Raw genomic sequence first — 72089 nt, 5'->3', positions numbered from 1 at the left:
CTGATGCCTCCACCCCTGCGATCGCATCCTGGTGCCTGGCTGTCGCGGTGACAGAGTAGTGGAGATCAGGGGGGGCCCGGGGACACGGGGGGGCCGTACTGGGCCCCATGATTTCTGAAGGTGGCCCTGATTGTACACAAAGAAAGTAAGGACCACAATCAGAATGTTGTTTTTAAATGTGATTTAAAGGGTCAGAATCAGTTCGGCTTGAGGTGACACGGAGCCAAATTGCATCAGAGTTCGTACTAATATCTCCGCTCATTTTCCCTCGGGTCGCCTAAAGAATGTATAGGGAAAATGATCAGAGATTGTTGTACCGTATTAGCCGGCAAAGTGCACAGCCGGATATCGAGGCGATGTTTGGAGGCACCTAGCGGGTAAATGACTCTGCCTCCAAGGGGCATATTTACTTGTTGAATATGCCCGTGGCGTTAAAACTATTACAGTTATTACGGTAATAGTAAGCCGGATTTCAGCTCGCAGCTCCCTGAGCCGCGAGCTCAAATCCAGCGAGAAATGTACCGTAATGACGGTATTTACGCGCACTATTACCGTAATGACGGTAATAGTGCGTGGGGCGCATTCATTTTGGCTGTAACGCCAACAAATGAATATGCCCCCAAGAGTGGAGACATACAGGGGCATATTCAATTGTTGGCGTTTCCGCCGCGGAAAAAGTATTACCGTTATTACGGTAATACTAAGCCGGATTTCAGCTCGCAGCTCCCTGAGCCACAAGCTGAAATCCAGCGAGAAATGAACTGTAATAACGGTATTTACGTGCACTATTACTGTAATGACGGTAATAGTGTGCGGGGTGCATTACTTTAGGCTGTAACGCCAACAACTGAATATGTCCCTTAGGCAGTATTCCCAGTTTAATGGGGAACTTTTTATATACAGTAGACCCCAATTTTTCATTAATAATATATAGCTCACAGTAATAGACTTACATTTTGAGAAGGGGAAGATAAAAGGACATTATTCATGAAAACCCAACTATGGACAGTTCAGCCAAATATTTTGAGTCTCATATGTAAAAAGGCTTCATTGTCTATGATGCATTATTTTGTATATTAAAGTTGTCCCATCTATCCTATATTTACACACAATTGCACTTATTTATAAATGAATCATTGTATATAAACAGCTTATATATCTGTTTAGTCCTTGGTGACAGATTTTCTACTTGAAATAATAAAGTGGAATAATAATGGTTATTAATGGAGAAGCAGTAAATGTAAGTTACTTTGTATAACAATGCAATTGATCTCATTAACAAATGTGTATCTATCTATCTATATACATATATATATACAAGTTAACCCGTGCATGATACTCATGCATTCTAGTCAAATCAAGCTACTTAAGGTGTTAAAAAGGTTCTTGTCATGCATTTGGGGCTAGGCCAGGCCTCCTCAGGGGAAGAGCGTTACTTCCCGACGCAAGCGCCCTTTTTTAACGTGGTTTTGTCCACATGTCACCACCTCATCATTCTTCTCCATCACCTCATCCTTCATCTTCATCGCCACATCCTTCATCAAGCTACTTAAGGTGTTAAAAACTCCCCACTGTCACCCCCGGCAACCACCAACCACTCCCAACTGTCACTTCTCCTTCAAGAAATATATAGGTCAGTGTATAACTCTATCCAGCAGGTGTCGCTGCAGCTTTTTTTTTTTTCCACACACGCCACTAGGCATTTATATAGTAGATATATATCATACTTGCCAACTTTCTAAAGTTGGCTTCCGGGAGCTTGCCGGGGGAGGTGGGCGTGATGGGAGGCGGGGCTCTAAAATATGCGTCATTTTGGACCCGCCCCCGTGATGTAATGATGCAAACTCGTCATTTTACAGCAGGGGGTGGGGCCAAACACTGCGATTCACCGGGTTTTGGACCCGGGAGATTGCCACACTCTCCTGGGAGTCCGTGAGACTCACGCAAAATGCTGGAGTCTCCTGGACATTCCGGGAGAGTTGGCAAGTATGATATATATACGTGACTTTAGTTTCCCCTGGAGTGTCAGATACTGTTTAAAATATCTAAAAGTTCTCTGGTAGTTTGGGAACTTTTAAAACTATTTGTCAGTGTTACTAAAGGCTGGTTCATACTGCATCACCTAATGACGTCTGTAACTGAGGCTCTGCCAAGTACAGAAATGTTGATGAACTCAGCCAGCTAGTGCCGTAATGAGAGAGCTGCTCCATTAATGGGATAAAAGCTTCACAAGTGATAAGATAAACAGATAGGAAAGGACCAGAGTGTACTGTGAATGCAGCGGAACTTTATTACGTCACTTATTGTAAGTGCGGTAACTGCGCTCCATCATATCCCTGCTGTCAATCACAGAGAGGGCAGCAGCTAGTTCACCTTCACATTAAGGATCTTCTGATGTCGAACATATAATGTGGCTTCTCCATTCACGTGGCACAGAACATGGGATGCCGGCTCTATAGTTATAGCAGACTGAGATCTCAGACTCATGAGGAAGGGGGTATTTGGGGAATAGGCAGATAAGACTGCATTTGGCAAATAGACGAGTGAGGATAGGGGCATACTGAATAGAAGCAGGGGACGAGGGGCATGTGGGGTTCAGGCCTGCAATAAAAAAAAATAGGACCCCTCCCCCCACCCCTATAAGAAAACAGTTCTGTACTGAAAGCACTATGGCTCTTCCCACACCCCTGGGGCGTTGGGTGTGGGGTAACAAATAGTTAAATTATATAAATGTATTTTTTTTTTCCTCGAGCACTACTGGTCCCAGCATACCTACGGCTGCCAAAGCATGCCGACACTTTACTACCCACTCTTTCCAACTTCCTCTGACCGCTGTTGTAGGAGTTGTGGGCATGACCTACCCAATAAAAGGTGGTCGTCCCCCAACATCACAAGCTTCTGGGGAGAGGTCCACAGATTGATCTACGCTATCACTGGCTATCGTGCTCCTCCCTGTTCGTCTTTGTAACTCCTCCCACAGGTTCAGAGCACACACAAGGTCTTATTAAGCATATCCTAAAATGTCGCAGTCTTGCAGCACACCAGAGCCTCCCTCTATGGTGGCAGAGTACATGGCAGACTCGATCACATAACGAGTATCATAAAGGAATGTTCTAATAAATTCTGTAGCATATGGACTTAATATTACCAGGCACATCGTCAGATTTAAATATCCCATATCCCCACAACTATGCTTGCAAGTCTGACAGATCATCTATATTACCACCCCCCTCTTCCTCCCTACCCTTACTAACAGTCCCCTAATTTACCCTTCTCACTTGGGCAGCTTAGCTTACCTACTGCATACTTAGATTTTTACAACATAATATTGTTACAATTATTGTAATGCTCCGGATCCTTGTTTATGTATCATCATCACCATTTATTTATATAGCGCCACTGATTCCGCAGCGCTGTACAGAGAACTCATTCACATCAGTCCCTGCCCCATTGGAGCTTTCTGTCTAAATTCCCTAACATGCACACAGACAGACAGACAGACACACACACACGTCAAATTTGATAGCAGCCAATTAACCTACCAGTATGTTTTTGGAGTGTGGGAGAAAACCGGAGCACCCGGAGGAAACCCACACAAACACGGGGAGAACATACAAACTCCACACAGATAAGGCCATGGTCAGGAATTGAACTCATGACCCCAGTGCTGTGAGGCAGAAGTGCTAACCACTTAGCCATCGTGCTGCCCATATGTATCCGGACCTTGGGGTATATTTACTAAACTGTGGGTTTGAAAAAGTGGAGATGTTGCCTACAACAACCAGTCAGATTCTAGCTGTCATTTTGTAGAATGTACTAAATAGATGCTAACTAGAATCTGATTCGTTGCTATAGGCAACATCTCCGCTTTTTCAAACCCGCAGTTTAGTAAACATACCCCCTTGTATTGTTTTGAATGCTCTGATTGACACTCTGTAACCGTAGAAGTTGCACCGAACTCCCCCCTCTAGTTTTTCTACCTCCCGTTCTATTCTACTATTCTTGAGAAAATAATAAAATGTATCTAACAAAAATTAAAAATCCTTTTTTATAAATAAGATACACATTCTCTTTATATTGTTACAAGCTGAAAAGTCTCCATAACCTAGATTGTATGATCTAAAATGATTAAGCTGTGATCCATTGTGTAAGCTGACATCCCTGCTCCCAGTGGCTTCATCTTGAAATAGGCGAGAAGTGTTGGAGAATTACATCATTTAAAAGATTAAAGATTGCCACAAAGATACATAACTTCTTTGACAGCTTAGACTTAAATCTCTTTTGCAGATGCTCAATTAATCCACAAATCATCCACATTTTCCCTATTTGATGCACAAAGAGAGAGACGCAGTGATTTATACGTCTCTTTGTGTGAATTGGAGATGACGGGGTTAGTTATGTTGAAAACAGTTTGACCTGGGTGAATATGACTGGGCTATTAATGGATGCCTGCTTAGTTTGACTCGGTGGAAAAAAAATCATTTAATCATTTGATGCGATTGGGTCATTTTTAACCCAATCATAAGAATATTTTATATCTAGTTGTGATGAACGGTTCACTTCTGTGACACAGATACCAAAGCAAAGTTCATTATTACTTCCATTAAAAAAATAAAAATGGTGTAAGAGAATCCTTGCCTATAATTAGGGCTGCAAGAGACTACTTTAAATTTCAGTGGTCAAATCAACGTCTTTTCAGTTTAATACAATATTTTTGGGTGATCGTTTCTACAGTATATAAAAAGGACAACTACTGTTTAATATCACAAGTTAATAGTTTAGCTTTACCGCTCCTGACCAGTATCACCGAGGCAGCCCCATTGATATTTTATTGATAAATTGCAGTGGTAACCGATTTTCTATCGACTTTTTGAAGCAGATTGATAAATAGGCTTCTATGTGCTGTTCGAGGACCTTGCTCCTTCTGCTATCCAATTCTGCCTTCCTGATTTCTTTCATTCACTTCGCATCATGACACTGTTCCTGTCCTTACTAACAAAATCATAGACAGGTCCTTTACACCCACTAGATCAGTAAACTCATTTCCTAAAATTATCGGTGTTGCTGTGAACATAATCTGATTGCCGGTTGTTTATCCCCACCAAAAAAAATATTCCTCCCGCACGGACAGTATGTGAAGAAAAATAGCAAGAAGCTGGTCAAACAAAAAAAAAAACAATATTACCAAACATATGACCATCATATTACCAATTGGTTATTGCATTGGTCTCTTGCTCTCATTGAGGTCTTCAGAATGGGAAAATAAAGCAGAAACAGAAAATTAGAATTAAATATAAAAGAGTTTAAAACACATTTTGGAATTCCCTAATAAAGATTTTATACAATATCTGGCCCAAAAAAATTATATTGATATTTGAATATTATTATATAATATAATACGGTGCTCTCTTTTGTATTTTTTATTTGTTTGTACAGGTTCCAAGGTCCTGATAATGAGAGCAGCAGTTCAGATAGGCCCTGTTGCATTTAAACTGTTCTAGCGCCTGATTTTTTATTCAGTATTATCGTTGACCTGTCACACAATGTAAACAGCCATTTTGTTGGCTACCAATTCCCTAGGAACTGGAGACATCATAAAGCAAAGAAGCAGCTCAACCTGTCACATGGGCCACAAAGCAGCTAACAAAAACAAAAGATCAACATTAAACTTAGCAACTGGGACTTGTCATCCGTCCAGCATCACAATACAACAGAAAAGGTAAAACAATGCGCATCTTTCCCAGTTCTTACGCCAGTTATACCTATGTTTTCAAAAATGGCGCCGTGGTCTGCTGAAACTCCACCCACAATCTGCCCAAACCCCGCCCTGGTCCAACCAACCACAGCCATAGTTGCTTGAAGCCAAAGCCCAGTTTTTGATAAGCCACACCCTTTTTTCAATCCAATGGAAACCGGTGAGTCCTGTTAAATGTGAGATTACTGTGAGGCATGCAGTGTTATGGGGAGGAGCAGGGTTCTGTGTGGTGATGGTGGTGTCTGCAGAGGTGCAATATTTTTGCATTTTCTGATGGCAGGGGCTGGGTCGATCAGGGGTAGGGTACCATGACCCTGGAAATGATGCCAGCCTATACCTTCAATGGGATGCCTTGTGCTCCTTCCAGAAGTACAATATAAGGCATAGAGCATTTCTGGGATGCATTAGAACAAATGCAATAAAAACATTATAAACAAACGTGGCATATGTAATAAACCTGCCCCTATCAATGCGCTAAGCGGACAAATGTGACATTTATAGTTAATAAAAAAATGGATCAGGATTGAATAGAAAATGGTTTATTTTACAAGCCAGTGTAGGTGTCATGTTATAGCCGGTGGACGGAGCAGGCAGTGAATACTAAGTGTGACTGATTTCTTTTGATCGTTGGTGACAGATGCGAAGTTGCCATAGGGAGATGCAAATGTCCCTCACCTCACAGGCCACCCACCCTGTTCAAGTCAGCCATGCAATATCTTCATTAAAATATGTGTGAGAGGCAAACACTATATAGCCGAGATTGCTATATAGTACATTTACAGACCTGTGATTTTCTTTGAAGTAGGTAATGAAAACATTTTTTTTAACAACTTTATTTGTAATTATCGTCACAGAATATATCATTTTAATTATGAAATGCTTTAATTATTGTAATTATGAAATGTTGTCCCTTTAAATTGCACAAGAGTAGGGTTTAGTTCTCTGATAATCTTCATAAAAGGAACTTGTCACCTACACACAATGGAAGCAGACATCTGTGGGATGAACCAATATTCGTGCCCTCCTCACCCGCTCTACACAAGTTAAGAAGCAGGGGGTTTGGCTGACACCCGAGAAGAGGGGTTGTCCGAGGAGTGCGAAAGGTTAGGGCTGACCTTCCCTCAGATTCGTCCAATTGTCAGCATTCATACGACCATGATAACAGTCTGGTCGGCATAGAGCATGTAGAGTGCCGGCCCCCTCACATGCTCCGAAGCGCATAGTCATACTTGCCAACCTTTTAAAAGTTAATTCCGGGAGATCCCGGGCAGGGAGCATGGTTGGAGGGTGGGAGGGCAGGCGTGGTCAAGCGTGTCATTTTGGTCCCGCCACCCACTGCAATATTCAATTTTTGTCGCGGGGGCGGGGCCAAAATGACGCGATACACCGCGAATTGCGTAATTTTGACGAGCAAGTTGGCGTATGCCGGATACTTGCCTGCTCTCCTGGGAGTCCGGGAGACCTACCCGAATTTCGGGAGTCTCCCGGATATTCCGGGAGAGTTGGCAGGTATGGCATAGTAGCTACTTCCAGAAGGATTGGTGGCTGTCCGGGACGGGGGGCAAGGTGGACACTTTGTCTGGGTCACTGAGTTACCTGCATTTTCTTTTCATTTAAAATGTTCCTGCTGATTCAAGTCTGCCCCCTGGGATAAATTTGCCAGCCCTGTCCTGAGAAGGATGGATTGCAATTGCCAAACCCGCCTCCAAATTTTGCTGCAGGGCTTGGAGATCTCTGTGCTCTGTCCCTGGACTGTAGTCCCAAGTCTTTGCCCTGCAGACACGCCATGAAATTGCAACTGATTTCGAGCAATTGGCCTTACATCACGGCAGCATGGTGGCTTAGTGGTTAGCTCTTCTGCCTCACAGCACTGGGGTCATGAGTTCAATTCCTGACCGAGGCCTTATCTGTGGGGAGTTTATATGTTCTCCCCATGTTTGCGTGGGTTTGCTCCGGTTTCCTCCCCACTCCAAAAACATACTGATAGGTTAATTGGCTGCTACCACATTGACCCTAGTCTGTGTCTGTCTGTCTGTCTGTCTGTGTGTTAGGGAATTTAGACTGTAAGCTCCAATGGGGCAGGAACTGATGTGAGTCAGTTCTCTGTACAGCGCTGCGGAATTAGTGGCGCTATATAAATAAATGGTGATGATGATGATGATAGGTGACCCGAAAACTAACTCAATGACCCATAATAGTGTATCCACATTCATCAGGTTATTATTGGCCTTGTTGGTGAATCAGGATCACCTCTCTCAGCCCGTGTTTGCAGTCTTCTTCCCACAGCATTAACAGTGACGCTGGACATAATCCAGACCCTTGGCCCTAGGGTGTGTGGCCCAATTCGGCACGCATCATTTCGCTTGGCATGAAGACCGGCCCACGTTGCCAGCGTAAGGCAGCTACACCCTCAATTGCATTTTAAAACTTATCGCTACACACTTCATAGGGTTCAAATGAGTCTATGCTAATCTTGTGGATCAAAAACTGTGCCCTACACCTCTGTACTGTTTGTTAAGCTGAGTACACACTACAGAATTTTCCACCAACTTTTTATGCCGATCGATTTTACATGCGATCGATGGTCCGATCGCTCGGTCCATGGACTGCATACACACTAGCCTTGTTTAGGACGATAAATGGAAGAGCGGACGTCCCGTTAGCGACTTTTTACAGCAATGTTGTCGTGAGAAAATGACTGTAATTTCGTACACACTGTTGTGGATCGGTCGGAAGTTTATACACACTACACAACGGAAACGAGATTGGAACGGAAATATTTAACGGTACGACCAACCAAATGAGGCGACAATCGTCCATTTGGACAGACTTTCGACCATCGTGTCACTACACACACTGACCCGACTTTTGAACGAGCGGTCGTATGTCGGCTGATTGAGCCGATTATTGGACGAAAACCGTGTAGTGTGTACCTAGCTTTAGTGAGACATGCAAGGCTTCATTAACAGTGTCAACAAAGGATGATGCTACTTAGGAAACAATACAGTGAACACAAATGTCTCATTTTTTTTTTTCCGAGAGGCATTGAAGAATAGGGCAGCTTTTTTTTTTTGCACATTACAACTCTCAGTGGGACTGTTGGGGCTGTCAGCTCTTATTTGCTGTCTAGCAAATCAAACCTCGACACTGGACAATACATGAATGTTTAAATTGCTTGAAATGTCTAATTGAATTATACTCAGATTACAGATATAAAAAAAGAGGGTCAGAGGAACACAGTTTTATTTCCACTGCAATGTTTCTATCTGACTTCACCTAAGTTATGTTGGAGACCACTGATGATAGGAGGTTCTAGAGGTCATTTTGAAGATATAATTACCTTTGGGGCACGAATCGCAGTATTTATCCATTATTCATTTCAGAATGTGTCGCATTAAAAATTGAATGCTTCTGAGTGGCAGCCATGTCAGTTGGCCGGATACATCATGAGCTCCACTGTAGCCAAACTGACTTCGTTAAATATTGTGAACCAATTGTTTGCATAATAAAGGACGGGAATAGGTTAACAGACTAAAAATGTATTTCAAATAAAATACGTCTCAGACTTTGTAGGTTATTTTCCTCCTCCCTGATGCATATGAGATGTGGTCTCTCCACACAGGAACCGTAGATGTGAGAACCAGATCACTAAGTTCTTTACATTTCTCCCGGCTGGAGATCTGGAGAATGCAGATTAGTGCTTCAGATCTACAGCCCCAAGGACTGGGAAAAAACTTGGGGCTCTAGTGCTCACATCAACATGTCACCATTTTGGGGGATCCACTTTACCACCTAAAAACCAGAAGATGCCCAAATGTGGCCATCTCCCTTAAATGGGAATGCCATCCAGTTGTAGAATTCTCTAACCTCCACAAATATAAGCATAGAATCATTGAACGCCTATCTTTGATACGTTTAAAATGCAGCTGGTTCACTTAAGCTGGGCCGATCCTCAGCCAAGCAAAATGACTAGTATCCAGTTTGGCCAAACACTCTAGGCCAGGGGTCAGGGAACTTTTTTACCTTTTACACCAAAATATATTTAGATACGCCGCCGTTACCCCCTTGATTTGAAAAGAAAGGAAATCATATATTATTAATTATTGGAATTCAAAATTTTATTGAATCTATTCAAAATTTCTTTGAAAGCTTCAACTTCAAAACTTCAGGTTTTGGAGAAATGATGTTGCTTCATTTTTGATACGAGAGCATCAATATTGGGGCATTTTGATGTCAGAGCAATTTGGATACAGTCTTCAGCGTACAATCGATTTCTCTGCTTTGTTTTTATGTTCGTTAGAGTGGAAAATCCTTGTTCGCAAAGGTAGGTTGTTGCAAAAGGCAACAACTTTTTGATTGCCTCCTCATGTGCAATTTTGATGCCTTTGCAGCTGTTGACATCCAAAAACATGACAGATCTGCTTTGTTTTCAAATGCAATACGTGCTTCATTATTGCATCGGAGCTCAAGAAGTGCCTCTGCCAACCCTTGAGACTCTTCTGGTACAACAGCAATTTCACATTTAAAGGGGTCTACAAAACAACTGACAGCATGTGAATCGGCAGCATTACCCCCAGGAATTTCATTTTTACCCCATTTGGGGTAATTTACCCCTGTTCCCTGACCACTGCTCTAGGGCCAAGTGTTTGGATCACGACCAGCATCACTGGTGTGGGAAAAAGGCTGCACACAATCCTCTAAAAACAGGTGCATCTTATTCTATGACAACAATCTCCATGTTACAGTTGTCTAGCACCACCCTTTTTCTTTACTGTTTTGTGTCACTTGACTTTTGGCAGTGACAGTCAATCCCAAAAAGAAGATGGAAAAGAGGAAGGGGGAGTTCTGTCACTTGCACCATATTGACTGTTGCCAAGGCACAAGTTGCACCTGTTTTAACGAAAGATTTACCTGGAAATAGAAGGGATTCTGTAGCTGATGCATTTCCTTTTTAAGGATATAATCACCATGGGGCATCTGACTTTTTAGGTGTTCAAATCTTCTGCTGGGTTGGGCTCCCCTTTAAAGATTGTTGAGTACCGTAGAAGTTTTATTTATTGTGAAAATATTATTGCAATCTAATAGCTGTCATTAGGGATGTGATTTATTCTTATACATGAAGGGGAACCTGCAGCAAACCAGTTATTGCTGAACTACTGTCCCCATTGTCGTCTGCCCACCAGCTGAGTCGAGGCTCGGCTAAATAATCAGGACAATACATAACTAACCAAATTGCTTAATGATGTAAAACTCAAAGTTAATTATGTGTTCATTAGGGAAATCCTAATCTCAGTTCCTTCAGGAGCAGTTCTGCCAGCCCCGCTGTACGTTCTGATTAAGTGAACCGAGATCCTGGCTGATGTAGCGTCTCAGCTCTCATTTGTCTTAGTTCCCTGGCGCCATACGGTGTTTGTGCCACTTGACATACTTTTATACTGAATCCAGTAGCAATACATTGTATCACTGCTGCCCTCAAGGATTTCTCAGAGGTTTGATATCCTGTTTAATCATTGCATCAATATTTTAATTCATGACGTATATTAATAAGGAAAAGCTGATAAATAGCATTTTTAATAAAGAAACAGACATGACTACAGTTCCGAATTGTTTTACTGCCCATGTGCTGCAAAAATTTTAAGTTGAAAGTAACTCGCACTTGCACCCTCTATGCCAGAAGAGGTGGGTTGGGTGCATGCAAGAGCAATTTACTCACTGTAGGACGGTGTGCCTGTAAGCGTAGATGCGGCTGGAGATGGGGCAGCATTCTTACACGTGTTTTAAGATTAATATTAAGGTACTTGCAACTCAAAACACACAACTTAGGCCACAGTTTTAGACTGTTTCAGGTTTCTCTAAATTCATTTTTTTATAGGTATTTCATGGCTGTGAATGGTAACCTGGTGTTTGTCACGACAAGCCTCACCTGAGAATACATGACGCGTGGGTGTGAAAGGGTTATTTAAAATGAAACCACCTGGTCTAACAGTGATTAAAATCCCCCCCAAATTATATTATGTACTCACTATTAAACACCCAGTACTGCCCCCTGTGTCTGGATACTGACCACTCTGCTGCCTGCCTTGACCCTGTGTCTGGATACTGTTCACTCTGCGGCCTGCCTTGACCCTGTTTCTGGATACTGTTCACTCTGCTGCCTGCCTTGACCCTGTTTCTGGATACTGTTCACTCTGCTGCCTGCCTTGACTCTATGCCTGGATACTGTTCACTCTGCTGTCTGCCTTCACCCAGCTCCTGGATACTGACCACTCTGCTGCCTGCCTTCACCCGCCTGGATATTTATCACTCTGCTGCCTGCTTTGTTGCTCTGTCTGGATACTGTTCACTCTGCTGCCTGCCTTGACTCTATGCCTGGATACTGTTCACTCTGCTGCCTGCTTTGACTCTATACCTGGATACTGATCACTCTGCTGCCTGCTTTGACTCTATACCTGGATACTGATCACTCTGTTGCCTGCCTTGACCCTATGCCTGGATACTGTTCACTCTGCTGCCTGCCTTGACTCTATGCCTGGATACTTTTCACTCTGCTTCCTTCCTTGACCATGTGCCTGGATACTGACCACTTTGCTTCCTGCCTTGATCCTATGCCTGGATACTGTCCACTCTGCTGCCTGCCTTGACCCTATGCCTGGATACTGATCACTCTGCTGCCTGCCTTGACTCTATGCCTGGATGCTGTTCACTCTGCTGTCTGCCTTCACCCAGCTCCTGGATACTAACCACTCTGCTGCCTGCCTTGACCCTATGCCTGGATATTCACCACTCTGCTGCCTGCCTTGACTCTATATGCCTGGATACTGTTCACTCTGCTGCCTGCCTTGACCCTGTGCCTGGATACTGATCACTCTGCTGCCTGCCTTCACCCAGAGCCTGGATACTAACCACTCTGCTGCCTGCCTTGACTCTATACCTAGATACTTTTCACTTTGCTGCCTGCCTTGACCCTTTACCTGGATACTGATCACTCTACTGCCTGCCTTGACCCTATGCCTGGATACTGACTATTCTGCTGCCTGCCTTGACCCTGTGCCTGGATACTGACCATTATTCTGCCTATCTTGACCCTATACCTGGATACTGACTACTCTGCTGCCTGCCTTGAACTTGTGCTTGGATACTGACCACTATTATTATTTATTTATTTATAATGCCCCACAGATTCCGTAGCACCGGATACGGAAACAAGTAACAAATAGATAGGTAATACATATAAGTAGCACGGATGAGTGTGAGTAATACTATAGGGACTCACACAGAGTGCAGCAAAAGACGTGACAGGATGAATGAGGGAGTCAGACAGTAGACAGACGTGGGAAAATAGGTAGAGTGTGTACATTTTAGAGTGAGGGGTGGTGAGAAACAGTAGGACCAACTGGGAAAAGATGGAAATGGCAGGCGAGGAAGAGGTGATGGATAGAATGGTTAGGAGGTGATGGATAGACAAGCTTGAAAAGGTGAGTTTTGAGTGAGCATTTGAAGGACTGAAGGTTAACTATGTTGCCTGCCTTGACCCTGTGCCTGGATACTGACCACTCTGCTGCCTGTCTTGACCCCGTGCCTGGACACTGATCACTTTCACCATCTGCCACCTGTATTGACCCTGTGTATGGACTTTGACCCCACTGCTGTTGCAGAGGACTGTGCAGAAGAGCAGAGCTCATCAGTGATATAGTGTTGTGGAAATCTTCAACTATCCAGCAGCCCCGGAGTGTGTCTGATGAAGTTGAAGACAACAGAAAAATTTAGGTCTGAGACGTTGTAGACTGCACCAAGGAAGAAATCAAAAAGTTGCAAAGAGGCCAGAATATCCTCAAACAAACTTTGTCTGCAGCCAAATCATTTAAAGTTAGATATGTGAATATCTATTGTGCGGAGCAGGTCCTGTGTTGAGCGGAGGAGGTCCTGTGTTGAGCGGAGGAGGTCCTGTGTTCAGCGGAGGAGGGCCTTTGTTGAGCGGAGGAGGGCCTATGTTGAGCGGAGAAGGTCCTGTGTTGAGCAGAAGAGGGCCTGTGTGGAGCGGAGGAGGGCCTATGTTGAGCGGAGGAGGTCCTGTGTTATTCTCTTTAGGGCCAGCTTCACCTGCATCTCAGCTCTTTTTCAATCAGAACTTGGGCTGTAAATAAAGCTTGGTGAAAAACAGAGAATAAGAGCTGAGGACGAAGGTGCAGAAAGTTGGAAGGAGCTGGGGGCCACAGGTGACGAATTGGCGGGCCACATGCGACCTTCTGCCCACCTGTTGTCTTTGCCCATCACTTCTCTAGGGCATAGCCTATGTCCATTATCTAATGGGGAGGGTGTAATGCTCCGTTATATGTATAACTGAATGTGTTTAAATACCAGCTTCTGTGCTCGGGAAAATGACTCCCGTGGAACGATAAAAAAAACCCTCCTTTCGGTGAAAGAGCCAACTCAAAAGTCCATTCTCTTGAATTGGGGTGATTTCTGTGCATAGTGCCCCTAGCTGATCTGGTTTATAGTGCTTCATATGCTGACCAGAAATCCTATCCTGCACTTAGGAGCTCGAACAAGGATGAAACAGGCTGCATCAAGGTGAAAGTTCTCAGCATTGTCTAAATGGGCTGAAATAACATTATCCAGCAGTCTATTTTGATGACAAGCACTGGCTTATCTGTACTGTATCCGATGTTAAAGTACTGTATATGGTGATGACAGACCCGCTTGATTTTAATTCTTCTTTGCAGTACGCATAATCATTTTTTTTTTCACTTTACTGCAGGTTTTGTGGGCGCCCTCATAATACAAACCAAACGCTGTTTTGACACGAGAAAAACAATCTTAGTAAGAATCAAAAACCAATATAATCTCAATATATTTTATTTATTATAACTGAGTATAGTGAAGTACCCTATCCACGCATATTAAAACAATCTTTTCATCGCTGTACGTGCTGCTATAAGCTGTGAAGATTGCATTATACATGTAAATGAAAAGTCATTGATGAGACAGAATTATAATTCACATTCATTAAGGGGGATATCACTTTCGTCTGCCATATAACCAGGGAGAAAGGGCCAAACAGAGAGGAATCTCAACAAACGAGCTTGTATACACGGTTATATTTTGTTCTGTGAGATTGGACCTTGTAAGTTGTAGTCAAACTGTGATTTACTTAATTTCACATGACTATTCTTCACGGTTGACATCCATGTGTACCATTGTGTAATAAGTTATGTTTTTATCAATAAAGTTTTCATGAACGTTTTTACTGGTAACCATGGTAATGCCATTTGGTACATTAGCAACCATGGCTACATATTATAGTATATATTGGTATATTACCTCAGTTTACAGGCTCTTGCACATTACAGACGTAATCTTACTATACATTTTCTATTATCATGGGAGCTGCAATGGTTTGCTGTGCCAGTGACAAAGATGGCTGCCGGTGCACCCAATATTCACAGGGGAAAGCATTTAGTAAGTGGGGAACAAGCGAATCATGTCCTGTTTATATAGAGCTGACTGAAATATCCATTGCTGGACTGCAGGGCAGGGTAGAGGGTGCCGAGCAGTTCTGCACTTGTCGAAGGCTTTAATGCACAGTTGCCTAGTACCAGGCTTATTGGGATACGGTATTGGGCAGCACGGTTACCTAGTGGTTAGCACTTCTGCCTCACAGCGCTGGGGTCATGAGTTTAATTCCCGACCATGGCCTTATTTGTGTGGAGTTTGTATGTTCTCGCCGTGTTTGCGTGGGTTTCCTCTAGGTGCTCCGGTTTCCCCCCACTCCAAAAACATACTAGTAGGTTAATTGGCTATCTAAATTGACCCTAGTCTCTCTCTGTCTGTCTGTCTGAGTGTGTGTATGTTAGGGAATTTAGACTGTAAGCTCCAATGGGGCAGGGACTGATGTGAGTGAGTTCTCTGTACAGCGCTGCAGAATCAGTGGCGCTATATAAATAAATGGTGATGATGATGATGATGATGATGATACCCCTGGAGGTCCAGGGAAGCAGACAATTCTTCCTGAAGCTCCACTCACTGGACCTGGGAATTGGAAAGGGGTGCGTCCCAATGCCACAAATCGTGCCAACTAGCCATGTCCACCTCAGTGAATATTGATCCAGAATTGGCCGCGATTGTGCTCCAAATTGCGTTCACAAAAAGCCGCCACTGTGGACATATGCATAACTGCAACTATTGCAAGATACATACAGGTCTGCACCAGTAGCATATGCACTCGGTTTACGCCAGACATTCGTCGGATACACTTACGTCCATGTTTATAACCGTTTGTTTTGTTTGCAAAATACGTATCCGCTATTATGCATCAATAAAACTTCAAAATACTCTCTAGTAGAGGAGAATCGACTCCCCGGCATGCGTATGTGCTAAATAAATAAGGTTATTCACGCACACGAAAGCATAGTATATGCCAGTGAGATGATGAAAGCACCAGCTTCAGCGGAGAATGCGCAAGCAACCAATTACAAGCCGTTCTCTATGGCTGGTGACCATCATAGATATCTGCAATTTACACCTACAGGCGACCACCGGCAGATAATGCGGCTTGGACAGGTGTATATGCGTCTGTGTCCCATCTGTTTCGCAATGCTCGAAAATGCCCTTACATTCCTCAGCCTACAACCCCTTCCCTCCCCCGTCCCGCCTTCTCCTGGAGCAGGCGGGCATTAGTGCCACAAACACACAAATCTACATAGGAGTATATGCAGGCAGACATTTTTCTAGTCATAATCAGATCGAATTTACGCAAGATATGCCACGCCAACTGGGGCGGTCCTCACTCTGCATCAGGTCCTGAATGAGCAGGGGTTGTGTGGACATAATTTGCCGCATCATGCGCCTTGCCCGGCCACTTGACGTCACAAATGGCTCCATCAAATTCCTCCCTGTATTTTTGTTCATACCTTATTCGGGGACAGAAGGTATGATAAGTAGGTATAGTATAATTTAACGAACTACCCTCTGGGGGGAAAGGTTGATGGAAAATGACTTTCTTGTCACAGCCAGATCCCACTTTTTGATGCAGATAATACCCACTGCATTACCGCATTACTGACCAGTGTCAAGAGTATTCTGTCACTTAAGTGGTCATTTCATCTGTTGTCTTATTAGAGACAACAGATGCATGATGAATGTCTATGGAGATTATTTAATATAATGATGTTATGCACACAATTGCAATGTAACATGTAACCCACAGACACCAGAGGTGTAATTTTTCCAGTGCGGTTTATAAAATGAAAGCAAACATCTGATTGGTCGCTATGGGCCAAAGCCCATTTGTGGGCATAGCATCATTTTAATCACTATATTATTGTCATAAGGACAATGTATAGGCGTGCTGTAGTTTTCAGTTATGAAAAAAAACATTCTGTATAAAAGTTTAACACAAGCTGAGTATTGTTTAAAGCACTGAACAACGCCAATTGGACCAATCAACTGTCAATGTAGCTCTGTAATGAATAGTTACAAACGGCCTTATAGGGAATATATAGGGAACTGATTCATTTCTGTATAGGCTGTGTTTCTATTGATCCCTTGTTGGAGTTTATTTTTTCTTAACCCTGCAAGTCAGACTACTGAGGCATCGAGGTTTATATCATTAGGACAGTGTGACAGGTTGATTTAGAACTCCCCAATATTCTAACCAGGACAAAGCAGGATTCCAAAGCGGTGATACACAGTCAGTGTATCATAAAAGTGAATGGGGAACGCTGTTCCGCTGTCTTACCAAAGCAATTCTGTTGTCAAAAGGCTGCACGTGGCGCTTTGACAGCAGAATCCTGTTTGTGCGACAGGGGAACAAGGTTCCCTATTTATTTTCATGATATACTGATATCGTTGGTTTATAACCCCGCTGTTTCACAGACGTCTCACTCAGCCCTTAATTGGAGAATATTTATGTCATTATTTTACAACTTTTGTGACCCAAAAGTAAGTATGGGGCATCTTTAATGGACCCAGCAATCTTTATGGCAAAAGGGTGTCTTGTTATGTCAAAACGATGGGAGCCCTGTCAACAGATGACAATTAATCCACACTATACGTTCTCGCTTTCCTTGACAATTTTTCAGCCTTGGATTATTGCATAGTAGTGATATCACTGCTGTGTGTTCTTGGATAAAGTATTAAGTGCATGCAATTCTGTCGTTATTTTTTTTTTTTTTTTTTACATTAAAAGGTGCTATCCAATATAAGATAAAATAAGGTTTGTATCCTGGGTATGAAAACTCTGCGCATGCAGGTGACACGGACTACGTCCTCCACTGGAATCCGGCCGCACACACCTCCTTCCACCCGCCAGTATCACAGTACTTTGTGGGCAGTCGGTCAATGGAAATGCATTGCCGTGAGCGTGGCGTTGTGAAGATTTCTGTCTCACTCAAGCTCTGATTGGCAATTTTACTCCGTGTTCAGCAATCAACGAGGGGATGCTACAGGCCTCACACACATGTGTTCGTTCTGGAATAACAGGAGCATGATGAAGATTCCAAAGGCCCACACCATCTCCATACCCAGCTGTCATCGGAACAGAGCTTCCCCCCCCCCCTTCAAAAACAAAAGTTCAACACCTCCAGTATCTTGGGAGGGTCTGCAGGGGTTGTGTGACCAAGATTATTGTATATCGCATCTAGGCTGTTTCCAGGGTCATTGCATATTCAGCCCGTGTGGTGCCATTCTCTTCTTTATGGAGTGGTTTCCTTCAGGAGATAAAAAGATAGAGCATATTAATTATAGGTCATGCCTGAGTTAATATTAGTCATTCAATTGTCTAACCGCAACTACCGAAATCCTTTGCACCCCAATAATTAAAATGACTGGAGAGCTGAACAATCTAACCCTTGTTTGATGTAGCTATCTGCCATTTCTACCGAATGAAAGTAAGTGCTTGACTCAAAATGACGTATTATTATTACACAATAACATTTTACAAAGCATTCTAAATGTTCTTTGACGTTTTACAAAAAAATCAAATAATACAAATAATCCAACCATCTGAATACAAGTATAATTACTAAATAAATACAGAAACTGATTAACATGCTCCATCCATAAGCCTTCTATAATAACCATAATCTACTAGACATATGGCTTTATAATAAGAGTGTTTCTGTGCTTTTTGGGGGAAAAAACTCCTAGGGGTAAATGTATCAAGCTGAGAGTTTTCTGGCGGGTTTGAAAAACCAATCAGATTCTAGCTATCATTTATTTAGTACATTCTACAGAATGATAGCTAGAATTTGATTGGTTGTTATAGGCAACATCTCCACTTTTCAAACCTGCTGGAAAACTCTCAGCTTGATACATTTACACCCTAGCAGAGTGTGAGAACTTAGAGTACAAATCTTAGAACCAAACGCTGATAATTACAGTGTTTTCTAACTGACAGGTTTTGGTTTTGCAAAAATCATATGAGACCCTGCCTGAGAATAGAGATTGTATAGATAAAGTATTTTGTTAAAAAAAAAAATATTTGGGACATTAGGCATACGTTATGAGGTAATAGATGGAATACAACATTACTTCACTAAGAAGAAATAACACACGTCAAATAAAGACTCAATAATGGATTTAATGTCTTTTCCACATTTAGATTATTGTCAACTTTTATTTGTAAAGTGACACAATACTCTGCAGAGTCAGAATAACAAATCAGAAGTAATACAAATCAAATAATAAACAGAACCATTGTATATGAGCAGAGGCAGAACTAGAGAGCTGTGGGCCCCGGTGCAGGGAAGCGAGGGGGGGGGGGGGGAGGGAATCGGGGCCCACAGGGAATAGGGGCCCATATCTTGCTAGTTCCCTGTGCAATGGGCCGCATTATCTCCATGGGCCCCGATGCACCACTGCTAGTTCCGTCACTGCATATGAGGTTAACGAAGAAGATGGTCAGAGAGGGTCCTGCTCTTGAGAGCTCACATTCAGGGGCAGGCTGGGCTGAGGGGCATAGTGGGCTACCTTGGGCTGGATCACTGGGCTACCTGAATTTCTTTCCTTTAAATAATAGGCTGCTGAGCGGAGTCTTGCCCCCCAGGCTAAAATGTTCCAGCCCTGTTTACATTTGAGCTGATGTTATGGCAAAATGTTACATCTTTGTAAAGTGGAAAAAGCATTTCTTGCACAATACGATGGGTTAAAATGGGCACTGATCTTCCTTGGCATTGCTATATGCTTTCAATTTTTTTCTTAGTGTGCAAGAATTTCTGTAATTTTTGGATTATTAAATCCTATAACAGGAATATTACAATTACATTTAAACAAATATTATGGGGGTGGGGGGGGGGATGGAATGAAAAAAATAGTGTTGATGTCCTTTTAACTTTAATCTGTTGTTCACTTTCTTGTTTTAAAGGCAACAGCTCTGTTCAGTTCATGGTTTCTAACAAAGGCTCATACACGTGTCTGGTACCCTTACAGGGGGGCTGGAGGCTAACACCTGGACTAAGCTCTGGAGTGCTGTAACTATCACAGACTTGTACTGGAGTGTTCCAAATCTTGCTCTGTGTTCTATAGAGACAAAGTCACAACATTCCGTTACTATAAACACACTTATTTGTCCGGTAGCTGTTGGAGACCAGGGAGACTCTGCCAGCTTCCAGTTACAGTGTAGACATCACTATACTCTGGAGGAGGCTGTACAAATCTCCAGCCTCAGCCTTGTACCTGACTCCAGGTCTGGTTCATCAAAGCAGGCATTAACGAGCGCGGTTTAAAGCACACGGAAATCGGACATACGCACTCACGAAGTCAAGGAATGGATTTGAAGATACGTGCCCTGATGAATTCGGGTGTAGGTCTGCTCTGCTTTACTACTCAAGACACTGCAGGATACGTTTAATGCCAATGTGGAATATAAATTTGCAAAAGAACGCACAGATAAACAAAAATTCAATTAATGTCACCAGTTAATAATATAGGCAATAAAGATAAAACAGTTTAAAAAAAAGTTTCTTTTTAATATATTTTTTAACATGAAATACCTTTATTAGGATGTTTTTATTGTCTACTGAACATAAAATACATTTTTACAGCTGATCCTGATTGCACACACCCGTTATACCATGCATACACAGCCGTCATCACCTGTAATCGGTACTCAGACTAGACCTGTAGCTGGAGCAAGAGATACGGCTGAAAAACAAGTAGCTGAGAGATGCCAGAGCTTGAATCAGGCGCTGCTGCGTGCACTCGAGATTGTCCATAGCCAATGCACAGTAAGGACGTGCCAAACGCCCACTCCCCGCTCTGTTCCCACCCTGTAATAAGGGCCCTTTGCGTTTGCAGATTAATTAAACGTGGTTGCGTTCTGTGGCATATGAGCTGGTTCTGGGAATGCACTGAGCGATTTTTGGATTGTACACACAAAATCGCCATTTATGAATCAGGCCCATAGATGCTGAGATGGGTGTAAAATGGGTGTACTCTAAAAAAAAATTAAAGCACAGAAAAATAGCGTATTTTTACCAATACGCAGAGTCGTACTCATCTCAAGAGGCCTCCGCCTCATTAGCATATGCTTCTGGCTTATGACAGACAAGTCATCGTCATCAGTGAGTATTTGAACCTGCCCTATAGCAGCAACAAAAGATAAGCCTTCTAACAGGGGTATATGCATCTATCTGATCTTCTGGTTGAGTTACATTTACTCAAGTGCGCCATTACTGTACTTGGCTATCATTAGAAAGCCCCTTCACTCCTCCGTCTGACCTCCAGACACAAGAGGGCCTAAGTGCAAGAATTGCACAATGTCTGCAAAGTCACATAAGCGTGTGCCCCATTTCTGGGAATGCGCAGAGCAAATTCACGCAACATACGCTATGCAAAAATGTGCATATCCCACTCTGCTTCACACCATAATACACACTGTGTACTTTACATTTTTCAGCCAAGCACTTTTGGGAACCAGTGGAAGTATTAACTCAGATATATAAATCTGATACATAAAAGGAATGTCTTGGAAGGAGGGAGATGCAGGGGGATTTAGGCCTAAAAAGAGTTAACTGGTGTTTATTTATAGAACTATTTACGACTGAAACAATTGTGAAAAGCACAAGTGGTTGGGCACTGAAAGAGCATACATATGAATACAAGTCTCTTACATGAAGTGACATTCATGACGGGAAGAGGGTTGATCTGCATTTATCATCATCACCATTTATTTATATAGCGCCACTAATTCCACAGCGCTGTACAGAGAACTCATTCACATCAGGCTACCTAAGGCTCAATATGTCCAAAACAGAGCTTATTATCTTCTCTCCTGTCAGAGTCACCACCTGCCCTCAAATTTCCCTAACTGTCAATAACACCCCCATTTCTTCAGTCTCCCAAGCACGCTGCTTTGGTGTCACTCTTGACTCCACCCTCTGCTTTATTCCTCACATTCAGACTCTCTCCCAGTCCTGACGACTCCACCTTAAAAACATTGCCAGAATACGCTCTTTTCTTACTCAACATGCTACCAAAAATCTTATCCATTCTCTCATCATCTCCCATCTTGACTATTGCAACCTCCTGCTATCTGCATTCCTGACACCCATATATCCACACTTCAATCCATCCTAAATGCTGCTGCAAGTCTGATCTTCCTCTCTCACCGCTCCACATCTGATGCACAACTATGCAAATCCCTACACTGGCTCCCTGTGTCCTCCAGAATCAAATTCAAATTACTCACCCTTACCTACAAAGCCCTTAACATCACTACCTCTTCATACATCTCAAATCTCATATCAAAATACTCTCCCTCCCACCCTCTTAGATCTACCTCTGACCTACACCTTGTCTCGTCTCTGGTAATCACCTCTCACTCCCGCCTACAAGACTTCTCCCGTGCTGCTCCCCACTTATGGAATTCCCTACCACCCTCAATCAGGCTTTCCCACAGCCTTCAAATCTTTAGATGTTCTATGAAAACACATCTCTTTTTTAGCGCTTACCTTATCCCTGATTATACTTCTCCCACTAATGCACCCTCACAACTTTCCCAATCTGCACTCTGAGCCACACTCGCTCCTCTTGTTTCAGCTGTGCCCTCTTCCACTTAGAATGTAAGCTCTCTATTGAGCAGGGTCCTCCTTACCAGGGGCGGGCTGGGTCGGGGGGCAGGGGGGCATCGCCCCCCCGGGCCGCTCATTATCACGGCTGTTAGGGCCGGCCGACCCCCCCCCCCGGAAGTAAGGCGGCCGCATCACATGTCATGTGATGCGGCCGCCTGTGCGGCGTGTGCCCCCCGGGCTGACGTCCGTCAGCCCGCGCCTGCTCCTTACCCTTTGTTTTCATGTCGGTATATATTTTGTCTACCTTCTATGTCCCTGTTTTATGTATGTCCTTGTTTTCCCTACTGTACGGCGCTGCGGAGCACTGTGGCACCTTACAAATCTACGATAATAATAATAATAATACTCAGGCTCTAAGATTGCATTTCCTAATCCAACAAGTGTAATCAGCATTCTCTGTCCTCCCTGCGTTACCTGGGCACTCCCACCCCCCACAGAAAGATTTATTATTCATATTTAAGCTAAGTTCTGGTCTTCTACCATCTGCCTTCTCATCAATCACAATAAAACCACTGTGCCATCACAGCAATGTTTTCCCTACTTCCTCACATGAATTCCCAGAGCTAAAATAAATGTCAGTATTTAGTGCACTCAAGTATGCAGTGCGGGAAGCCTCTGACACAATTCCATATGAATAGTCATAAACCCTCTTAGGGTCTGATGTATTATCACTGCTCCCTATTGGTGGCGTGGGGGGAGGGAGAGAGACAGACCTAATTCTTTCTGGCCACTTTAATAAACAGTAGCACAAAAATAGTGACCACTGGACATGATCATAATACAATTCTATTACACTCTATACAGACATAGGACACTACACCCCCAAAATGACGTGACCACTGGATATGATCATAATACAATTCTATTACACTCTATACAGACATAGGACACTACACCCCCAAAATGACGTGACCACTGGATATGATCATAATACAATTCTATTACACTCTGTACAGAAATAGGACACTACACCCCCAACATGACCTGACCACTGGACATGATCATAATACAATTCTATTACACTCTTTACAGACATAGGACACTACACCCCTACATGACCTGACCACTGGACATGATCATAATACAATTCTATTACACTCTGTACAGACATAGGACACTACACCCCAACATGACCTGACCACTGGACATGATCATAATACAATTCTATTACACTCTATGCAGACATAGGACACTACACCCCCAACATGACCTGACCACTGGACATGATCATAACATAAGTCTTTTACATAGGGACATTTTAGGAGACAAACCTTTCTAAGGACACATTTTCACAATCTGGGACTGTACCTGGGAATTATAAAGACACTGCCACCGATGTCTACAGTTTACATTTGCTATGTTATCTATGCCTGTATGGTACTGTCACAGACAGCAACTAAAAAATCAGCATTAAAACATTTATAGCACCTGTAGAACATGTTTGTTGAATTAGTGAACAGCAAGTTCTGATTTGCCTGACATATCCATATGAGCTCAGTCTGTTTACAATTTATCTATGAATGACATTTTCCTGGAACAGTCTAGGGAACTAAAATAAGAAACATTGTTTAATTTTCCCATCCGTAATTTTCATGGTTTAAAAATAACCAGGGTCAATTGTGAACTTTCCTTGTTGCATAGAGTAACTTGTATCTCCTAAATGTTGTCAAACTTATGTCTGGGTTACACAAATAAAACCGTAACAAGCATTGTCAAAGAAAATAGAACAAAGCCTAACACAGTAGAATGTTCACAGAATTAGTCCAACCTGTAGCCAATCACAGCATTAGAACATTCACAGGCTAGAACAACCAGCAGCCAATCACAGTATAAGATCATTAACAGTAGAGGCTATCAGGCCCGCACATGCTCAGAAAGCAATTAGTTATTGGATGAAAGGGAGGAACTTGAAGCCTGCCAATGAGGAATCCGAAAGTCCATCTCCGGTGATGCTCGTCTCAGAGGCTATACATGCTAATGTTATCTTCAGATGGCGTTAGGTATCTTGGTCAAGCTTCGAAAAACGAATAATTTTGGAGCTGGATAATTAGTCCAGACCGCAGTTACCATTGAGAATTATAGGAACTAGGGTATTCTGCTATAATTAGTCTAACGCACCGTTATCTCTAATATCTCCTGCATTAGACCTCAATACTAAAATATGCCCAAACCATGCAGGAACGGTCATTTAAGGCTTGATAAATAGGCCCTTATTAAAAACTCGGCAAAAGCTGCCTGCTAGATGTTAATGACCACCGAGGCTGCTATTCTCTCTAGCGAAGAGCAAGTGGCACAGTGGGGACTCAGACAATGAGTGCTTCATGGTGGTGGAGTCATATGTTATTCACTAGCCACCAGTGATTTGAGAACTGCTCTACACTAGCCCCAAGAGATGGGAGGTGTCCTGTACACTAGCCACCAGAGTTGGAAGGTTTCTTGTACACTAGCCACCAGAGATGGGAGGTCTGCTATACACTAGCCACCAGAGATGGGAGGTCTGTCTACACTAACCATCAAAGATTTGAGAACTGCTCTACACTAGCCACCAGACATTTGAGAACTGCCATTTACTAGCCACCAGATATTGGAGGTCTGTTCTACACTAGCCACCAAAGATTGGAGGGCTTTGTACTGTATCCTCCAGAGATTGGAGGGCTACGGTACAGTACCCTCTAGAGACTGGAGATCTGCTCTACACTAGCCACCACAGATTGGAGGGCTGCTGTACACTACCCACCACAGATTGGAGGGCTGCTGTACACTAGGCAATAGGCTGACTAGTTTGCAGCCTAGGGCACAAGGCTTTTGGGGCTACAATCTTTTCGGAGGTGCAAAATGGTGACAGGGAGAGCTGTATCCTGAAATTAATTTTAAAATATAAGAGAATAGCTGTTCTCCAAAGGAAAAAAGAAAACATTAAAGAAGAATGTGTTAAACGTTTTAATCTTGATGTGGGCGGGCGCTTGAAGATAAGAAAGTAGGAGTGGCAAGGATGGCGACTGGCACAGCCCCTTCACACTTCGGCCTCAGTAGCGCTCGTTCATGCCTCCATACTGCTATACAGTTCTGAATGTCATGAAATGAGATGTCAATGGCCCTTTTAAAAAGCCAAGTGAAGCTGGTTTTCAAAAACACAGGGACATAAACATTACAGGGGGTTAAGGAAGCTGGATTATAAATTAAGGATGAGTGTGTGTTAGCCTGGCATGGAATGCGAGTGGGGCGTTAAGAGCACATTCGCCTAGGGCGGCCTGAACCCTTAATCAGGCCCTGACACTAATTAACAGAGACTGTGGTGGGGGGGAAGGATTCCATCAAAGGGATACAAGAGGGCGGTGTGCCTCACTAGAAGTGGATGAAGACAGGAGTGTTTGGGTTAAACACAGGCGATCGTAAGTCTAAATCATTCAAAAGTAAGATGGGTCATGGGTCAACATGTTACGGTTCTAACATCACCAGATTGATAAGCCCTTTCCAAATTAATTTACAATAGTACCACCCTAAATGTGCCTTCCCGTTGTGCATTCATGTGCCTCTCTTACACACTACTAACAGCGCTCCCGATCCGCCTGGCCCCTCCCACTAAAGCACGCAAAATAATTCCCACATACGTCTCCACCTTAGCCTGCAAATCCACATGCTGCCCCCTAATGGTGGGTACATTTGAGCAAAATCAGGAGAGTGGCGTCATAAAACAGCATATGTGCTTTTGCATTTTCATAAATGACCACATATTAAACAGGGGGCAACAATAATATCCATTGGTACTCGTCACTTATGTACATATAATAAGCTGTCTTTTACACTAAGGCTCTTATGGAATCAGCTAACGCAAAATAATTTCCCTTTCTAAATGCACTGACAATACACAACTGTTTATTACAGCATATTGTGGCTGATAATGAAATGTAGGACACATGGGAGCATTCTGAAAACAGCCGTCTTGTGTTGCCCCTCGCTGCATCATTATGGAAAAGGAGATGGAACAGGGGGGTATTTAAATGACAGGTGAAGCAATTAATTCAAGCAGCAGTACAGCAATCACTAGAACCACATGAGGTTCGCTCACCACTGAGACTATGGAATCTTTTCAGTTTGTTAATTTGCTAATTTGTACATAAATGGAAGATGGAGATACAGTATTTGCTGTTTATTACAAGGGTACTTTACTTGCAACACAAGTTGTTTCATATAAATGAGCTTCTATTATAATTCATAAATGTTTAAGGAACTTATTAGAACTAAAAATATTTGAGGTCCAGTTGTACCATATGTCCACATGAACAGTCTATGGAACGCTGAGTCCTGGTACCAACATTGTCAATGCAACCTACATATCACACACTGTAGTGTAATGATTGAGTACTGAGGGCCTCATTCATTAAGGAACGGTAATGCCGATACGTGCTGCATTTTGCCTAAAATCGCTCGGCACAAGCCGAGAACCAGATCATGTGCCAGCGAACGCAGCAGCATCTGATTGCAAGCTTTGAGCATCTTAAAAGGTACGTGTTTTTCAATCGTATCACTGGCACCAGCTACAGGTCGGGTCTAAGTGCCGATTACCAGTGATGACGGCTATGTGTGCACCATGCTAGAACATGTGTTTGCAATCAGGAGCAATTGTAAAAATGCATTTTACGTACAGTAGACATTAATAACATCCTAATAAATGGGGAAAAAAAATCTTTTTGTTTTTAAATGTTTTGTCATTAGTGACTATATTACAGATAGACACTGTGATTAAGTGATCTCCACTCTTTTTCTGCTCACCTCTACGGGGTGCCAGGAAACATGAGCGGAGATTCCGGCCATAACATCGGCACAGTGAGTTTCCGCGGACGTTCCGGAGACACCTCGCGCTGAATTGAATCTCCCCCTAATTGTCGCTGTTGATAACTGCCAATGGTGGGTTTATTCAGAAAGAACTACAGTATATCAGCACTGGTATTGGAAGGCTCTAAGGAGGTGCTTGTAACCTTGAAGATTGATGCATAAATTGTATGTTTCCTAAACTCCTCAGTGACTTATAATATCCTTAGAATTTTTAAGTATATTATATTTAAACAAATTACTGAAAAGAATATAAAATATATTAGTTATTTACGCTTCAATCCTGTGTGAAGCCGCTACTTTATTCTTCATAAAAGTATATATCTTTGCAATGTAATCATGTAGCTTTTGTAGCTTCCTTACAAAACATTTAATTGAAACTTAAGTTACCATTCACATCAGTTCCTGCCCCAGGTGAGCTTACAATCTATATCATATTTGCCAACCTTATCAGGGGCGCACGCAGGATTGCGCAGCAGCTCCGTTTTGGTAGCGCTGTCCTATACAGCAGCTGCGGCGCTGCCAAAGAAGCGTCCGCGGCGGTGCTGTACAATACAGCACCGCCGGACGCTTCTTTGACAGCGCAGCGGCTGCTGTCTGGGACAGTGCCGCTATGGTGGGCACTGAGTTAGCGCAGGTGGGGGGTTTCTATAGACTCAGAAACCCCCCCTGCGTGCGCACTGCTTATGTTGGCCGGTTCCTGGAGGGCACGAGGGGTGTTTGGACGGAGGGGGCAGGGCTTCGCGAATCGGATCATTTTTGGCCACGCCCCCAGTGATGTAATGCTTGTTTGGGGCCTTTTTACAGTGGCAAAAAGACTCTAAACAAGCATTACATCACTGGGGGCGGGGACAAATGACGCGATTTGAGAATCCCTGCCCCCTCCGCCTGTTCATGCCGCCTCTAATTTTGTGAAATGGGCAGATACGGGAGAATCGCCAGCTCTCCCAGGATTCCGGGAGAGTTGGCATGTATGATCTATATTCGCTACCACACGGACACTAGGGTACATTTTATCAGAAGCCAGATAACCTACATACAAACTCCTACACAGATAGGACTCTGGTTGGAATTGAACCCATGACCCCAGTACTGTGAGGCAGCCACGCTAACCACTGAGCCAATGTGCTACCCACTGTGCCACCATGTCACTGTAAAATGGAACTTTACTACCATCATTTATAGTAGGCGGCATACAGCAAAACCCAATCAGTACTTTACGGTTGTATTTTTTCCATGCACCAAAGAGGAAGATTGCCTCCCTGCTGTTACGGGAGATAGAAGTGTTACCCATGTTTAGCGTTCCTGTAAGTTAGCCACATGCACACACACTGCAAGCTGGTTGTTCAGCCCGATCTCCCAATGACCATCTCTCTATCATATTGCCTCTCTCATGGGTGAGGCAAGTGTTGTGCTAAACCCATAAGTACCAGGGCCCTCTGTTCTATATTAAATGTATTATCATTTACAAGATGTCGTTCTAGGTCCTCTTGGCAGGGAGCAGACGTTTTTAGACCACTGGCTTACCTTTTTATTGCCTTGTAGCACATAATAACCACTATGAAGAGGACCACGGCTGCCATGATAATGAGCAGGAAATGCCACCATGTCTCCTCCACACAGCATTGTGGGATCTTAACTGCAAAGACAAAAAATGACCAGTGAGTGGGAGTGATATAAATACACCTTCATTTCCTAAACGTCAGTAACGAACAAAGATAATTCAATGGTAAGGCATAAACAGGATGTCAATAATCTTTGGAAGGTGGTGTTAAGACATGACTCTTGCTCAAATGCTGCAAAGCTGAACCAGTACACAGATCTACGCCATCTTGGACTGGCACCTTTAATGAACCATTCTTATACCATTGTGCTGGCACATAGGTGTGCCCTCGAACAAACGTTTGTAAACATTTTCAAAAAGTCACATGCTGTGTTCGAGAGGAAAAGGATAGCAACATTTTACAAATATTCATAAAATCAACGCGGAACCCACTTTCCAAAGATTGCCAGCTTAAAGTTTTTGCTGTCAAAATGCATCAACTTCAGTTAATCAGATAAATATTCTGTCTCCATTACATCAGTGCGTCTGTCTCAGAGATCCATTAGGGCTACACTCCACACAAGTGATTTTCAGTGGCCCGGTCGTGGGCAATTCATCGCTTACCAGTGGCTAAGATCACATAATGCCGCAATTGAACCGCATTGCATGAACTGCAAACTATTAATCACCTCCGCTGACTTTAATGGGATGAGCAATTAAAAGCTCATTCATGCAATTTTATAAGTGATTCAGAGCAGGATATGCTACTTTGATCGATGTAATGAGATTACAAAGAGATTAATCACTCAAAGTAGCATAAAGTATAGTTATTTAAGTGATCACTCTTTAGGACTAAAAAAATCACTGTGCAGTTTAGTTCAATACAGCTATGGCAAAAAAAATGGTTATTTAAATGCACACCGAAAAACGAAGGGAGTCTTAGAGGCTCAAATACCAAACTAGAATTTACAGGATACAGAAGCTGTGGAGGGACAAAGTTAGCAACAAAACGTAATGATCTTGGCTCCATTTAAATATATTACAACTCCTTCCTTTGAAATAATTGTCAAGAATTTTTTGTCTGTGTGTGGCCAACAACAGTATACACACCTCCCAATTGTGTTCAGTGGAACAGTCCCAAATTTAGGGTTCTCTCCCGTTGTCTCGCCTGGTGACATGTTTGTCCCACAGTTGGGAATGTTGGGGGATGGAAGATAGCTAATGGGCAGCTTATCACTTTACTACGCTGGGTAGCTCTCTGGGGGCGTGACCAAGCTCCCATCACGATGTGACCACGCCTCCATTAAGCTGTGGACCTGTCCCCTGTTCCGCAGTCAGGGACTTGCATGTTGGGTGATAGAGGCATGTATGTCTTGTGCTGCTTTTATTGTCATGTTTACACTTTTGAACCTTTGAAGTAGAATGTTGGTGTGGTAGTGATACAGGGCCCTACACGATCCCGGATTAGCAGAATTCATAGAACTTTACCATTGAATTTTCATCTACAATTCATCACAACTGGTTCTGCACAATTCAACTCCGTAGCACTTTTATTTCCTCCAAGGAATTCCTGAACATACACTTTAGCTCGGTGCACCCAGGAGCAGTTCTAGCTTGTGGAAGCCTCTCCTGAGAATGGAGAGAAGGTGTGCACATTGATGTGCAATGGGGGCGGACTATCCAGACACGGGGAATCAAAACCAAGATGTACTGCACTGATCACCTGGTGCCCATTGGAAATTAGGACCATAATGGGTAATTTTAATGTTCTTCTGTTTTAGTAAGTGGCTTTGTGTGGCTAGATTTTAGATAGAGTTATGAAAAATGGCAAGCAACATGGCAAATCATGTCCTGCACCAATTTTCTTGGCAAATTTAAAAAGTATATAGATTAGAGTGTCAATATGGCGCCAATATCATTATGCCAACTAATGGTGGTTATCGGGAGGGGGGGGGGCACACTAACTCTTTCCTGCAGAAGAACTTCACTCTTATTTGTTCTCAGAGGTAGTGTTGGCTCCGACTTATACCTTCAGTTAAATGCCCCTTGAACCTACCAGACACACTTAACATGGTAAAGAGATGTTTTCATGACCTTTTCTACCAATGTAATAAAAACATTAAAATGTTTTAAAGCGACACAGGTAATAAACACAATCCTCTCACACGCACGATTATTTTAAGCCACAGACGGCATAATTATTTTAAGACATGAAACAGAAGCAGAATGAGCAGTATTTTAAAAGAAAAACAAATGAAAAAATGTAAACTAATGAGGGTGATGGTCCCAAAGTGGCAGTAAGAAGGTATTTATTAGTGTCACCATGTACATTTCCAGCCAGACCGAGAATACCACAAAAGTAGGCTCAAAAAGCGGACGTGCCCATATGTCCATGACCAGGGTCGTAACTAGACATTTGTGGACCCCATAGCAAGAGTCCCATGTTGAGCCCAAAGGATCCCGGATTACCAGAATTCAATAAACTTTACTCTTGAAGTTTCATCTACAATTGATTCTTCACAATAGATGGCATAATTATTTTAAGACATAAAATAGAAAAGGAATGGGCAGTATTTTAAAATAAAAAAAATAAAAAAATGTAAATTAATGAGGGTGTTGGTTCCAAAGTGTCAGTAAGACGGCATTTATCAGTGTCACCGTGCACGTTTCCAACCAGACCCACAATACCACAAGAGTAGGCTCAAAAAGCGGACGTGCCCCTATGTCCATGGCCAGGGAAATGGGGCACATCCGCTTTTTGAGCCTACTCTTGTGGTATTGTGGTCTGGTTGGAAACGTGCACGGTGACACTGATAAATTGCGACATTTGTGGACCGCCTAGTAATGGTCACATGTTAAGCACAAGGGTGAAGTTCGTAAATTAAGCCCATGGCTATGCAATGACAATGCAATGACAACAGTAGGTTATAGCAAAATCTAAATACTACAAAAAAAGCACTTCATGACAAAACACATGGCAAAACAAAAAAAGCCAAGAAAAATATATTTCTCTTGTGAAATACATGGCTTAATTCATTTCGATTTTGTTTTACACAGCACAATGCTTTTCCTTTACAATAAATTAGATGGTGTCGCATCTGAAACCAATAGCAGGGGCAGCCAGATTCTATCACATAAATTTTATGGCCACTGTTCAGATAACGTTATTTATGGAAAGTGAGAGAAGGCCGGGTGACCTCTCAGTCAGATAAACAGATTAATGACATATTGGAGGCTTCCAGCATTACAGAAAACATCGATCTTGTGTTCTGGGCAAAGACAAATTTGATAATGAATTATCTTTCAGAAAACACCTTATATCATCACACTAAATATAATTATAATAAAGGACAAAGTTGAAAGTTATGGCAGCTGAGATGGATGTACCTGTTATCGGCTGTTTGCATTAGAAAAAATACACTGTTTAGATTCCAGGAGTTGAAGGGGATTCGGTTGACTTTAATCTATTATCTTGAATATGTCCTACTGGAACTTATACTAAATACATTGTATTTAGGGCTTTTTTGTCAAGTATTTATGTTGTCAGGCAGACTTGTTTTGTTTGTGTTGCCCAGGTATAAAACTTAAATTTGCTATCTGGAAGCAACAATAACCACAGCAGAAAGCACAGCAGTCATGTGCCGTATCCAAAGGCATAACAAACAAACATCTCTGCCTGATGATATCAACACACGTCTATTTAGCTCTACCTGGAAAACAGATCAAGATATGCATAGAAAATAAATTAGGATGTATTGTGAAATATATAACTTGTAGAAAATGTATTTCCCTCTATCAACAGTATATGATTTTGCAATACTAAAACCCTTTCCCCAAGTGTGAATGAAAGTGGACGGATATTCTGAATCAATGCAGTTCTTGTTGTGTGTCATTGACTGGCCACTGCCCTAAATATACCGTATTGCTTCACTTCTAAGACACAACTTTCCCCCATGTAAACATCTCTAAAACTGTGATGCGTCTTAGAATAACGGGTGCGTCCATAGGCAAACCGAGGGGGTTTTCTAATACCTGGAAACCCCCCTCGAAGCCTGGGGCACTGTATAATTGAGGTGGCTGGACCCTGTCCCCACTTCACACGGCTCTGCTTGAAAAGGGAGAGCTGCGTGCACCTAACAGTAGTGCACGCAGCATTATATTATGGGGATAGGAAGAGTTGGAGAGCAGCCAAGCACTGTCTAATATTATAGCTACGCCCCCATGCATGCTGGTCACGCCCACTGGTGGCGTGGTGTGGAAACCCCCTTCTACAAATCCTGCGTTTGCCCCTGGCGTCTTTATCATTTTATTTTAATCATAGGACTCATTCTTAGGGTCATATTCAATTAGGATTCGCGCCCGCGATTACGCATGTAAAGTGTCATTACGGTATCGCAATATCTCGGATTTCCATGCGCAGCCCATAGAGGAAATCCGCAATGTTGTGGAACCGGGACCTGTGCGGAATCGGGGGCGCGAATCCTACCTCAATATGCCCCTTAGGGTCTTACAATCGATGGTGTCTTAGAATCAAAGAAATACGGCATATATATATATATATATATATATATAAATAAATGTCAAGGGGTCCCAGCCATCTGCCCTCCTGATCCGTAAGGGCAGATGGTTAAATATTAATACTCAATTTGGGTGAATATCTCTTTAAGTTACTGACAGATGAGCTGTTCCTAAATGTATACAAATATGTATTTGAATTAGCTTGTATCTCACATATATTTGCTGTTGTTTCTGTTGGTCTGTTACTTTCTTTTGTTGCATTCTAAGGTTTAATGTCACATGTTGCGCTATCTCAGTGAAGTCTACAGGTAGGTCTTACCCTGTAAATGTTTTATGCTCTAATTAGTTACAGGAAAATCCAACCCTGTAAATCAGGCCTGTCCAACCTGCGGCCCTCCAGATGTTGTGAAACTACAAGTCCCAGCATGCCCTTCCAGCTATCAACAGGTTGTCTACTGGCAAAGCATGCTGGGGCTTGTAGTTTCACAACACCTGGAGGGCCGCAGGTTGGACAGGCCTGCTGTAAATCATCTATTTATCTGGCTACAGGTTAGTCTAGACATTTGAATGCTGAAGTGTCGTGATTGGCTACAAGTTTCTCTGGTGCAAGGAGGGCACAACGAACCAGATACCCTTATCCACTGGTGTGGTTGCTACCAACGTTTCCTCATATGCTACACTGCTTTTCCTACATGCCCCCTATGGTGCCACATCACTGGCAAAGTATGGGGAAGTCTATTTACCAAGAACCACCACCGTCCTGCTATTGCTCACAATGGTGATAACAGATATAATTATTATTTAAATAAATAATTTTTTTTCATAAGTTAAATATATTAAAATATGTTTTTCCTTCTATATTTTACGTAAATATATATTTTTTAAACACTATTATTTTTTTGTGTCGAACGTGGAACATGAAGCCCGTCCACTGAGCATGTGTGAGCAGCAATGCCAGGTCACAGAAGCACAGAGGGACCGTACATTGGCTGGTGATGCGGAAAGAGTCCTCCTACCGCTGCCAACCAGTATGACGGCTCAGCTCAGCCGGGGGGAAATTCGGGGCACAAGAAGATTTCCTATCACTGCAACTAACAGTGATAGGAAAACTTCAATATTGTCAGCTCTTGATAAATTAACCCTTTGGATCTCACATCTTGCAAAGGCGGAGGAGGGGAACGTTAGTGAAATCTTTTAGCAGGGTGGTACTGCAGCTTTACTACGAAGTTCTGTCTACTGTCGCATTATGACCATCTTTTGACTTACTTTAACGTTTAAATTTTCCTCCTAAAATACTGCTCAGTCATGTCCTTAAAGATGACATTGGTAAAAATTGGGACCATCTTCATTTCATGTATTATCTGTCCATTTTAACATTTTCATTACATTGGTAGAGTTACACTACATACAGGCCCGGCGCTCCCATTAGGCAACCTTAGGCAGTTGCCTAGGGTGCCGGGACCTGCAGGGCGCCGCTGACTAGATTTTCTAATCTAGTCAGCGGCTCGGGACAGAAGTGCCCGCCGCTGATTTTCAGTGTCCGTGGCGCATCTCACACATGATCACTAACATCAGTGATCATGTGACAGTCTGTCCGGCGGCGCCTCGGTGAAGTATCACTGTCTGTCAGTGACAGACAGTGTGAATAAAGTTCTTTCCCGATGCCCCCCTCCCCTTCCATCATGCATCGCTCCGCCTCCTGTGTGAAGAAGGGGAGGAGCAGCCATAGAAAAGAGAAAAGAAAAGAGAAGAGAAGAGGTTTGAAGAGCCCCCCTGCATCTACTGACCAGGCTCCAGGAGAAAAAAGAGTGAGGTGAATAAAATCTTATTTATTTAGTGTGTTCGTCAGGGAAGGGGCATTTGTTTAAATTTTGCCTAGGGCGCCGAGAACCCTAGCACCAGCCCTGACTACATAAATATACTCTCATACATATTTATATATATATATATATATATATATATATATATATATATATATATATATATATATATATATATATATATATATATGCCTGGTTGATGAAGAAGGCAGGGTTTGGGCCACAAAACAGGAGACACACTCCAAGTGCGCAATCTCCGCCCCTGAAAACTTGTTTAAGTAACTTGAAGTTTTATTTTTACATGTGGCACAATAGGAAGCCTATCTCAACACCTCAACGGATAATGGTGCCCTAAGCCAAACCATCTAAGTGGATGGAACTGCAAAAAAAATAAAATAAACATCAATTTCCCGGCTATCCTGCAATTTTTGCAAAATCCAGGCATCAGAAAATGTAGGTGTGACAGGATGGACCGCCTATGCCCTCCTGTCTGCTGTTTCTGGGAACCGGCTGGGCTTACTTTGTCACCGTTCCCTTTTGTTATCCCAAATGCGCCCTCTTGCCGCAGTAGGAGGGTCTTACAATGCTGCCATCAATGAGCTCCTTCTATGGTACTCAGAACCACGTTCATTCTGGGTAACTGACACTGCTAGTGTACCTCGTTGCTGGTGTACCCGGGCTGGTACTCCTGACCTCTCCCTATAGATCAGGGTTGCTGTGGATGGATCCCCCCCTGGCCTATCACACTGACCAGGGCTGCATGGGTAGCAGGCAGTGCGGTGGTACTGGAAAAGCTTGGGTCCAAACCTCAGACAGCCGGAGAACGGATTCGATTTTGGGTCTAATCTGCAGATCACAGGAATACAGCAATATTGAAGATGTTTTCAAGCAGGTCTTGAAGCAAGATATTTATTTGCTCTCACTGGTTAAGGGTCCCAGTGATCAGGTCAGTTGAAATCAGAAGAATACATTTCAGTGTACAAGTCAGTGCACTTATACAGATTTGGACACAGACTATTTTTAGAATCAGGATGTACTCTATTTACACAAACATGGATTTACATGCAGTGGAAGCTAGCCATATTTAAACTTATATGTGAAATTCTAGAAACGCTGTGATGTCCTATTAGATGCAGAGAATCCAGGAGCCAGTCTTAATTAAAGGTTCCTGCCTTCAATGTTGGTCCTTCACACAGCAAAAGATCTAATTAACATGGGGCCTTTTATCAGACCGTTCGGAATACATATTCACACAGAACAACAAAACCCAAAAACAAGCCAGTTTCCCACATCACAATACACAAGAGGCTTTGTAAACAAAGGCTCATTGTATCAGATATATACATCAGAAATAGGCGTATCCTATAGCAAGGTTAAACAAGAGACAAATTTCTTCACCTGATCTCAGAAATAACGATTTCCTATCTCACAATATACATAATATCAAAAAGTAAGTGCACGTGCAATTATATAAATAAGCGCCCTGCGCTATTTGCTTTAAACAAATTTATACCAAAAGTTATTTAATAGTGATCCAGTCACACCAGGGAAATACATTTCAGCCACAAAACTTTTACTTTTTACTGTTTCTCATATTGAAGTATCCACAAGGTTATTTTGTTGTTTATTGAGCCTGGGATTTATACACCTAATCCAATACTTCTGTCTCTGTGCCATGTACACAGCAGATAAAAGATCCAATTTTCCTTTAGAATGAAGTACAGACATAGCCTGTAGGTAAGAGATAGTGTCCTCATTCACTTAATTACAAACTTATCTTAAAGGCGATCTATCATTGCCAAATATTTGCTATCAGATATCAAGGTGTACAGCCATGTCCTGCAGTGTTACAGAGTTTGCAAGTGCTGGGTGAGGGTTCTTAAAAGTACTCTTGGTCTGGAATATTGAGGTTCATTATTACTAGTAAAAATATACCAGTAACTGGGGTAACTTTGGCTTTGACAAGAGAGCAGTCTCTAAAACTATGTTACAATATGCTATTTACTGAAAGAATAGTAGATACCTGGAACAACAATCCAGCACATGTAGTTAGCAAAATAAAATAAAAAACAGTACATGATCTTACAGCAGCATTACTAGTTACTTGGTCATTTTTCAAAGTGCTTACTTTTAGTAGTGGCCCTGGAAACTGCATCCAAGTTTCCTCTGTTTTGGGTACTATAGTACCTGCAAATCTTTTTCGTTCACCACTGTAAAATAACTGCGAAGGTTGGTGTAAGCGGTGGGATTACTAAGAAGCTGCAGTGTTTGTGAAAGTGGCTTCTTATTGGTCCACGAGGTCACACCCCCCTTAGCTTTCAGCCAGGGCTGCGAGACAAAGGATGGAACCCTGGAAAATACAGCTGTGTGAAGCGGCCCCTGTGAGCTGCGTCCTGGACAGGGTGATTTTTTCCAAAGAAGTGGACAAGAAGGGTTATATGGACTTTTCCTCAACCACCATCTTAATCTCCCTAGGATACCTTATTACCACTCTTTACATAGTTGACACAAGACAACAGCCCACTGACTCCCTAACCAACATTGCAGCGTGACTGGACTATACAGCCGCTACTTGACTATACAGCCGCTAAGCACTTTTTACCTTTTCGATCTGGCTGGACCAATATGTGAAACGTAGCACTAAACCTCATGTATCAAACCTCTATTGTCCCATAGATTGTAAGCTTGCACGCAGGGTCCTCTTATCTCTCTGTATGTATTACCCAGTATTGTTATTTTATGTGTTTGTTCCCATTTGTAAAGCGCTATGGAATATGCTGGCGCTATATAAATGTTGATGATGATTGTTGATGATATGCAATTAGTCTACAGTTGTTACCAGCAACAACGTCAGATGATCCGCCAGCAGTTAGCAGAACTCAGTATCTGCAGTAGTTAGAGAAGGTTCGTGATAGGTGGCAGTGAAACGACCAATCAAATTTAAAGAATAGGCCCATCAGTTGTTTCAGCTCCCAAACAATGGGGCCCTAGTTTGCAGAAAACATGAACAACAGGAGCTGCTTACAATGTCTTGCATTCTAAAATGAATCACTAAATCTATTCTTCTTGATTACTGCAACTTCATGTCATGAAAAAAACAACAGACCACACTAACTGGACAGATAATCAGTGTTCTCTCCTTCCCCACAATTAGAAATTATAATAAAGATTAAATGTAGCACAATTTAATAATGATAAGGGCCCTGCAACATTTAATGAGCTTTACCATTGCACAGGCCAGAAGATAGAATTAATTACAGCTTTAGCATAATCAAGTTTACTTTTGTCACAGCTCAGGCAGCATTTCTATCATAGGATGTGTATACTCTATGGAGAACATGGGCTGAAGGCGGCCTTGTTGCTGTGTGTATTTATAGCCTAGCTTAAAACTATTTCCACTTTATTAAATAAACTGTCCTAACAAGATGATCATGCATCAGCCGGGTAAACAAGACCCATTATTTTCAATTATGCGTCTGATAGATGTAACCACACACCCTGATTTGTGGTTTAGCAAAAAAAACAAAACACATACTTGCCAACTCCCGGAGAGGGGGCGTGACTGGAGGGCGGGAGGGGGCGGGACGAGGCAAATCGCGTCACTTTGGCCCCGACCCCCGCAAAACCGTAATTTACATCTCGGGGGGCTGGGCCAAAATGATGCGATTGGCCTCGCTCCGCCCCCACCCGCCCTCCCAAATGGCGTGATTCACAAAGAATCGCGTCAAATGACGCGATTCTCGGCGATATCCATGATCCGGGAGAAATGCCAGCTCGCCCGGGAGAGTTGGCAAGTATGAAAAAACAGTCCATCTTTGTTAACATTTTACCTTTTTTTTTTTTCGTTGTCCCCAATTGCAAAGAGTTCCAGAATTTGCTGGCGCTATATAAATAAATGTTGATGATGGTACATTGTACAAAAAAAAACACTTGGCTTTAACCAAATCATTAACAACCAGCATGTTGTATTGATATCTATATAAGACAGGTGTTTTTTTTCTGCTTTCCCGCCAGATATGGGATCTTTTATCCGGAAACCCGTTATCCACAAAGTTCCGAAATAGAATAAAAATTATATCTGCATTTTAGTGATTGTCATATACGCAGACAAGATGACCAAGGGCCTGAGTCATGGAGACTAAAGCATAAAAAAGGAGTAACTTTGCACCTGGGAAAAACCATGTTGCATTGGAGGGGGGGGTTAAATTTAAAATGTTGGGACAGTTTTATAGTTGGGGTAGGGCATGTACTAGATCAACTTTAAATTTCAGTGTAAAAATAAAGCTATCAAGTATTTGTGTGCTACATGACAAAACAGCCAGTTTTTAACTTGTGCAAAATAATCAACTAATTTTCACCCCTTGCATTGTAACATGGTTTGTCCAGGAGAAGACTTTTTTTTTGCTTCGCTCTGCTTAATGACTCAGACCTCAAGTGTTTAATCATACTTGCCTACTTTTAGGCACTGAAGTCTGGGAAATCCCAAACAGTGGGCGTGACTAGAGGGTGGGAGGGGAGCGGTCAGTTTTGGCCCTGCCCCACCTACAAATGATGTTTTGATGCGGGGGAGCGGGGCCAAAAACGACGCGATTCACAGCAAATTGCATTATTTTGGCCAGGTATTTGCCAGATGCGGGAGACTTGCCTGCTCTCCCGGAAGTCCGAGAGACAGACCCAGATTTCAGGAGTCTCCCGGACATTTCGGGAGAGTTGGCAAGTATGTGTTTAATCCTATAGATACTATAAGGAGCTCTGCTAAAGAACTTAGGACTTCTATAGAGCATCAGTGCTCTGATTTTTGGGCAGTGTGGCTCCATATGTAATGTTTAGTATAAATATAATTTTATAAAATGGAGCACAACTGACCTCCGCCACCTCAGAGATGGCAGAGGATTTTGGCGCAAGGGGGAAGAGCTGTGTAACATGCGGCATGGTAATAAATAATTACCACCCATGTACCTCCTTGCTCCGCCCCCTCCTTCAAGACACCCCTCCCCCAGCAGATGGCCGCTTAAAGCCGTCAAGAGTAAGCATCTTTGCCTTAACAAGGAGCAGGGGCAAACGCAGGATTTGCAGAGGGAGGTTTCCACACCACACCGCCAGTGGGCGTGACCTGCATGCATGGGGGCGTGGCTCTAATTTTAGAGAGTCCCAAGTCTCAATATCCCCATAATATATATGGACAATGCTGCGTGCACTACTGTTAGGTGCATGCAGATCTCTCTTTTCGAGCAGAGCCGTGTGAAGCGGGGGCAGAGTCCAGCCACCTCAATTATACAGTGCCCCAGGCTTGGAGGGGGGTTTCCAGGCACTATGAAAAACCCCCTCGGTTTGCCTATGAGGAGGGGAATGCTAAGGTCAATGATGGGAAACAAAGGAGGAATTTTTAAATGTGTTTTAGTATATTTTAGGGCTCCAAATTATGGGAAAAAAACCCTTATCCAGAATCCCAAGCATTCCAGATATTAGATCCCATATCTATGTCCAAAGTCTGATCTAGAATTAGTAGCAAATGTTTTTAGCTTGTATGCTTTATTTATATAATTATCACTATAATACTAAAATACTTTGTAGCTCTTTACAATCAGAAATATAATCCCCAGAATAAATATCACAATATAATCATTCTCCTGTAACAAACACACAAACAATGTAATCCTGGGACAGATAAAGTGGTCACAGCTCTTACACCACGTCATCGAGACACCCTAGTAAAAGAGAAGGAAAATATGCATTTTTGGGGGTGCCCAAGGACAACTCTGAAAAATCTTTATTTTAAGTGAGCAAAAGTGTTATTGTCAATCACAATACACCAACAGCAGCAGCCCCTCTGTACGTAGCTCTATAAACAGAGCCCATTGGCTGCAAGACTGCAGGGACCCCAGTGCACGTTTTAGGAAAGGAAAGGCTTTGTGTAGTGGAGTACAGTGAGTAGGCCTAAGCCAAAGGCAAAATTAGTAGCACGACCTCAACTGCAGGGAGGCACTGATCATAGTTCAGTGGGATATAAGAGGTATCTATATAGGTCTTTTAAGTAAGACCTTTCCCACAGCTTGGCACAGATATTGAAACAAGACTAGAGGGTAAATTTATCAAGGGTTTGAAAAAGTGGAGATGTTGCCAATAGCAACCAATCAGATCCTAGTTATTATTTATTTAGTACATTTTACAAAATGAAAACTAGAATCTGATTGGTTGCTTTAGGCAACATCTCCACTTTTTTCAAACCAGCAGCTTCATAAATTTACCCCATGTAAGTCCCATAGTGAGAGAACCAGAGGGGGAGAATAGCTGCAGTTGGGAGATGATTGACCGGGAGTATTTGTGATGTGGAAGGCCAGGGGAAGATGGGGTGGGAAGGGTTCATTTGCATTTGAGAGCAGCACAGTGGCTCAGTGGTTATCACTTCTGCCTCACAGCACTGGAGTCATGAGTTCGATTCCCAACCATGACCTTATCTGTGTGGAGTCTGTATGTTCTCCCCGTGTTTGCGTGGGTTTCCTCTGGGTGCTCCGGTTTCCTCCCACACTCCAAAAACATACTGGTAGGTTAATTGGCTGCTGTCAAATTGTTCCAAGTCTGTCTGTGTCTGTGTTTGTTAGGGAATTTAGACTGTAAGCTCCAATGGGGCAGGGACTGATGTGAGTAAGTTCTCTGTACAGCGCTGCAGAATTAGTGGCGCTATATAAATAAATGGTGATGATGATTGTGTACTTGGAAGTGGAGAGTTGTGATTGATGTGTGGCTGATCAGATGTGTGACGATACTGGCACGATATAAATAAAAAGTCTCACAACAATAATAATATTTGATAAAGAGATTAAACAGATTTTGTGAGCACATTTGGTTTCCTGACTCACAGGTTGCTCTCTGTTCGACTGTCTTATATCAGTTCTACAATTCCAATGCATCCTTCAGGATCCCTAGCCGGGGATTCCTACTCTTTTCCAGTGCCAGACAGCAAAATTTGCACAACTTTGGAGAAGTGTCTTTTCTGGAACGCTTTCTGGGACAGGTAGCTCCAATTAGGAGCTGTCTTCCTAATCATGTTCATGTGACTACAGACACCAACAATCAGGTAACACTGATGTCTTACTGCGGGGTACTATCTAATGATAAGTGAAAGAAGGGACCCAATTTACTTTTACACTGCTCACTTCCTGGGTAAAACTGGACCAATGAAATGTTGAACAAACCTGCTCAAAGAGGAAAGAGGACTTACGATTTGATATAAAAAGTTCTGCCAGGGTACAGACATTTTTGTGAGTTCTACAAAATGTTTTTTTCATCCAAGAACATCTTGTACCCAACTATAATTCTGCTCTATAAATTAGCTGCCCCTTAAGATGTGCAATGCGTGAACTATGACCAATGTAAGCGTTTCAGGGGGGGGGCTGCAGAGTTTTGGGAGATTTAATAACTTGCTCCCAGCCTCTGCAAGCAGAACATTCATTTGGAAAAAAAAAATAAAAATAGAGCCGTTTGTTACAGTGATCCGTACTACATCTGAAAAGCTTTCACGAAGATATTAAGCTTTTTTCCTTCTATTTCTATAGCGGAGAGGGCTGTAGTGCAAACGAATAACTCCCAAGCTCATAGAAATACATTTAAGGCAGTATTTCAAACACTTTCACGACACAAGGGCGGCTCAACTGGCTTCCTGGCTCTAATCTCAATTTACAGGCATCTGGCAACCACAAAACAATAATAATACAATTTTGCAGTGAATTACAATAGAGGCTAAATATATCAAACCTTTTAAAAAGGAAAAGGGGAGGTGTTACCCCTAGCAACCAATCAGATTCTAGTTATCGTTTATTTAGCAGTTCTACAAAATGATAACTAGAATCTGATTGGTTGCTATGGGCAACACCTCCACTTTCCCTTTATAGAAGGTTTGATATATTTAGCCCTAGTTAGCAATTCCATTTTTTTTCTAATCAAATATAAAAGACCTGTAAAATTACAAATAAAGTTGGTTTAAAAAAAAAAAAAAAAAGGTTGACATTACATTTAGTAAATATCTAAGTAAATGAGGGATTTGTAAAAACTGATCATATTTAAAAAAAGGCTTTGAACGCAAGTTATGCATTTTTAGGTGCTTTTGGTAACGGTCAGAGCGCCTATTGTATCCATTCCTCAAAACAGGGGTCATATGTAATAGCAGATGATTAAATGGGCATGGTTAGAACAACCCAAAGTCCAAATAATCTACCCTGGCAGCTGGAGTCAAGGGGTTATTTTAACCAAATCAGGTGAGGGGGTTTTATGTTACCCATTTTGCATCATATAAGTGATTGTTTGCTCTACTGTTTCTGGTTTCTATAGCTGGTGAGCGGCTTTTCTCTGCTGTGATACGTTTGGTGAGATAAAATTATAACTCACATAAGTACAAAGTCAAAATAAGTGTGGCCACACTGGTGGTGGAAAGTGTACGTCACCTCTCCTTATTTTGAAGCTCCACTTCATGACCTTGTACGGGGTCATTGGACAATAGTATCTTTACGATGTGGGACATTTAGCTGGTTCTCTTCAGAAGTGATCGATTTGATGGTTCATCAGCCTTATTGATGGTCAACACAGTCGGTTGATCTGATTTTTTATATGTCTAGTTGTTATCCACTGGCCAGTGTTGCATATTTTATGGTTCATTTTTAATAAAGTGTTTATATATATTTATTACCCACGGATGGTTGTATATTGATTGTGTGTATCAGTCATCAGCGCTGTTTTCTGTTGGGAGGACATAGAGATGGTAGGAGAAGGAAGAGGAGGTGATGGATAAGATGGTCAGGAGCTGGTAGGATAGGGAAGCATGAAAAGGTGAGTTTTGAGTGAGCGTTTGAAGGACTGAAGCTTGAGGGACAGTCGAGTGAGTTCCAAAGAAATTGGGCAGCACGCCAGACGTCTTGGAGGCCAGCATGGGAGGAGGTAATGAGAGGTGAATTGAGGCGGAGGTCAGAGGCTGAACGGAGTAACCGGATAGGTATGTACCTCAAGACAAGATTAGAGATGTAAGGGGTAGAAGTGCTGGTAAGGGATTTGTAAGTGAGGGTAAGGAGCTTGAACTGAATTCTGAAACAAAGAGAGAGCCAATAAAGGCATTTACGCAGACAAGAAGCGGAAGAGGAGCGACGGGAGAGGAAGATAAGCCTACCCGCCGCATCTTGGATGGATTGAAGGCCATACAAGTGAGAGAAAGGAAGGCCAGTGACTGAGAAGATGGCGTTAACCATTGTAGTCTATGGGGAGAGCATCTCAGGAGAGTGATCTTCATATCTCTCCACGACAAGCTTTGTGCTCTCCTCATCGCAAATTCTGCCTAGACATAACGACCTATAAGTAAATTGATCGCAATTACGATCACTTTACTATAAGCTTTTCGCCAGGACAGGCTGCTATTGGAGCTGCTAAATAAAGTTAATAAATAGGCCCGTTATATCCTTTTTATCAATGTAATAAGAGATGATAACTAACATGAGATAAATACTTTTACTAATCTGCAGGTTTGAAAAAGTGGAGATGTTGGCTATAGCAACCAATCAGATTCTAGTTCTCATTTATTTAGTACATTCTACAAAATGACAGCTAGAATCTGATTGGTTACTATAGCCATCATCTCCACCTTTTCAAACCCAGTATAGTAAATATGCCCCTTAGACTGTAACATTCAGTGAAGCAGGGACTGATGTTAATGATTACATATTCTCTGTACGGCACATCGTAATATGATTACTATATAATCTCCATTTAGAGTGATCGCAAAGAGAATTTGATTCCTCTAACAGAAGACATTGTTACATTCCAAAAGGCCATTAACATTTCTGAGAAAAAGACAAAACAAAAGTTGGAAGAAAATCAAACTCCTCTTGTTTGGAAGATGTTGAGTTTTTTCCTTTTTGTTCATCAGAAGACAAGAAGGAAAAGTGTCAGAACTGCTCTTGGAAACTTATACAAATAGGAACCAATGACATATTAATGCAGATGTGAGCAAAAGAATATCAAAGCTTGAGAAGTAACTGAGTGATTACCAGGTTAGTAATCAGAGGTAAATGTATAGAAAGAGCGATAGAACAACCAACATTGCAGGGGGTAAAGGATGACTATGCCGCAATCCACAGTGCACGTACAATCGCCCAATACTTTGCCGAGCACGACCCTGATAGTTTCCATAGTCATTAAGGAAAGTAATGCAAAATCAAGTAAATGTTCTCTGGGACAAACCATGTTACAATGCAAGGGGTGCAAATGAGTCTATTATTTTGCACATAAGTTAAATACTGGCTGTTTTTTTATGTAGCACACAAATACTTGATAGCTTTATTTTTACACTGAAATTTAAAGTTGATCTAGGACATACCCTACCCCAAATATAAATCTGTACCCACATTTTAAATTTACCTCCCCCTCCAATGCAACATGCTCAGGTGCAAAGTTACTCCTTTTTTATGCTTTGCTCTCCTAAATGGCCCTATGTGTTTTGGCCTTTCCAGCCAGGAGACCCGAACCCAGTCGAACATTGATGGGGTATTGGGGCAACGCTTGTGAACACGTTTAGCACCACCATCATCAAGGCGCTGGTGAAGTGACTTCCTTTTAGAAGAAGTGTGCTATACAGTCCCAGGCTGCCAGTCATTGGTAGTCTCAGTGCTATAGCCATACTTGCCAACTCTCCCTGAATGTCAGGGAGACTCCCTGAAATAGGGGTGATCTCCCTCACTCCACGAAGAGTCTGGCATTCTCCCTGATGCTGAGCCAGTACAAGACGTGGTTGGCTTCGCCATCTGTGGCATGATGACACAGTTCAGAAATTGTGTCCTATGTCCATGTATTGATGCCTATGGAGGTGGCCATTTTCATGTAGACCAAGATGTAATCAAAGACTGACAGGTAAGACTTCAGTAATGGAGACAGAAATGTAAAAGACACTTCAGTCTCTAGAGATTCATTAGCTGCTTTTCTTTAATGCATAGTTGCCTACTCTCCCGGAATGTCCGTGAGACTCCCGCATTTCTGGGAGACCTCCCAGGCTCCTGGGACAGCAGGGCAACCTCCCGGTTCTCGCCCCTGCATTAGATTAGTTGGGGGGGGGGGGTGGCTTAATGACGCAAATATCGCTTCATCTTACCCCTGACCCCTGCTGTAATTGGCCAAATTGTGACAACCGTTTAGGGGCGGGGACAAAATGATGTACTTCATCAAGCCCCGCCCCCGCACACCCACCTTCCCCGGGATCTCCCTGAAGCCAATGAGAAAAAGTTGGCAAGTATGGCTATAGCACATACTGACACAGGCTCTTCATCCATGAATGCCAAAACGCTTAAAATGGGCAAAGGACTGTAAGCTTCTGGGTCAAATTGGGCTGCACATAACTTTCTCCCAGGGCAGGCCCGTCTATGATTTACAATTATCATGAGTCACAGTGCTCAGAAGCAGAGAGCACAGGAAGGTGCCGTTAATGTACTCAAACATTTGTATAATTCCCAGTTAATTGGCATCCTGAAAATTACAACTAGTCTGTTAAAGAGCAGCAAGAGAGGACCCAGTCATTAATAATCAGTTGAATAAAGAATTATTTTTTGGGGATATCAAATTTAAGCCGACAGTTGTACTGAAATCAGAGGGATAATAGAAAAGAATTAAGAGAGCTCCTTTATGAATAAATTTAATTTGCAAATAGGTCACAATAACCTAAACCTGATTTTCTATGGCAAAATGTCTCAATATTTATATAATACAATTTGCATATCAATGAACAGACATTGTAATCAAAAGAAATCAAATGATTTATTGTACAACAGCCTTTTGTCCATTGGAATGCTAATATCATATAATAATACTACTATAGCCTTTTCTTTTATTATAATAAATTCTTAAATTTAATAAATGAGTTAAGTGTCCCCAGTGTCATGGGCAGGGGTACAAACATTTTTTAGGCATATTTAACTGAGGTATGTGAACGTTTTATTTAAAATAAAACAAATAATCAGTATTTGTGGGTTGTGTGTATAAGTCATTGAAGGGATGTGGCTAAAACAGTCCATATTATGGCATTACCTTCAGCTCGGCTGCAGCGTCATTATCCATTATAATGAATATAAGACCATAGCAAATAAGACTAGCCTGTAAGATAATTATTCCACATACAGAAGTGGACGAAAATAGGGACACTTCCAGGGACACATTACTCCCAGGTTTTAAATTTGCCCGTGGGATTTGCATGGGAATTAAGAAAAGTAGGCACTTCTGCTGTGAACAAGGTAAGGTGTCCCTGCCACCTATGACCAGTGGAAGCTACAAACCACCCAAACCTGACCCAGCAACACCAACCATCCCCCGAGGGACCCAGCAACACAAACCATCCCCTGAGTGACCCAGCAACACCAACCATCCCCCGAGGGACCCAGCAACACCAACCATCCCCCGAGGGACCCAGCAACACCAACCATCCCCCGAGGGACCCAGCAACACCAACCATCCCCAGACTGACCCAGCAACACCAACCATCCCCCGAGTGACCCAGCAACACCAACCATCCCCAGACTGACCCAGCAACACAAACCATCCCCCGAGGGACCCAGCAACACAAACCATCCCCAGACTGACCCAGCAACACAAACCATCCCCAGACTGACCCAGCAACACCAACCATCCCCCGAGGGACCCAGCAACACAAACCATCCCCCAAGTGACCCAGCAACACCAACCATCCCCAGACTGACCCAGCAACACCAACCATCCCCAGACTGACCCAGCAACACCAACCATCCCCCGAGGGACCCAGCAACACAAACCATCCCCCGAGTGACCCAGCAACACCAACCATCCCCCGAGTGACCCAGCAACACCAACCATCCCCCGAGAGACCCAGCAACACAAACCATCCCCAGACTGACCCAGCAACACCAACCATCCCTGAGTGACCCAGCAACACCAACCATCCCCCGAGGGACCCAGCAACACAAACCATCCCCCGAGTGACCCAGCAACACCAACCATCCCCCGAGTGACCCAGCAACACCAACCATCCCCCGAGTGACCCAGCAACACCAACCATCCCCCGAGTGACCCAGCAACACCAACCATCCCCCGAGTGACCCAGCAACACCAACCATCCCCCGAGGGACCCAGCAACACCAACCATCCCCCGAGGGACCCAGCAACACCAACCATCCCCCGAGTGACCCAGCAACACCAACCATCCCCCGAGTGACCCAGCAACACCAACCATCCCCCGAGGGACCCAACAACACAAACCATCCCCAGACTGACCCAGCAACACAAACCATCCCCAGAGTGACCCAGCAACACCAACCATCCCCCGAGGGACCCAGCAACACAAACCATCCCCAGACTGACCCAGCAACACAAACCATCCCCCGAGGGACCCAACAACACAAACCATCCCCCGACTGACCCAGCAACAGAAACCATCCCCCGACTGACCCAACAACACCAACCATCCCCCGACTGACCCAGCAACACAAACCATCCCCAGACTGACCCAGCAACACAAACCATCCCCAGACTGACCCAGCAACACCAACCATCCCCCGAGTGACCCAGCAACACCAACCATCCCCAGAGTGACCCAACAACACCAACCATCCCCCGACTGACCCAGCAACACCAACCATCCCCCGAGTGACCCAGCAACACCAACCATCCCCCGAGTGACCCAGCAACACCAACCATCCCCCGAGTGACCCAGCAACACCAACCATCCCCCGAGTGACCCAGCAACACCAACCATCCCCCGAGTGACCCAGCAACACCAACCATCCCCCGATTGACCCAGCAACACCAACCATCCCCCGAGGGACCCAGCAACACAAACCATCCCCCGAGGAACCCAGTAACACAAACCATCCCCAGACTGACCCAGCAACACCAACCATCCCCCGAGGGACCCAGCAACACAAACCATCCCCCGAGGAACCCAGTAACACCAACCATCCCCCGAGTGACCCAGCAACACCAACCATCCCCCGAGTGACCCAGCAACACCAACCATCCCCCGAGTGACCCAGCAACACCAACCATCCCCCGAGGGACCCAGCAACACCAACCATCCTCCGAGGAACCCAGTAACACAAACCATCCCCCGACTGACCCAACAACACAAACCATCCCCCGACTGACCCAACAACACAAACCATCCCCCGACTGACCCAACAACACAAACCATCCCCCGACTGACCCAACAACACAAACCATCCCCCGGCTGACCCAACAACACAAACCATCCCCCGACTGACCCAACAACACAAACCATCCCCCGACTGACCCAACAACACAAACCATCCCCCGACTGACCCAACAACACAAACCATCCCCCGACTGACCCAACAACACAAACCATCCCCCGACTGACCCAACAACACAAACCATCCCTCCGACTGACCCAACAACACAAACCATCCCCCGACTGACCCAACAACACAAACCATCCCCCGACTGACCCAACAACATAAACCATCCCCCGACTGACCCAACAACAGAAACCATCCCCAGACTGACCCAGCAACACAAACCATCCCCCGAGGGACCCAGCAACACCAACCATCCCAAAATTGATCCAACAATTCAGTTATTCCAAACACAATGCAGATTTAGCACGATCAAGCGACTCATTGTTTGAGAACACAAGAGAGTTAGTGTACAACTAAACTACATAATACAGTGTCTGTCCTGCCTATAAAAGGACCAGCCTGACACAAGTACCCAATACAATATAGTACCCACCTGATCTACCTCTGTCTAGCACTGTCTCAACAGCTCATTATAGAACCTGGCCGAAAGTATACAACCCCATTCATCACTGGACTGTTATAACTTATTACATCATTCGATTGCATGAAAAACACATTATTAGATCCATCTAAGAGCACTAGAATTATCCACAAGAATATGACAAAGCAGTTAGAACAGCACTTAGTAAGTCTTTGTCAAAGCTTGCTGGGTACTTACTAGGCACTGGGAGTCTTGGAGGTGGTGGCGGAGGGGGTGGCGGAGGCAGTAATGGTGGGGGTCTACACTGGCACACTTGCTGGCAACCACTGGGTAGATTTTCCACTGTTGATCTGGAACATGTCTTCTGGAGTTCAGCCTTAGCAATCTAGATAAGAGAAGCAATAAGTTCATCATTCAACGTATTTTCATAAACTGTTTAACACACATAATTAAGAGCCTGATTCATTAAGGATCTTAACTTAAGAAACTTCTTATTTCAGTCTCCTGGACAAAACCATGTTACAATGCAAGGGGTGCACATTAGTATTTTGTTTTGCACATAAGTTAAATACTGACTGTTTTTTCATGTAGCACACAAATACTTGATAGCTTATTTGTACACTGAAATTTAAAGTTGATATTTGTGTGCTACATGATAAAACAGTCAGTATTTAACTTATGTGCAAAACAGAAAACTCATTTTCACCCCTTGCATTGTAACATGGTTTTGTCCAGGAGACTGAAATAAGAAGTTTCTTAAGTTAAGATCCTTAATGAATCAGGCCCTAAGTTATTTATGAAAAGGTGCCATTAGTTAGTGCCACAAAGTGCTCAATCAATCTTATAACACTACACCATAACCTGCCCCTACACTTACACAACCCAGCTTTCACCATACATGTGTTTGTTAAATCATCTTATCCACCCATTAGCTGTGGTTGTCTGCTAGCCTTGGCCATATATTCCGGAGAGCTTCAGGTTGCTTGACTCTAGTTTTTCCAAACTTGCCACTTTATTCTGGACACATGTGAACTAAATGCAACAAAACCATGCAGCACTATCCAAATTTATGTTCTGACTTGCTAATCCTAGAGAAAGGCAGCTGATAGGGTACGGTGGAACTTTTAGTCCCACAAAAGTTGGGGATACTTCAGTTTACCTAGTACATTTTTAGATAAATACGCAAGAACTAAGCACGCTAACTATGGTATAAATTGCTTTTAATTAAATAGCTGCATAATATTGTTTGAAAAAAATTATACTCATATTAAAAGTATACAGACATAAATGCCAGCGTTTAATGATAACACATTGGGCTTAACTGCTTTGGGAATTAAGCTTGAACATGTATATGAAAGTTCCAAGCCAATTATCCAGTTTTAATTGTCAGTTTCAGATTATACCATTTATAGAGCAGGCATATTAAAAAGGACACTGGGATAAAAATAGCCGCATTTCATTGAAGTGCATTTAAATACACAAATAAAGATCAAATGTCGCTTGTTAAAGATAGACTGTTTATGATTTATGCAGTGAGCAGAACAAACTTCTCTTTATCGAGGCAGAAACAAAACTGTTGGATTTCATTATTTTTTTTGTTAAACTTGAACTAAAGTTTTGCCCAGCATGGAGTAGTTTTTTAGTGGGTGACAGATACACTTTAAGAATGGATTAATCGATTGCAAATGCTGGTGTACAACGTAGTGGTTTGCAGTCTTTTTGCCCCGACTGCTGTGGTCGCAATGATGCAATCTCGTCTTTGCTCTGTAGGTGACGTCGCCATTGAGACGCAATACACCGGAGATTGCATCATCAAGACTTTTACATGACCTCATAGTACAACTAGAAATCGCATTGCATTAGAACATACCGGCCTACTCTCCCGCTATGTCCGGGAGACTCCTGAATTCCAGAAGAGCAGGCCATTCTCCTGCATCCTGTCCATTTCCTAGTGACGCGAATCACGGTGAATCATTCTGGCCCCGTCCCAATCCCACACCAAACCCTGCAGCAAAATTAAGCTTTTGCATGATTGCACCGCTGGGGCGGGGCCAAAATTAAGCGATTCGTTACACCCCACTATCCTCCGTCCTCACACTTCACCTCCCTTCTGGGATCTTCCAGAGGGAAAGAGTAAAATATTGGTAAGTATATATTAAAATTATAGGATGAGAGGAAAAATTCTTCCGGAAAAGCAGGAAATGCCCCTAAAAATGTGTACTCCACCCGTTATCTAATTTGAGTAATCTAGCTCTGGAAATGAAATCTTTTTTTTGCACTGCTCCACAAAACTAGGTGTACTTGTGCACCTATTCCATGCTTGTCAAGGAACACCCTTGTTCCAGCCTAACGTTTCCGTCTTGCTTCACAAAATCGTGACAAGTCTTGGCACACAGCATACCTCCTGTGTATAAAGTAATACGAAAAGGAAATCCCGCTGACATCGCAAGGATTTCTTTGCTACATAGAATCGTCCTATTAAATGCATGGGATGTCTGAAGCAGGCAATACATGCTTGCAAAATATATCTAACATTTATTTATTGTACCAATTTTCATTGGATCTATTAGTGTTGCAAATAGAGATGACCGATTGGTATCTGCTGGTTAAAGTTAAAAAAAAAATTGCTCTTCTCCCTAAACCTTTAGAAAACCATTTATGAAGAGGAAAAATTGTTGCACCTATTTATCCACCAATCGCGTTCAAAGTAGCATGGCCACTCCCCTAACTTCAAATCCTATGCTTAGGGATTTTGCAGCGGACGCAGGAACAATGCGCACCAGAAATGCGCTTACCAAAGAAAGAAGAACTAGGAAGTGCAAAATTCATCCAATTTTAAGTAGAAGGATGAAGTTGGGTTTTTGGCACCGCCGACTGGCTAGAAACTTTTGTGGGGAGTAAAACTGTGAACATCAAATGGCCCTTCTCCATTCGTGCCAGGTCATTTAAACAATCCTTTTGCAAAAACTGAAATCTAATTCTCTCACTTGAGTGCAAATCTAGCTGCGCTTGTGGGCCTAATCCGCTGTTAGCAAGGAATACCGCCAATTAGTCAAACGCATAACTTTTGGTGATAACTTTTGCTCCTATTACAGATATACCGCTAACAGTTTCTTATATTTACTGTTGTTTGGCGTTAGCCTCAACTATCAGGAAAATCCTGGAAAGTAGCCATATATAACAGATAATACCCCGTATTGTAAATGATAGGATCTGTATAAGTCACAAGACAAGTGCTGTTATACACATCACGGATCTACGAGGTGACTTCAAATATCCATAATCATTCACAGTAGGGGGCGCTATATTACATATAATACACAAATTTTCCTACTAAACGATGACATCAGAGCTTAACGCGTATTTGCCAACTCTCCCTGAATGTTGGGGAGACTCCCTGAAATAGGGGTGATCTCCCTCACTCCCTGAAGAGTCTGGCATTCTCCCTGATGCTGAGCCAGTACAAGACGTGGTTGGCTTTGCCATCTGTGGCATGATGACACAGTTCAGAAATTGTGTCCTATGTCCATGTATTGATGCCTATGGAGGTGGCCATTTTCATGGAGACCACGATTTAATCAAAGACTGACAGGTAAGACAACATGACTCCAGTAATGGGGACAGAAATGTAAAAGACATTTCAGTCTCTAGAGATTCATTAGCTGCTTTTCTTTAATGCATAGTTGCCTACTCTCCCAGAATGTCCGGGAGACTCCCGCATTTCTGGGAGACCTCCCGGTTATCGCCACCGCAATAGATAAGTGGGGGGGGCTTAATGATGCAAATATTGCACGATGTAATTAGTCAAGCCCCGCCCCCGCACGCCCTCCTCCCCCGGGATCTCCCTGAAGCCAACGAGGAAACGTTGGCAAGTATGCTTAAGGTTTATACAGATATTATTCACAGGAGTTTCTACATATATTAACTTCACTTAATCTATATAGATGTACCATATATAAATATAGCTTTAAAGATGTACAATATAGTTACATATGACAATAATGCAAACAACAACAATAATATAATATGTCCTAAAAATAAAGAAGAACAACTTTGCATTTGCAGCCAGCAGTGGTATAATTTCTAAATAGACACATCAGAAATAAATGGCAACATAAATGCAAATATTTTTGTACATTTTTTTGTTTGGTAAAAGATTTTTAAAAATAAATACACCAGCAACTATAACGCACATCATAAACATTTCTCTGAGATATATATATATAGATTCTGTTCATAGGCAAACTGAGGGGGGGGTTCCTAGTGCCTGGAAACCCCCCTCCAAGCCTGGGTCACTGTAAAATTGAGGTGGCTGGACCCTGCTCCCGCTTCACACAGCTCTGCCTGAAAACGGCCCATGTATACTACGGGGATAGGTGAGTTGAAGAGCAGCTATGCACTGTCTAAAATTATAGCCACACCCCCATGCATGCTGGTCACGCCCACTGGCGGAGTGGTGTGGAAACCCCCCTCTACAAATCCTGTGTTTGCCCCTGCCATTGTAGTAATGCAATAAGTACAGCTTGTCCCTCCTGCTTTATCCTGTCTAGGATGCAAAAACTTTAAATGTAAATAATGCAAGGTGCTAATATCCAGCAGCGGTCTGCATCCCCTTTATACACAGAGGACATGGCAGATAAATATTTCATAGGACACAATGAATCCTGCGCATCTCACCTGGATGAGTCCAGCCAGGGGGAGTGTTAGACAGTGGATCAGGAGGGAGGGAGAGAAGGGACAGCAGAGGAAGAGACCCCCGTTCTGCATCACTCCTTCAGCGCTGGTCAAACCTGCAGGACTAGAAAGAACGAGAATTAATCCCCAGCCGCGATGAGTTCAGATGTCGATAAAGATGCAGAACAGTTCCAAGGACTGTTTGCAAGCACACACTATCAATACAAAACATTCCACACTGCTGCATGTTTATTAAATAAAGGCAATTTAGACGATACTGTGCTATGTGTGTTTTTATTTATCCCGTGAAAATGACTCAAGCACAGCTGAACCTCAAATATATATATATTTTTGAATGTTTCTAAATCTGAGAAACCTTGTAAATCGAATGCATTTTAATTAGTATTATTACCATTTATTTATATAGCGCCACCAGGGGCGAACGGAGGATTGTCGGGGGGGGGGGGGGGGGGGGGGGGTTTCTCCCCGCCGACCCAAACAAAAAAAAAACAGAGAGAGAGCTGCCTAAACAGCAGCCACGGCGCTGTCTAAGCGTCTGCAGCGGTGCTGTATACAATACAGCACCCCCGCGGACGCTTCTTTGACAGCGCCGCGGCTGCTGTATAGGACAGTGGCCACTTAGTTAGAGCAGGGGGGGGGGGGGTTCTAGAGACTCAGAAACCCCCCCTGCGTGCGCCACTGGCCACTAATTCCGCAGCGCTGTATAGAGAACTCACTCACATCAGTCCCTGCCCCATTGGGGCTTACAGTCTAAATTCCTTAACATACACACAGACAGACACACAGACTAGGGTCAATTTGTTAGCAGCCACTTAATCTACTAGTATGTTTTTGGAGTGTGGGAGGAAACCCGAAGGAAATAGGGAGAACATACAAACTCCTCACAGATAAGGCCATGGTTGGGAATTGAACTCATGACCCCACCTGCTGTATGGCAGAAGTGCTAACCACTTAGACGACTTCCACTATCCCTTTCTCCTTTACTCAGCTTTTTAGCTGCCTAACGGGGAGCTAGAATTATCTCCTCCCCCCCCCCCCCCTCCTTTCATTAGGATGAAGTACAAGTAGACAGATGTACAGAATATAACTTTGGAAATGTACTATTTATTCAGATAATGATATTAAGATACTCTATCTATTCAATTAATAAGGAAAAGTATATAATTTACATTTGATAGTTCTCACTCCCAGGCTAAGCCTCCTTATTGACAATGGGAACAACAGTGACACCTACAGGTTACAACAGAGACTAAACAAAACACCAACGATGGAGAACCTTATAATAATATATAAGGGATTGTGCACTCCCTACTGTGAGTTATATGGATATTGCAAGTCATAAAGGAGTTCTGTGGCCATAATTAATACTTTTTATACAGGTCAAAGAAATCTGAAATTACTTCTAATAAATGTATTCATTAATAGTAGGGAGTATACCGTTCCTTATAATCATCATCATCATTTATTTATATAGCGCCACTAATTCCGCAGCGCTGTACAGAGAACTCATTCACAACAGTCCCTGCCCCATTGGAGCTTACAGTCTAGATTCCCTAATATAGACACACACTCACACACAGACAGACAGGGAGACAGCGAGACGGATACAAGTTTTCCTAATGAACACATAAGTGAAGACTTCAGTGCTCACCAATTATAAATTATCACATCACAGCCCACTGATTGCAGAGATATTATTTACAGGAGTTTATACAAATATTATCATCACTTGTGTATTATCATAACCTGTCTGCATAATTTTAGAATAAAATAGTTTGCAATGGTTTGACTTTATGACTTTTGTGTCTTGGTGATAAGTATCATTTAACTACAGAAAACATTTCATCTCCCAGTTCCAAAACAGATAGCTTGTCTAAAACATTAAGGGATTATTTCATTAAATGTCTTTTGTGCAAATCTGATAAAAATCCATAATTGAAGACTTTCCCAAAAAGAACTTACAGAAAATATAATGAATGAAAGATTATCTATACTACTTTTGAACTTTATTCGTTAATACGTTTTTGGATAGCCAAATGTGGCATCCTTTACTAAACAAACAGCTTTGAACATTGTACAAACGGGGACATATAATTATACAATGCATGATATAAAAGCTAACACATTTTTTTTCATTTGGTGAACCCCTATATTGTCTGGCCTCCTAGAATTGTGTTTACTTTACTGTAATATTTTGTTTACACACAACAAAGCAGCATTCACTGGTGTGATTGCAAACATGCAGAAAACACTGCTCTGATATTGATGAGAATATCTGCTAGAAAACAACAGCTACAACCATTTAACAAAAGTTTTAACTGCCGATCAGCACTTTTCTTCTTACCCACCCAGTGACGTTGGGAAGATGATTCTGCAAAATCCTTTGCAAACTCCAATGGTAAACAGCACAGTGCATGGAAAATCCCACAGATATAACCAGGAGAAGTGAAAATCCATCCCCCACAATTCACAGCGTAGCTATTGTCATCTCACCCTGTTGTACTGGCTGACACCAAGACCTGCTTCTAACTGTTTCTCAAGTCTGATTCCTCTGGCATCAGTGCAAAATATGTTTACGGATTCTGCACAGAGATGTATTTAGCATAAAGGCAATCCAGTCATATGCCTAGGGTTACCCTGTTCAGGGTCAGCTTAGCAATGTCATGGGTAGATTTAAAATACTTTTTTTTCCTTTTATCATACGCTTGTTTTTCATCAAACCCCATTTTACCCAGTACAAATATTGTTAGATTTTAATGATTTAGAGAGCATGGGGTCAAAATGCTTCCCTAAGCGACAACTCTGAATACAGGTATCTATCTGTATTGCAAATTATAGGGTATATCATTGAAAACCACTGGTCACTGAGTGACACTGGTTCTTTAAGTGTCTGTCTAGTGTTTGATTCATAAACAGTAACCCCCAGGCTGTCCCCTGCTGCAGTACATCTTACACACCAAACATCGCAGTCACATTTCTGCATTACAAAACAGACAATCCCCCTGCCAAAACATAAATGTGTTTTTCTAGGTCGAACTCCTGAATTCAGGGCACAAACACATTTACATGGGTAGAAGCAGTAATCTGGGTGACACAGTTTGTATATAATACTTGCAAGATAATGTCAATTTTGCAAAGTACATGTAGTTTAGTCCTATAAAACACAATTAAAGTCATATCTGATTCGCCTACCCAAGAATTGGAAGTATCGGTTCTTATCTAGCTACTGAGACACTAAATGCCATTAAAATAAGTGACTTACCTCTGAGAACCATTCATTACCATGTGATCAAACTAGGATTCATTAATAGCCTTGCTGCCCAGGGCAGTCAGCTTGCATTTAATAAACTTTTGATATTGTCAGACACATATTGCTTTAAAATCTTTGACTGCTGTTATTTAAAAAAAAAATAAAAAAAATAATAAGTAGATTTCGGGAGAGACTTGCCAAATACTAGCTGGCTTCCTCCCCTGAGATTGTTTTCTGCTGAGAATGCATAAGGTGCACTGTTTACATTGCTGGATTTCTGCAAGGATCTCTTAGCTGTTTATGTGCAGGGAAGGCAAGTAGCAGACTGCAGCTGGATCTATGTAATGTAGATCATAATGACCTTATCATGATGTTAGTTGTCATTGTATACAAGATACTAATAATGTTACAGCAAGCACTAATGAGACCCTCCAGTGTATATGAGTTACCTGATGTGACATGGAGTTGTATTCATCTCTGCAAATATAAATACTATATACAGTGTCCTGTGGCTATGTGTAGACAGTATAGTAACATAACCGTGCTATTGATAAATAGAACAGTCTAATTGGGTTACTACTACAAGTTGTTTGTATTGCTATAAGGAAAGTGGTAGGTTTATAATAAAGTTTTTATGTGGACGGTGTAGCACAATTGTCTTTTATTTAATATTTGCACCAGTATTGAAATATGAAACCTCTGTCATTAGGAAGAAAATAGTGCAAGAAATACAGACACACATGTATGTCAGAGATTGCATGGACTGTAAGCGACTATAAGGCACTAATGTGTCAGAAAGCCAGTGTTGACTTACCTTTGGGGATGTTGCGATCAGTGGTTTTTGGGGGGTCCCCAGGATTCTTCTCTCCCTTTGAAGGAAAGTTTGAGGCTCTGCTTGAGCTCCCGGGTCCGAATACTCCCCAGATAGTAATTAAATCTCCCATCTCTCAGCCTCTCCCGAGCACCGCTGCATTTTCGTCCAGTCCCTGGTCACAGTGGAGCCTCCCCACGTCCTGCTTTGCGCCTGGACGCTCCAGAAACCAGAGCGCACGGAGGAGACCTCCAGCCGGAGAGTCTTAAGACAGTAAAAGTGCAGCACATTCACAAACGGGGACTTCCAGAGCAACAACAGGGTGGGATTCCCCCCAACAAGGTAACATCTTTCATTCCTCCAAACTCTCCTGCAAATTGCAATCCCCACACTCCACCACTACAGGTCAGATCCCCATCAGCAGACACTGGAGAATGCAGAACTACAGGGAGACAGGGGCTGGCTGCAATCTATCCTCAGCATACTGCAGTGATTTTTTTCATCCCCATCTACCGAGTCCATTGTGTATTTGGCACTCAATGTTATTTGATTGTTCAGTTTATCTAGAGCCACATGATCCAGGATAGGTGGAGGGAGTGAAGGGAGGGGAGCTGCTCACTCCCCAGAGGAGGCTTGCCTCACAGTCATTGGATATAGGGGGGATGCCCCAGTACCTGCCTGGAAGATAAATGATATGGTGAGGAGAGAATTGCACCAGACGGAAGTGTTGTACAGGGAGTGTGCAGTGTAGTGTCTCACAAAGTGCAGACAATGCAGAGTAGCTGGAGATTGAGATATGTGTATTTATACCTACAGAATAACGGTATAAATGACTCTGGCTTTTCAACATACGAAAAGATTCTCAAAAGTCATCTAGGATACTAAAATAGTGCTAATGTGCAGGTGTCCACACATACAGGCCAGATGGTTACAAACCCATTACACACAATGAGCCACAGAAGTGGCACTGTGCTATTGTCCATATGTCCAGAATGAGACTAGAGACTGATAAGTACACTCACCTGCAGAGCAAGAGAAGTGGCACTGTGCAATTGTCCTTATGTCCAGAATGAAATTAGACTGGTAATTACACCAAGTGTGCAAAACAAGAGATGTGGTACTGTGCAATTGTCCATATATCCAGAATGAGACTAGAGACTGAAAATTACACAGAGTGTGCAGAACAAGAGTAGTAGTACTGAGCAATTGTCCATATATCCAGAATGAGACTAGAGACTGATAATTACACTCACCGTGCACAACAACAGAAGTGGCACTGTGCAATTGTCCATATATCCAGAATGAGACTATAGACTGATAATTACACCGATCGTGCAGAACAAGAGAAGTGGTACTGAGCAATTATCCATATTGTCCTTTTGTCCAGAATGAAATTAGACTGGTAATTATACCGAGTGAGCAGAACAAGAGAAGTGGTACTGTGCAGTGTGCAGTATGTAGTGTGCTGCTAGGGGGAGGAGATTGCCCTGATCACACCCCCCCCCCCCTCCCAAGTCTGAATCCGCCACTGTGTGTAACATACACTCACCTCAAAGTGATAACTTAAAACATTACATTAAATAAAAGGAAGGTACACCTGTCTGTAAAAACATCTGCAGGTCTTTTAAACAAAGTGAAACTTAACATAACTTTGATGAAGGGCCCCAGGCAAAGGGGTCAGAGGGCTGCTTTGCCCATCAATGATACAGATACTATTAGCAATGCACGATGATAAATTGTAGCATACACTGGGAAAACTTGACAAAAATGTTTATTCGGTGACATTTCATGCCTCACGCCTCAGACCGCACATATAATATCGGTACAGTCTGCAAAATGGCGGCATACACCATGAATAGATATCAGGATAATTACAGGTTTTTTTTTTACTTTTTATAAAAGTCCTTAGCGGCCCTGGGCTCCTCCTGTGCTGTGGAGAGTCCAATCAGCTTTGTAGCAGAAATATTGATGCGTTAAAACAGTGACCGTGCCAGAATATTCCGCAGCTATATATATATATATATATATATATATATATATAATTTTATAAAAGTTGTGACCTGGGGCGGAGGCTACAAGGTGTTAATTCACTGATAGACTTGTACCTCTATATCTCCGCTGCCATCTTGGATTTACAGTCTGTGTTGCTCATTAGAGAGCTTGTTAGAGTAATGTAGAAAATACTTTCTAATAATAAGGCTTTGCTAAATGCTACTTGCCTTTAAAATGTTTTCATTGCATCCTATCTATAATGTACAGCTCCCTGAGCTTCCCTTTAGTGCTACATAGAACGGACATACACATCTATATATATATTTTACCTAAAATGCCACCACAAGCCGACACATTTCCTGCCTAACGTTATTTAATGGACAGTTCTGACCCACGTCTATTTAAAATGTGCTAATGCCGTGCACTTTGCATAATGTTTTGCATGATTACTCTGGATCAGAAATATACATGTCTTGTTTACTTCTATCGTCCAGAGAAAGCAGTAACAGGGTCGTAACAAGAGCTGTGCCATAGGGGCGACCGCCCAGGGCGCAGCGCTCAAGGGGGGCATTTTATGAAAATTTTAGGTTAATTTGGTTGAACTTTAGGGCTAGGGGGATGGCTTTTTTCTTTCTCACCCCAGGCGCTACTAGTTACTTGTGAAATGATGGCATTGGGATCAATTTAGTGTCCGCTGGTAACTCCCCTCTCAAGTGCAAATTCAAGCGATCATTAAACGCCACATATTTAATGCATCTCACATTGTATTTCATACGCAGTGTCACTTTATTTAATGAAAACTACAGGTGTTACTGTTATCATAGGCAAACCGAGGGGGGTTCCTAGTGCCTGGAAACCCCCCATCCAAGCCTGGGATATTGTATCCCATAGATCTTGGATTGTAAGCTTGCCATTAGACTCTCTTACCCCTGTGTCTGTCTGTATTACCCAGTATTGTTTTATTACTGTGTTTTTCCCCCAATTGTAAAGCGCTACGGGATTTGCTGGCGCTATATAAATAAATGTTAATGATGATGATGATTCATTTCTCTGATCTCCTGTTTATCCTACTGTATGTATAGACTAATATTTCCCAAACTCAGTCCTCAGAGAGCCCTAACAGTGCAGGTTTTACATACCTCTTTGCTGGAGCACAGGTGTGTTCATTACTGATTGATACAATGTAACAGATCCACAGGTGGTATAATTACAATGTGTCAGTCAGTAATGATTACACCTGTGCTCCAGCAAGGAGCTATGGAAAACGTCCTGTTAGGGGTCCCTGAGGACTGAGTTTTGGAAACACTGGTCTAGACATCGGTAAAGAAATTTTTTTGTGCATTTTATTATATAGTTCACTTTGAGAAATACACACGAGTCACTTTTGATATCTGTATTCTGTCTGCACACATAATACAAGGTTACCAACCCATGAAAATATTTGTTACTATATATATATATATATATATATATATATATTAAATTTTTTTTAAATCAATTTCCTTACACATGATTTATCCAGAACTGGAGATGAAAGCAGTGTATTACAATAATCTCAATATTGTTACTGAACTCTGCTTTATTCTACCTGATGGGTGAAAAGACTTCTTTACTGTCAGTAAATTTACTGATGACAATCAATGCATTATAATGTGAGAATAGTTTACGTTGTTTGTTAAGGAAGTGTTCCATGCGCACAGTGGCCTAGTGGTTAGCACTTCTGCCTCACAGCACTGGGGTCATGAGTTCGATTCCCGACCATGGCCTTATCTGTGTGGAGTTTATATGTTCTCCCTGTGTTTGCATGTGTTTCCTCTGGGTGCTCCGGTTTCCTCCCACACTCCAAAAACATACTGGTAGGTTAATTGGCTGCTATCAAGTTGTCCTAAGTCTGTCTGTGTCTGTGTTTGTTAGGGAATTTAGACTGTAAGCTCCAATGGGGCAGGGACTGATGTGAGTGAGTTCTCTGTACAGCGCTGTGGAATTAGTGGCGCTATATAAATAAATGGTGATGATGATTGTGTACTTGGAAGTGGAGAGTTGTGATTGATGTGTGACTGATCAGATGTGTGACGATACTGGCACGATATAAATAAAAAGTCTCACAACAATAATAATATTTGATAAGAGATGAAACAGATTCTGTGAGCACATTTGGTTTTCTGACTCACAGGTTGCTCTCTGCTCGACTGTCTTATATCAGTTCTACAATTCCAATGCATCCTTCAGGATCCCTAGCCGGGGATTACTACTTTTTTCCAGTGATCTCTCTCGATCTCTCTCTCTCTCTCGATCTCTCGATCTCTCTCTCTCTCTCTCTCTCTCTCTCTCTCTCTCTCTCTCTCTCTCTCTCTCTCTCTCTCTCGAATTAGTGGCGCTATATAAATAAATGATGATGATGATGACAGGTGTAAAAGGGAAATTGACTGTAAGGGGTAAATGTATCAAGCAATCAAGCTGAGAGTTTTCCGGCGGGTTTGAAAAACCAATAAGATTCTAGTTATCATTTATTTAGTACATTCTACAAAATGACAGCTGGAATCTGATTGGTTGCTATAGGCAACATCCCCACTTTTCAAACACATCACCTTCCATGCCAGGCTAATATATGGTAGGCAAAAATCACCCATCCTTAATTTAAAATCCCCCTACCCCATGTTAATGGATTTTTAAATGGGTCACAGCAATCTTGTCACTCATTTAGTTTTTATTAAAATCAGAACTGTAGCAGAATGGAGACATGAACGAGCGCTACTGAGGGTGAAGGGGGAGGGGCTGCCACGCCCGCGTCTATCGCCATCCCTGTCTCTTCTACTGGATTATCCTCAGCATCCGCCCGTAGATGACTCACTGTCTTCAGCCTTTACCATGGGAATACGGCAGGATTTAAAACTTAACTCACTTCTAAATAACTGATTGCAATAATATATATAAATTATTAGCACAGTGTGCCAATTTATATTGTTGCAAATGTACTGATTCTTGATACTGTGTATTAGAAATGTACTTATTTTATTATGTGTTATATTTCTGTATAGAAAATGCATTCATTTCCGAGGTATTGATTTGTAACTTCTGAGACAGGATGTCATGATTGGATTTGTATGACTTTTCTAAAGAAAGTCCCTCCTGTTAACTAGACTTTTTCATCTCAGTGGCCAACGCGCCTGTTTAGCCTGTAAACACAGCAGGGGGGCCGCTGACCTCTCTGTCTGTGTGGCTTGTTATCCTGTATCTCAGATCCTGTCCGAATAATGTACACAGCAGGTTTTGGAATATAGCAGGTTAGTGTAAATGTTGTTAACTTTGCGTTTAAATCCATGTTTTGGGAAACATATTGCATCCTGATACTAAAAATAACTCAGACGTGTTGGGGCCGGGGAGGATCAGGGGGCTGGATTACCCCTGCTGACTTGTGTCATAATGTGTATAAAGAAAGCACTGGTTTGTACTGAAATGTATCATCCCATCTGTTACCTTCCTGGATGTCGCTAGTACCTTCAACTAGTGGCTGTAACTGTCCTTTTTAGGACTTCCTGAGCTATAAACATCACTGCTTAAGGAGCCTGCTTTGACGCCTAATTCCTGTGACCTGAAGATTAGACCAAATCTAATCCGTTTCACGGCTGTTCTTCGGTTGGACCCATCTTTCCAGTACCAACACTCTGCCCGCTACCTGCAGCTCTGGCCAGTGTGATAGGTCAGGGGTATCATCCACAGCAACCCTGATCTGAAGGCAAGAGGTCAGGGGTACCAGCCCAGGGGCATCAGCAAGGGGGTACCCTAGCAGTGAGAGTTACCCAGAAGGAAGTGGTTCTAGGTACTGGTGTAGGAGCATCGTTAGCCCCTCCTACTGCAATTTGAGGGCCCAATTGGGCTAACGAAAAGGGAGCAGTGGCAAAGTAAGCCCAGCTGGTTCCCAGCAACAACAGACAGGGTGTCATTGGAGGTCCATCCTGTCACAACTTACTAGAATTTTTTTTTCATGTGCTTCACTTTACTTTAAAGAACAACTGTTCTCTTATATTTTAACATTAATTCAGTTAATACTTCTCCCTGTCACAATTCCCCCCCCCCCCCCCAAATGTGTTGTGCCCCCCAAATCTTTATTTTTTTATAAACAGTCCTTGACTGTCACCGTGAGATGGGTGGATAGTAAGCTAGCAACAACCAATAACAAATTGACCATGCAACAGGTCTCAAAATGGATTATTGATTGGAAATCAATTGGTTCAGTCAGCTGGTGGATGAGGTTAGCTAACTAATAATGATGTAGGCCTAATCTACTACCACTCCCTGGAGGTGGAGACCAGGGGAGAATGTACCATATTAAGGGGTAGATTTATCAATCCTTTTATTAAGGAAAAGTGAAAGTGTTGCCCACAGCAACCAATCAGATTGCAGCTATCATTTATCTAGTACATTCTAGAACATGATAGCTAGAATCTGATTGGTTGCTATGGGCAACACCTCTACTTTACCTTTTTAAATCATTGTGACTTCTTGGGCATCCCTGTATAGCCTCCCTAAATGTCATCAAGCCTCAGACTTTTGCACTGGCCAAAGTGATGTTAGATAAAGAAACCTTCCTAAGCTGCTATCTGAAGTATAAACTCTTTGGTTATTTCAGGTATTATATTTAGCTCAGTAATATATTGGTTTTGATAAATATTAATATCCACATTGTGGTTTTACTTACTAACCTGAAAATAGCTGACTGTAGTAAAATAAATAACTCCATAATGTATTCCAAATCTCTAATTACCTTGTGCTGCAATAATCCTAAACACTTCCTAACACTTCTAACTAACTAAACATTACTGTGGGTTTGAAGAACATTTAAATGCAATGAAATAATAATGGGCACCATTATCTCCATAATGCTACTTAAAAGTTAGGTAAAAATAAGTCTGCTTTTCTCATTAGCCTACTTACTGGATGGTGGAAGGAGGAGAGTAGAGGGAAACTGCAACGGCCCATGAACTTAGATAAGGACTCTGTGGACACAAACATGGCTGTGTAGGGGATCTTCACCTGTGGCAATGAGGAACTACCGTAGCAGCAGGAGAGTAACTGCTACAGGAGCGGTGAGTAGGTGGGGAGAACATCTGCTCATCACAGCCCCTTGTACATAAAGGGCCTTAAATATATCTGAGTCATGCAGTTTCTGAGGTGCCAGCCAGTTCCAAGCCCCCTGAGATAACTTGAGCAGTGCCAGGGAAAGAACTGAGAGTATTAAACTCACCCAGGCAGAGTCTGATTAAGGGTCCCACGCCGCCCTAGGCCAATAAGCTCGTAGCGCCGTCTCGACTTCCACGCCAGGCTAATACGCGGTAGGTAAAAACAAACTTGTCCTTAATTTAAAATCCGTCTTCCTTCACCACCATTGTTTATGTTCCTGTGTTGTCGAATCTCAGCCCCACTTGGCTTTATAAAAGGGTCACAGCAATCTTTGTTACTTGTTTGGTTTTGGTTAAAATCAGAACTGTATAGCGCCACTAATTCCGCAGCGCTGTACAGAGAACTCACTTACATCAGTCCCTGGCCCATTGAAGCTTACAGTCTAAATTCCCTAACACACACATACACACACACACACACACAGACACAGACTAGGGTCAATTTTGATAGCAGCCAATTAACCTACCAGTATGTTTTTGGAGTGTGGGAGGAAACCGGAGCACCCGGAGGAAACCCACGCAAACACAGGGAGAACATACAAACTCCACACAGATAAGGCCAAGGTCAGGAATTGAACTCATGACGCGCTATATAAATAGATGCTGATGATGACGATAGCAGAACGGAGGCGTGGGGGCAGGAGGAGGCTGTCATGCCCTTACCTTCCTGGTCTCTCCTACTCGCTTATCCTCAAGTGCCTACGCCAATTTTTTTTTTTCCCCCAAAGCAGGTATGAGCTTCTTTACCATTTGAGTCTCCGCTCATGGATCAGTAGGATGGGATGTACTGAGATGCTCAGTGACTTTCTATTGGAACTGCCATAGAAACGCCACAGTTCGTCCTACTTCTGTCCTGTTAGTTCTGCTTTGTTCTAGGAGCAACACCAGGTCAGCTGCAGAGCTGTAGGCCAGACAAACCCGCAGGACAGGAGCGCTGAGGTGCGTAGCTCATATGAATCGTTCTTCCTCTGTTGCAACGCTCACTGCCGAGTTCTAAACTGCCTCTGGCAGTAGCGTCAACACAAGAATTGTTAATATGGAGATTCATGAGTTGGGTTTCCACGGCCGAGCAGACACACACAAGACTTGAGTGGTGTAAAGCACACGGTCATCGGACTCTGGAGCAGTAGAAATGGGTTGTCTGGATTGGCGATTCACGCTTTACCATCTGGTCTGACAGATGTATCTGGGTTTGGCGGATTCCAGTAGAATGCTCCCAAACTGAATGCGTACTGGAAACTGTAAAGTTTGGTGGAGAAGGATTAATGGTCTGGGGCTGTTTATAATGGGTTATCTGCCTTAATTCCAGTGTAGGGAAAGCTTAATGCTACAGCATACAGGGACATTCTAGAGAATTGTGTGTTTCCCCGTTCCCTGTTTCAGCATGACAAAGTCCCCATGCACAGTGCAAGGTCTAGCAAAAAATAGGTTCCCAAGTTGGTTAGGAAGAACTTTACTGGCCCGCACCTCAACCTCATGGGATACCTTGATGATGATTTGGAAGATCAACCGTGAGTCAGGCCTTAAGAGAGAAAGGCTGCAGTTAGAGTTACACATTTGAACAGTAGTGCCCCTGAGTTAAAGAGATACAGGTGGAAGACCTATGTGTGACAAAATAATAGTAAAAAGTCTGATTTAACTTACATATGTTGAAGTGGTTTAAAAGCAACTCCTTCCACAGCCAGCAGCAGGCTGACAGGGTGTGTCTGCACTGAGGCTAATCAAAATAGCACACCTGCAGGGAACTCCTTTTGAAAGACAATGTGGGAGTGTCATCTGTCCATCAAGCTAGAGCTGTGGGAGAAGTGCAAACTATTTCAACCTTTTTCTTTTATACGTGTGACCAACGCTAGACAGTGGCCGGTGCCTAGGGAAGCTGGCCTCTGTTATTTTAGCATTAGGGTCACAAGAAAAGTGTGCGCAAACTTTATGTTATGAATCCATCCTGAAAATTAAAAGCAAAGTAAAAGCAAGAAGGTGTTTGCGTGTGCATCACCTGAATTGTGCCCATGTCTATATATATATATATATATATATATATATATATAAAAATATATTTTAAGGATGCTTTTCGAATACATTTTTAGAAATGCAAACTGAATATGCATTAAATATGGGCAATCACATCACCATAAAGATTTTCAGAATCATCCACTACTTAATTCTTATTAGATCACTATGTTGTATTTTTAGAGCCTCTGTGTACACATGGGCTGTGCTGGAGTTATATTACTTCGTACATCCATCCTGAAGCCCAGGCCCCTTCACATCTCCAGGAATTTGTGCAATACCATTAATGTATCTTGATGGTTCCGTTCTATAGCTTTTCATTGAAGGACGGACACGATTTGCTTCCTGAAGCTATTTCAGCACTTGTGCTTAACACCGACCACAATGCGCTTGGCCATCTACATATGTGGCTGCAGATGAATGAGATAGTAGCTCGGGGGCTATGCAGGCTGAGATATTGCAGCCAGTTGTTCTATGCTGAAAACAAATTGACTTCATATCAGAAGGTCTGCGATTACTTTGGGGTTCACTGGCTTCATCAATATGCACAATTTGCACCAACTATCTGGGACACAAAGTTATTAAATCATATCAGCAATTATTTCTCGCTATAAAGTTATTGAGTTAATATTCCTGGGTGTCGTATTCATCAGCTACAAACATGGCTGGATTTATTGGTATGATTTGGTTGACAGTGCGTTCGTGCGTGCGTGTGTGTGTTAGTGTGTGCGTGTTAGTGTGTGAGTGTGTGTGTGGGCAGGGGTGTGTGTGTGTATTAGTGCGTGTGTGGTCAGGGGTGTGTTAGTGTGTGTGTGTGTGTGTAAGCAGGGGTGTGTGTGTGCATGCGTGTGTGTGTGAGTGTTAGTGTGTGTGTGTGCGTGAGTGTTAGTGTGTGTGTGTGTGTGTGTGTGTGTGTGTGTTAGTGTGTGAGTGTGTGTGTGTGTGTTAGTGTGTGTGTGTGTATATGTGTGTCTGTGTGTTAGAACGCAGGTAGATCGGGCATTTGTACGGCTATATTCATCAAGGAGCGGATGTGAGGATACGTCTGGTGATGAATACGGGTCTAGGTCCGCTCTGCTCTAACGGACAGTGCTTTGCAGGAGACGTCCAGTACATATGCGGAATATGTAGAATAACAAGTGCCGAAAGAACGCACCGAGAACAAAAATTCAATAAATGTCACCTGTTAATAATATAGTCAGTAAAAAAAATATAAAAGTAGTTTTTTTCCACCCCCCCACCCATAAAATACATCTATAAGATGTTATGAATCTCTACTGTACATAAAGTGCATTATTACAGTTGCTCCAGATTGCAGTCACATGTTATGGTATGTTATGGCATGTTATGGTGTGTTATGGTATGTTATGGTATGTTATGGCATGTTATGGTGTGTTATGGTATGTTATGGTATGTTATGGCATGTTATGGCATGTTATGGCGTGTTATGGCATGTTATGGTATGTTATGGCGTGTTATGGCATGTTATGGCATGTTATGGTATGTTATGGCATGTTATGGCGTGTTATGGTGTGTTATGGCATGTTATGGCATGTCATGGTATGTTATGGCATGTTATGGCATGCTATGGTATGTTATGGCATGTTATGGCATGCTATGGTATGTTATGGCATGTTATGGCATGCTATGGTATGTTATGGCATGTTATGGCATGTCATGGCATGTTATGGCATGGCATGGCATGTTATGGCATGTTATGGCATGTTATGGTATGTTATGGCATGTTATGGTATGTTATGGTATGTTATGGCATGTTATGGCGTGTTATGGTGTGTTATGGCATGTTATGGCATGTCATGGTATGTTATGGCATGTTATGGCATGCTATGGTATGTTATGGCATGTTATGGCATGCTATGGTATGTTATGGCATGTTATGGCATGCTATGGTATGTTATGGCATGTTATGGCATGTCATGGCATGTTATGGCATGGCATGGCATGTTATGGCATGTTATGGTATGTTATGGCATGTTATGGCATGTTATGGCATGTTATGGCATGTTATGGCATGTTATGGTATGTTATGGTATGTTATGGCATGTTATGGCATGCTATGGTATGTTATGGCATGTTATGGCATGTTATGGCATGTTATGGCATGTTATGGTATGTTATGGTATGTTATGGCATGTTATGGCATGCTATGGTATGTTATGGCATGTTATGGCATGTTATGGCATGTTATGGCATGTTATGGCATGTTATGGCATGTTATGGTATGTTATGGCATGCACTCAGCACTTACACCAGACCTGGAACTAGTGCAAGTTATACGACAGAAAAACACGAAGCTTAGAGATGCCCAGAGCTTGAACCTGACATTGCTGTGTGCGCTCTACCTTGGCACAGCCTTAATGTACATTGACTACTGGTATACGCCCGTCCCCCCCGTCCCCCCCCCCAGTCTGCCCCTGTAATAGTAGACTGTCAGAAATGCCCTTTGCGTTCGAAGATGAATAGGATACACTGGTGTGTGCATATATATATATCTACTATATAAATGCCTAGTGGCGTGTGTGGAAAAAAAACAACCAAGCTGCAGCGCCACCTGCTGGGCAGAGTTATACACTGACCTATATATTTCTTGAAGGAGAAGTGACAGTTGGGAGTGGTTGGTGGTTGCCGGGGGTGACAGTGGGGAGTTTTTAACACCTTAAGTAGCTTGATGAAGGATGTGGCGATGAAGATGAAGGATGAGGTGATGGAGAAAAATGATGAGGTGGTGACATGTGGACAAAACCACGTTAAAAAAGGGCGCTTGCGTCGGGAAGTAATGCTCTTCCCCTGAGGAGGCCTGGGCTAGGCCCAAATGCATGACAAGAACCTTTTTAACACCTTAAGTAGCTTGATTTGACTAGAATGCATGAGTATCATGAGTATCATGCACGGGTTAACTTGTGTGTGCATATATATATATATATATATATATATATATATATATAACGCAAAATACGGCATGTGACGAGATTTGCTTTACTTAATGAATCAGGCCCAGGATGTGAAATTAGGAGTATAATAATAATTTCACATACATTTTTGTTGCAGCATAGCCATCATTATTATTTGGTGTCTCTGTTTATTGCACAGTTTATTTTTACCCTATTAAGAGACAGAAGCTGCAGTTGGTTCCTCTGAGGCAGCGACGGATCGAAAAGGGTGTTTGATAGAGTCGGCAAGATGCTGGAGCTCCTAGGTCCATCCATAAGTGTCTCAGCACTTACTCCCACATTGATATGATCATAAAGGTGTCTTATGTCCTTCATAACTATATACAACAAAGACAGGGGTTTACCATGAGTTGGAAGACAAAGAAAGCTGATAGGAGTCAAAAGTTAAGAGCCTCAAAGTCTGTGATAATAAGGGTCATTTTCAGAACATGATGGGTAGCTAGTGGGGGCCATATCGCCAGACCCCTGAGTTTTGAAAGTGGTCGAAGTGGAGGAAGATGTACAAGAGTTGTTAATGGATGTGATATGTTCATGTTGTGTACTTGTGGTGTTAGTACAGGAACATGTCTGTGTTATGGATGTGATAGGGTGGAGGTGGGGAGATGGGTGCACGTGATGGGTATTTGTTGGTTCATTTAGTGGGTAGACTTGGCACAATCCTTGATTCACAACCTGCAAATAACGCTAAATTAACATTCAGACTGGACTTTTAGCAGGTCAGTGTTTATTGTCGATGCTCTTTTAGATTTTCCTGCACATCCCCTAGGAGCCTCATAGTCTCAGTGGTAAGAGAATCCACATTTTTCCTCTTCTTGGTGGCTTTCCCAGCAGCTTCCTGACTCTGAGCTGACGGAGCCAGGGGTCCTGCAGATGAGGCAACAGACAATGCAGGACATTCCGGTTCGGAA

The 72089-nt window shown here is 42.6% G+C and overlaps 1 protein-coding gene across 2 annotated transcripts; it reads right to left on the bottom strand.

Annotated features, from left to right (window-relative positions):
• Positions 1-14595: 14595 nt before the first annotated feature.
• On the bottom strand, positions 14596-59577 carry PRIMA1 (proline rich membrane anchor 1). 2 transcript variants are annotated; one of them, XM_075193364.1, is made up of 5 exons: positions 59031-59577; positions 54949-55069; positions 50509-50656; positions 29185-29296; positions 14596-18462 (listed from the first exon to the last, which is right to left on the bottom strand). In XM_075193364.1, the coding sequence occupies exons 2-5, from the start codon at positions 55036-55038 to the stop codon at positions 18393-18395; spliced, it is 420 nt and encodes a 139-aa protein (XP_075049465.1). In that variant the 5' UTR covers positions 55039-55069; positions 59031-59577; the 3' UTR covers positions 14596-18392. The 2 variants fall into 2 exon arrangements, with proteins under 2 accessions (XP_075049465.1, XP_075049464.1); XM_075193363.1 differs by lacking the exon at positions 59031-59577 and adding an exon at positions 57315-57445.
• Between the last annotated feature and the right edge of the window lie 12512 nt (positions 59578-72089).

This window comes from Mixophyes fleayi, chromosome 12 (assembly GCF_038048845.1).
Source record: "Mixophyes fleayi isolate aMixFle1 chromosome 12, aMixFle1.hap1, whole genome shotgun sequence".
NCBI lineage: Eukaryota > Metazoa > Chordata > Amphibia > Anura > Limnodynastidae > Mixophyes > Mixophyes fleayi.
The sequence above is the reverse complement of the archived record's forward strand: the minus strand, read 5'-3'. Positions and strand labels throughout refer to the sequence as shown.

Excerpts from the sequence above, each read along its gene's own strand:
- PRIMA1 (XM_075193363.1), bottom strand. The coding sequence starts at position 57,382 with ATGCACTGTGCTGTTTACCATTGGAGTTTGCAAAGGATTTTGCAGAAT. Across the intron at positions 55,070-57,314 it reads CATCTTCCCAACGTCACTGG|TCCTGCAGGTTTGACCAGCG; the intron begins GTGGGTAAGAAG and ends CGTTCTTTCTAG. Across the intron at positions 18,463-29,184 it reads TGCTACAAGGCAATAAAAAG|GAAACCACTCCATAAAGAAG; the intron begins GTAAGCCAGTGG and ends TATCTCCTGAAG.